The sequence below is a fragment of the Palaemon carinicauda genome, unplaced genomic scaffold, assembly GCF_036898095.1.
Source record: "Palaemon carinicauda isolate YSFRI2023 unplaced genomic scaffold, ASM3689809v2 scaffold160, whole genome shotgun sequence".
Lineage (NCBI taxonomy): Eukaryota > Metazoa > Arthropoda > Malacostraca > Decapoda > Palaemonidae > Palaemon > Palaemon carinicauda.
In genome coordinates, this window is record NW_027169148.1 from 12258 (window position 1) to 84346 (window position 72089).

The 72089-nt window shown below is 27.1% G+C and overlaps 2 protein-coding genes and 1 pseudogene across 2 annotated transcripts; all 3 read left to right on the plus strand.

Moving 5' to 3' along the window:
• The first annotated feature begins 26222 nt into the window (after positions 1-26222).
• LOC137635696 (proliferating cell nuclear antigen-like) lies at positions 26223-27011 on the plus strand. Its single transcript, XM_068368146.1, has one exon. The coding sequence runs from the start codon at positions 26223-26225 to the stop codon at positions 27009-27011; it is 789 nt and encodes a 262-aa protein (XP_068224247.1).
• Positions 27012-28707: 1696 nt separating this feature from the next.
• LOC137635695 (asparagine-rich protein-like) lies at positions 28708-55996 on the plus strand. The gene is made up of 7 exons (XM_068368145.1): positions 28708-28850; positions 32152-32275; positions 49001-49105; positions 50258-50521; positions 52219-52335; positions 53175-53681; positions 55985-55996. The coding sequence occupies exons 1-7, from the start codon at positions 28708-28710 to the stop codon at positions 55994-55996; spliced, it is 1272 nt and encodes a 423-aa protein (XP_068224246.1).
• Positions 55997-58145: 2149 nt separating this feature from the next.
• LOC137635691 (heat shock 70 kDa protein cognate 4-like) lies at positions 58146-60027 on the plus strand (annotated as a pseudogene).
• Positions 60028-72089: the final 12062 nt, after the last annotated feature.

Genomic DNA, 72089 nt, shown 5'->3' on the forward strand with positions numbered 1-72089 from the left:
TAGCTTTGGGTGGAAAGACTGGCCAAAAATTTAAGTGTGTTAATTATAAACAAGACGATGATACAAATACTTTGTACAAAATACATATCTATGCTACGAGCGACGACGATGCTTTTGAAAAACTTAGGTGCATAAGATCTGTGTAAAAATGAACTTTTTAAATAAAAAAAAAAACCTCGAATTATTTTCATTATCCTTGTGTTTTAGTGTGATTATTCATATTTTTTCCTTGTTATAATTTAACTATACCCAAAAGGTAAAACCTTTTCAATCTCTCTTTTAACTTTTATATCATTAGTAGTGGGGGGAATGAATACCGGGGGTGGAGGAACATCCATCGTGTCTAATAATCTATTAATTGATACCAACAAAGATTGTATCGTATCAGGATTAATAAATTTTATTTTATCAGTATTATTTTGAGTTGTTGGCTGGGATCAGGACAAAAAACTTTTATCAAAATTTATACTATCATCCATCATAATATCTTGTTGTTGTTGCGTTTCTGGTGTTGAATTTGGATTTGAAAGAATTTCATCATTAATTTCATAATTTAATGTAGGAATTGAAGTAGCTATTCTATTTTGAAAAACGTTATTTATATCTCTTGAATCTATTTTATTCATATAGGGATAACCACCATTTTGAATATATGGATGAAATATTGGAATGATATCTATTTCGTCGACTTGTGATAAAGAAGATGGTGGGGTTGATAACCCCAATTGATCCTCCATTTTTTAATTACACGTGTTTTTTTCGTTTGAAATCATTTTCATATATTGCTATTGTATTATCATTATTATTAATTCTCCTCTTATTTATAACAGAAATCTTTTCGTCGTTTATCATTATATCTTTTTCCTTGAGTCCGTGAAAAACGCCGGTTTTGTGAATTTCTAGGCCGTCTTTGTATATATCATCACAAATTAATAATTCATCATCAATAAGAGATGTATGATAGTGTTTTGATAAAAATATTATGGCATCAGATACGGATGCTATATTTATATATTTAAGTATATTCAAATATAATAACAGATAAGATATACGTTTATGTGTAATTAGATATTCGGGGTCTTCTTCTAAATTACAAGAAGTGATTATGAAATGAACTATATCTGTCACGGGTGAATACATATCTGTGGATTTTTGTATATTTTGAGTTATTTTCAATTCGCCAACAAATAAGGAGTCATATAAATATAACGGAGAATATATTGTACAGTGACACATAGCGTGTAAAAATAATGCAGCCATTCCAACTTGGAATTTATTATCATAATCATTATACAATGAAAGTTTGGGGAAATGAGCCATTTTAAAATTCACGGGAAGAGTAGAATCAAATCGAGAACGAAAAGACATGAATCTTAATCTTGATAATAAAGCTGAACACTGCTCTGAGAATTGAGGTTTATTGTTACCAAATATTAATATGGTCGATGCGAGTTTAACGTTATTACCTGATTCATAATTTGATCGAATAAATAAACGAGAACTACCAGTTATTTGATTAATCAATTACCTATTAAATGGTTTATTGGCAATTTCATCCATATACCAAAACTTTGCAAAATTTGAGCTTTTGGAAAGGTCGTGATATCGATCTATCGTTGAAGAGTGATTCATAGTATGTGACGATAAAATTCCAGCATGATTACCAAGAACAGATAATACTTGGTTTAAAAATGTAGTTTTTCCTGAATTAGTTTCTCCTAGAAAAAAATGAAGGTGTTTATTTTTCAAACTAACACCATGACAAATAGCCCGCAATATCAATTTTAATACGTATATCAAGGACGATATATCATAACTAAATGTTTGTAATAATGAAATATAAGTAAAAGTTAAACAACAATTACATTCTACAATATTCATAGAATCTGTGGGAATATCTTTAAGAAAACTGGATCCACTTGGGTGCATTTTTGATATGCGCTCATAACAAATAGCTAAAGTCTCTATACAATATTGCAGTGTTTTTTTTGTTCTTGTGGGGGAGTTTTCAGATAAATATCTATCATTTTGAGAATATCGTGGTTTTCGTTTTCAGGTAATAGTTTTACAACATCCATCATGTCACTATAACTATTAGCTATTTGTTTCAAAATAAAATATTTGGTTAGTTTAATTAACTCTATAGTTTCCTTTTTTTTACACAATTCGTTTGTTAAATATAAATGCAATTCTCTTTTAGACATATTTGCAAATTTTCTTTTTTTGGCCATTAAAATTTCTGATGAACATAAAATATTTCCCCCATCACCAAAAAAATGACCATGTACCATGCTTTGTTTAATTTGATCATGAATTGAAGAACATTCGGTTTGTGAATGATTATCGATGGATTTTCTTTCGTGTAAAATTTTTAGCCTTTCGTAATTTTCAATTTTTTCTTCTTCTGATATATTACTTATGACATTCTGAACAATGGGAAAAAATTGTTTGTATAAAAATTTACATTTGGGAATATGCTCCATTACGTCATTTAAATTATCATCTATGATGTCATGCTCTTTCTCCCCATTTCCATAGCTATTTGAATTATTCTTTGGATAATTACTGTAACTGATTGAAAAATTATTTTCTTCGTCATCTATATAGTACATAGGTATTGGTTTTAAGAGAACCAAAGCATCGCTCCCACTTAAACTTAATCCAATTAAAATGTACCTGTCTTCGAAAAGTTTGAGAAATGTTGGTGGCAAGCTGTGTATTTTACTTCCATTCCAAAAAGCTTCAATTTTGCTTATAATTTGATTTATTATAGATCCAGTATTTTTATTAGTTGTACAATGAATACGATTAGAAAATATTATACTTTCTTCTTTCGTCAATAATTCTATATTCAATTTATTATCATTATTATTATTATTATTTTTATTATTATTATTATTATTATTATTATTCTTATTATTATTATTATTCTTTTTCTTCTTCTTCAAGTTTTCATTATATTTTTTCTTTTTGGTAACGATAAAATTTGATATATGACTTCGTATGTTAGCGATATAATATATTTCTGGTATATGGAGCGGTATAGAAGCCACAGAAAGAGACGATATCGAAAATTTTTTCCATCTAAATTCGTCCCAAATTACCAATTTACCATTATTTATATTATTATTAATAGTTCCAGTTTTGTTATTTTGTTTGCTTCGATTATTTTTGTTTTTGTTAGTTATACTTTTGTTATTATCTTTAACCCCCCCCCCCTTCATTAAAGCTACTGCTATTGCCAAGTAATATTATTGGCCGATAAATTGCTAATAATTCATATAATATAGATTCATTCTTGACTAATAATATCGCAGCAATAATAATTTTGGGTATAATGATATTTCTTGATGCTCCTTGGATTGTAAAAGTTTGTGGTATATTAAAATGTTTGATTATTTGAGAATCTATTTCATCATTAAAACTACCTTTGTGGTTGTCATCACTATCAAATTCGTTTTCATCATAAGTTTGTGTTTGAGATATATTACAATTTTTAATTACACTTATTGCCTCCTCGATTTCCATAATGTTTTCAATTATCAATAGATGTTTGATACATAAGATGACCCAAGATTTCATGGAGTCATCTAAATTTAATAAGTTTGGAAATCTGATATATTTGTAATTTAAATGGTAATAAATTTGTAAAAATTCTTCAATGATAATTCTACTATTTTGAGTATTATAAGTTATAATCATTTTAATCCATTCTAATAATAATAATGAATGTGATTTTGAATCATCAGATTGTTTTAATAATAAAAAGTATATTGACACGAGGAAATGTATTGTGTGTCTCAGTTTTTCGCGATCATATAATTGCAAAACGTGTTCTAAATTATAAGGAAAGAGTAAGTCGTTTTCGAAAAGTGTGGCGTTTATAACATTCTTATTATACGGGTTTGTTTTTATTGTAATTAGAAAATCTTCGTCGGTTTTGTATTCATATATTTGAAAATCATCACCAATAATGGCATTTAAAAAACATGTATTGTAAGAATCTTTTAATATACTATAATTTGGTATTTCTAACATGAATATATTCCAATGGGTTTCTTTTTGATGATTATTATAATATGTAATGTCTTTGTCATTACATAAACAATTCAAAACTATTGGATAGTTTGATATATTTAAATGTGGTATATCTTGAAATTTCACTACATTAAAATTAGGAAATATGCTCTTATATATTTTAAATCGGATATTAGAATTTGTTCTATCGACGAGATATCCAACGTGGGTATACAAATGCATACTTGAGCTTGAACAATTTGGTAAAAACCAAGAAGAATTTAAATTTTCTTTATTGTTGGGCCACCTAATAAGGTTAAATGTCTTTTTCCATGCATTATTTTTATTATAGACATTAGCACTTTCTTCTCTCTTCTAATCCGGAATGCCATTATCAATTTCACGTGCACTAAATATATTTTCATTTTCTATAAAACTTTGTATGATTTCTTCTTCGTGCTCTAATGAAGAATTCAAGTTATCATTATGAAGAAATAAATTCAAGGAATAAATTTTTGTATGCTCTGATATGGGCTTAAAAATATTAAACAAATCAAAAGCACTATCCAAATCAGCAATTAAAGGACTCTCAGATATAAAGGCCCCGTCCTTGTAGCAACTATAAGGCAAATATGAGCAATCTATTTCATTTACATTTAAATTAGAATCTCCATATTTTGCTGATCCGAAGACACTATAATTGGCTGTTGGATCAAAAAACTATGGTTTTCTATAGCTCCGTGTAACATATCATAAAGACAAATTAAATCATGATATCTCATTATCAATGAAGGAATTTCAATATGAAATCCATTACTAAAACTTTTACCCTTTCCTAGTATATATATAGAAAAGTTAATTATACCTAAGCCCTCGGTTATTAAATATAGAACTTCATAGATTAGATTATTTTCGTTATAGTTTTTACATTTATGTCGAATATTATGTATGAAAAATTATTCCGGTGTTCTAGTTCTATTTTTACAATATGAAATATATTCTTCCAAATTTGATAGTGTATTACTTTCAAATTTAAATTCACAGCCCTTTAAATCAAAATCTAAACAAAAATGTTGTAAATCAAGATATTTTCTTTGAATCGAAATAGACCCGTATAAACCACGAGGAACAAAATGATGATCCCGTATAAATTCATGTATTTTATTTCTTAGGTTATTTATACCTAAACAATAAACACTTCCGCACATATTTTGATATATTCCAAAAAAATTTAACGGAATATATGTTTCATTGCATTTTTGTGTGTTTTTGTTTTGAATGATAATTCCGTTATACATTAAATCTGATGAAGTCATGGATTCATATAAAGAATTAGAATCATTAACTCTTGCTTTGCGTTCATTAATTTGAATATTTTGTTGTCGGTTTTGATTATTGTTATTACCATATTGCAAAATTAAAGTCTGGGTATACATGATAAAGGTAACAATAAAATAAAATTTTGGGGTTTACTCTATATATATATATATATATATATATATATATATATATATATATATATATATATATATATATATATATATATATATATATATATATATATATATATATATATATATATATATATATATATATATATATATATATATATATATATATATATATAATTAATTTTGAATTCATTCATTCATTTTATTTAGTTTTTTTTATATATATAAGGGATTTACGTGGCGTCCTTTGGTAATCAATGACTATATATGCACTAAAAAAGAATATACTCAGATTCATAACTAACTGTATACTGTGTAAAATATAAAATACAATTTTATCTATATAGTTGTCATAAGAAGCAGCAAAAAAATGAATTATTGTTAGAAAAATCAAATATATTGATAATATCATACACATTCGTATAAATGCATAAACAAATTCCATTTTTCAAATTTATAATTTATGATTCATATTTTTTCATATCTATAAATAACTATATATATTTATTTACTTAGTAAGAGTTTATTTTGATTTAAAAGTATGAAATCTTTGTATTTTGGCGATAATGACGAAGAAAGTATATGTTTGATAAATGAAAATAAAGCAATAATAAATGATGACGAGGAAAATAATCTTTGGTTCAAAACAAGACCAAAAAAAATACTAAATTATACTCAAAAGTCTTATTTTGAGTTTATTTTTATAAAAAAAATCAATGATTCATTTCAGGCCCAAAAAAACATTTTTTATAATAATCTAAACGTAAAATATTTCCCCGTAAATCTTAATTTGATAATTATATTTCTTCGTTTCAAAGAGGATAAAATATATTTTTTTAACACAATTTTGTGGTTATATATACACCAACAATACAAAAATTCAACAAAGTATGCTACTAACTAACTTGCAATATAGAAATAAATAATCATGAGCGTTTCAACCCTTTTAGACAACGACGATGAGAGTAACAGCTTTAATAAAGACAAAATCTATTATGAATCGCTATATCACCCATTAAATTATTCAGACAGCGACGATGAGAGTAACAGCCATAAAGACAATAAAATCTATTATGACTGGCAAAATCACCTGTTAAATTATGATACACATAATTTTTCATTTACACAATCATTAAACAATCCAAATGTGTATGTAAGAAAATCTATTTATTTGGATGAACAATCAAGGGATCCAAATGTCAGCAAATCTCTTATTTTTGATTATTTAAAAGACATTTATGCAATGTTTAATAGAACCAATGAAATGAAAGAGGAAATTGTCTTTAAGCTTTTAGATAAACAATTATCTGATTATAATATAGTAGGAATAAATGTTCAAAGTTACAGGGCCGTATCACTCAATCGGGGGGGTGTTATCAAAATTTTTGATAATAATAATGATATTGAGGAAAATAAGGTTTATACTTTACATATCCCCGTTCCTATCCATTCTCTACCATACAATAATATTAAACAACAAATTGAAAGATTTTTAAATGAATCGAATAACTTTTTATCACATAACGAGCATTTAGAAGAAGTGTTTGATGTATTACCTACTGAATATCCAAAATCGGAAGAAATTGAATCCCTTGGGTGGGAAAGTTATAACGATGATTGTTACTTTGAATTTGTTTATGATGAATTATTAGGTATATATTATAGAAAATGTTTAAATTTTCATAGCAATTTAAATCAATTTTTTTTATTCTCAATATACGGAACGCCCAAAATTCATAATGAAATTGAATCGAGTTGTAGAAATGTTACAAAAATATAATCATCTCTATGTTTTACATAATGTGTTAATTGAACATAATATTATAAAAGTTAATTTCCCAAAAAATGAGGTTACACAATTGTCTTTTGATTATAAGATAAATAAAAATGTAATAACAGTATATGATATTACTAATGCAAATATAAAACTACAATATAACTATTACCCAGTGATTGTTTCTTGTAGATACCAAGATTTATTTGATTAAAATTTTTTTATTAGAATTAAAAAATACAAACGATGAATATTCACCAATCATTTATAATTGTTTGTCTTATCCTTTCCATTATCTTCATTATAAACTATTTAGCTGAAAATTTATATTTCCAGAGGGAATAGGATTTATGGGACTAAAATATAATATAATTATTAAGGTCATCCAATTAATATCAGTATCACCCATTTTTATTGGTACAATTTATTATTTAATAAGAGATAGAAAAAATGTAGAAAATTATTTTTATCGTGATACTCTGATGAATAAAGAGCAATATTTCCATAATTTCAAAAATCCTACTTACGAAAACACAGAAAACGAAGACACAATTGAATATATATCTCATAATGATCGAGCGTTATTAAGATAATAATTGATTAATTATAGTATGAGAATACAACGAATATTTTTAATACAACTTTTCAATATTGGAGAGAAAAATAATTGAATAATAATTCATCACTTACATATTATATACTGTGGTATTTCTCGTAATTATTGCTCTTATGTTCTATTTGGATTATCTTTTTAAAGTTAGAGGCAATACTAAAATTTTCGGAATAAAAAAATTAGATTTAATCATTTTTCTTTTTTTTAATATTCTTTTGTGTTGTTGTTTTTATTTGTTTGGTGTTTTAAGAGAAAACTTAAAAATAATGATTCTTATCCTCATATTCAATTGTTTTTAGTTGATATAATAGAATTATCTTTTTTTTTTAATTCTACAATAGATGATGATGATAACGATAATTTAATAACATTTTATTTTACTTTCTATTAAATGTCATTATATTAAAAAAATACATGCTTGGATGGATTTATTTCATTATAAGTTATAATATGGCATAAAAGCATTATTTAGTGTGTTATCTATATTCGCAGAATTTTCAAATGGACGAAGTATAAATTGTTGTTGGGGCGTTGGTGAAGGAACGAAGGATGATGATGTAGATGGAAGAGTTATATCTTCTATAACCATATAACCATTTTCGTCTACTTCATTTTTTGAAACAACGGGGAACCTTGTCATTTTTATTTCTCTTTCTTCTTCGTCTTTCTTCCCTCTAATTATTCTGGGTGGTTTTTGTTGTTGTTGTTGTTGTTGTTGTTGTTGTGGTGGTGGTGGTGACAGCGGCGGTGGCGATGGAAAAAATGAAGAAACGTTGGGGGAAAGGCAAGGGGATAATGGGGGGGGGTTGGCATACACGAAGAAGAGGAACGCGATTTAAAGGAAAGGGTCTTACGATTATTGTCTGTTTGATTCATATCAACATAAAACACAGAAGAAGCTTTATCTGGGGAATGGGGATTATTATTATATCGAAATGATGAAAAATATTTGGGGGAACCAGAAACAGCAACGCGGGGGGTGATACAACAATTATTGTGGGTGGGGGAGGATGGAGTTGGTAATTGTTGGGTCTCCAATTGATTTATAATAGATGATTTGTTATTTTTTATTTTTTTTGTTTTTTCAATTTTTCTTTACTGACAAAAAATCTAGATTTTGGATAATTAACCAAAAATAAAATAATCGTAGTAAACATTAATACTGCTTGCACCATCAAACACAACAAACAGAGATAGAAAATATTTTTTATCCAGAAAGGATAGTCAGTAATATCATTGGTTTTGTTTTCTAATTAATTATAATTGTTGCGGTTCCAAACATTTTCATTGCATAATATTATTGGTATCAATTTTGTATTGCACGTTGATAATTCAAATGGGTCAATATTAAAAAAAGATGATTTATTTTTTTCTTCTGTAATGATCAGATATTGGCTTTTAGAAAAATTTCCTTCTTTGTTTTTATATAGTTTGAATTGATGATCCTCCCCTTTAATTTTAATGGGGATTTGAACAAAAAAGAGAAGCACGGTATTATTAACCCTTCGAACAAATGTCTTTGAAAATGTATAATATAATAAAAATTGGTCTGGATTTGGAAATGCTACGGGGCCATAATGTTTCTTTAAGCTCGTTTTTCCACGCATATGAAGTAAAAAATTTTTCATTTCCACAAATGGTAAAAAAAAGGAAGATACATGTCCGTTCATCATAATGTTTACTTCATTGATGAGTTGGTATACATGAGTGATTGTTTGTTGAATAGAAAAATATAATACATTTGCATCTTTATATGTTGTTAAATTTGGACAAGGTAGGCCCAGAAGAACATTAATTTTTTCTATGTTATCAAGCACCAAAGACCCAAAATCTGAAAATGATTTAGAAAATAATATATGTCCAGGATAATTTGGAAATTCCACCCACCCCCTTTCTTTGCTTGATTGTTTTATATAATCATATTTTTCATAATGATTGAAAATCAAAGTTTTATCATCGCCACCATCAAACCCGCGATTAACAACGTCTGTGCCATTAATAGTTATTATTAAATTATTCAAATGATTAATTTGCCTTTCAAATTGGGAATATGTTATAAAGGAGTTGTTTAATTTACCTTGACATTTTTCTAGTTTATTTTTCACGTTATCGGTTAATCCGGAAACCAAGTTATTAATATTATTATTATTGTATGGTATTATTAGGAAGTAACCGTTATCATCAATAAAAGTTACATTTCCTAGATACTGAAAATGATTATAATTTTCTTCGATATATTTTCAATAATTGTAATCTTGCTGTTCACTGTCATCGTGACACGTATTCAGTGCAATGTTATTTGATAATAATAATACAAATAGTATAAAGGCGTGGTCTAATATTCCCTTTCTTTCAGACATTTTTTATAATCATATATTAATGTTTCAATTTTTTAATTACCAAAATTTTCAAACTATCATTTTCAAAAAATTTATAATAAATGATATTAATTTTCATTAGAAAAAAACTGCCACAATTGCCACCCAAAACTGTTATACTGTGCATGTATAAACCAATCAGTCAGTATGAAATGAAGCGCCAGCTCATCTATTTATATTATTCTGATATTGAATAACTAGCAAAAAAAATATATAGACAAAAATAAAACGTAGTTATCCACCAAATAATACTAAATAAGACATACACACCTTTTTTATATTCAAAAAAATTTCAATTTCTTTTATAAAGATAAGAAGACACTTTTATTACATGCAGTGGTTTTGATTTGTGATATAATTATATATGTCAATTTTTTTGTTTTTAAATGCTTCATATGTAGTTGTAATTTTTTCAATTAATTGCTCTAATAACAGAAAATTTTCCTGTTTAGCCTTTTCATTGTTCATGAAATATAATTTCAACAATTCAAACAAAAAATGTAATAATATTGTGGTATAACAAATTTCTGTTCCATTTTCATTATCATTTTTAATTTTTGAATCTGTGTTGGTGGTGAAATCAAAAAATTTGTTTATATTTTGAGCTTTTAAAATTATTTCCATGAAATTACAAGCATTAACTAAAAATAACAGTTTCGTATCGGCCGAAATATTTTGTTTGGGGTTTTTAAAAAAACCATCAAATTTATCAAAAATATAATCTTTATCCTTTTCCCCAAGAAAGTTAATATTATTATTGATTAGAAAAACCAGTTTTTCCTTTTGATTAACATTCAGAAAACATTTGCAAATAAAATTACATACTTTTATTAGTTGCTCGGGAGGATTAGAATTGTAGATGTGTTTGAAGTTTTTGTAATATTTTTCGCTTTCATTAGTCCAAAATCCTCCTTTTTTAAATGGTTCAATCATATAACGCTCAATATCACATAAAACGTCTTTTGCTTGTTCATTTTCCTTTGAATTCATATTTTTTTAATTTAGAGTGGAAAACTACCAAGATGTTTTTGTATTAATAGTTATCAGCCTTCTTACTTATATAACATTTTATATATATTATATTGAAAAATATATATATAAAGTATATACGGCAATGAATAGCTAAATTCAAAGATTTGTGGTTATCACGATAATTTATTTAAACCCCCAAAAATAAAATACAAATAATTATATAAAACAAAAATAATTGATATACAATAAATATAGGAAACATAAAAATGTCAAAAAATAGGACGAAGAATGATAAAAAGAAAGGTTGTTATACTACACATAAATAAAAAGTTTGACATGTTCAATTCTATCATTTTCCCGGTAATACTATTACATTTGACACAAGTTGCTCTTTTCATAAAATCAATTATTAGTTCTTTGTCCATTTCAGGTTGATTAGAGTACATTGATATAAAATTTTTAAAGTGTTTACACTTTACACAGTTAAAAGTATAATACACGCGATATCTTATTTCATCTACGAATATTGACCGATAAACATCAACAAATAAAATAGATTTACTATCAAAATTTACAGCTGTGACATTGCAGGATTGGAAACCCAAATCAACAAAACTTAGTATATCATTATTTTTTACTAAATCAAATAAATGTTTATTGAGTGGTTTTCTGTCACGATTTAAAAACCTTTCAAAACTAAGATCGGCCGCAATATAAATGGTGGCCAAAGAATTGAGAACCTTTTCAAAATCTTTATATTTTTCTGTGGCTTCGTTTTTTTGGGTAACAGGAAAGTCCGCTTGTTTGATATTTTGGCTCATTTTTTTTTGTATTCTGGGTGCAATGACAGAATACTACTACTACTACTGCTGCTGCTACTACTACTAGGGTTAACTAATGCCAAGTTCTAAAATCTGTGTTACGTTTGTTTTTATTTATATTTTACCATTATTTAAAAAAAATTAGTTGCCGAATTATTCTTCATGAAATATACCTATTTTATAAATAACCATTATAACAGAATAATTTGAGAATTAAAATGTTTTCTTACAGATGATATGAATAATCAATAATATTTTAAGGTGAAGGGTAAAAATTATTAATGGCCATTGAAAATATTTTGTTAAAAATATCATCATTTTGTAATTCATTGAGTTTTTTAAATTCACTGCTCCGATTTTTATAATGATTCCATGAGCTCATTATTTGATGCTCGATTGGTATAATACCCTTCTCATCATCGTCATTACCATCATTTTCACTCGTTATATTACTTTTTGTATTTTTGTCATAGGGTGGGTGTTTCGTTTTTTCTTGTGTGTTGATATTTTTCGTGGTTGTTGCTTGTATATTTTTCCTTTTTGATAGTTTTATTACTTTCATCACAAAGTTTTCTTTTTTTGTTTCCTTGGATGCAATTGTAATAATACCGTTCGAAAGATCTATCTGTTGTTAAACTTGAAGCTTTGTCTAACATGCAATATGCTGGGTGCTTATCCATATAAATCTGAGAGGCATATCGTACTCTAGTTAAAGCTACAAAATATAAATTCCGCAATAAATCCCAATGAGAATCCGTTTCTAAATCAATTCCCACTTTGTATTTTAAAGTTTTTCCTTGTACACTATGCGTGGTTAAAGCATAACCGAGTGTTATAGGAAATTGTTTGATGATTAAATAACCTGCGCCAGTTATGTGTTTATTTTTCTAATATTGCGTTTCAAATGAATGCCTATTTAATTTGACAATGCTTTGATGATTATCTTCATCGTTGTTATCATTATTATTATTATTATTATTATTATTACCAACCTCATCTAGTTTTTTTACTATAATGGCATCTACGTCATTAGTTTCATTGTTTAAAATTTTACACACTTTTAAAGACATCCCTTTTACAAGTCCACTAGATAAAATATTTGCCCGGCAAATACATATAGTTCCCTTTTTTATTTCTAACACTGAATCAATACATATATTTGTGTATACATCATAATTCTTGCTGGAATTTTATATATCATACCTTCTCCTTCCTTTTCTAATCGGTAAACATTTTCTTCGCGTCTTTTTTTGTTTGTGGCTACGATTAATACTTTTCTTGTGTCGGGGCATAATTTGTAGTCACTTAATGTTCCACCAATTTTTATATTTTCCCTAAAATAATGTATCTTATTTATTAGTGTCATTTTGTCTATACAGTTTTCATTTTCTAAAATATCACTAAAGCATGTGATAAATTCTTTAAATATACTTTCATTGTGGCTCGCAAATCTTTGTTGGGTTTTTAAGCAATGTACATTTATTTGATCGTGTTTTCCCCAATCAACATCATAACAACTCTTTAATTTTAATTCTGGTGATACGTGGGGTAATTGATTTTTACCATAAAATAATATATATATAGTTTGATTTATGGGAAACGTATAAAGTAATAAAGCGAATGATAGACTTGTTATTAAAGAGCCTTCATCTATTAAGACAACATATATATGGTCGTTCTTAAAATTGTGCTTATAATATTGCATTAGGCGTTTGAGACCAACGACTTCAATTATATTTGATATCAACTTATCAAGCGAAGAATTTTTAAGGTTGCTTCTTATTTCTTTTCCGCATTTTTCAAATTTCTCAGCCACATTTTCATCAATTTTGAAGTTACCGATGCCCAAAATATCAAAACAAAAGGATTTAATAGCTTGATTAATTGTAATTCCCCTTTGTTGTAGCGCTATGTAATTATTTGGTGCTACAACTGTTAAATTTATCTTGTATCGGAGACCATTCCCATAAAATTGACAAAAAGCATTAATATTATTTTGCAAAAATGATTTTCCCGTCCCCGGGAGTCCGTGGCATGAATATATTGATAATTCATTAAATAGATTATTACATACCTCTTCATTATTATTATTATTATTATTATTATTATTATCATTATTTGAAATTTTTAATGCAATGTTATCCAGTGCTTGTATAAATAGGTCGTAAAAACATATTTGATCCTTGGACATGATACTTTTACATTTGTTTAAAATTTTCAATTCATTACAACCCAAATCCTTTATAATTTCTTCAAGGGAGTTATATTTATTGGTTTCATATAATTGTAAAATTAACGTTTCAAAAATACATCGCATTATTAAATAAAGATATCAGTAAATGAAATTAGTTTTAAAATATTATAATATATATATATAAAAAAACTATCAATATAATTATATATTAAAAGCCAAATTGATTTAATCTTGTGTTTTCATGCATTTTTGTCCAGAATAATCCTTTTTAGAAATATTACATTTGTTCAATAACGTTTTAGATTTGTTTACATCCGTTAGAACATAAATTATACCGTGGATACCACCACCCATAGGAAATGTTGCTACAACACCAAAATATGTATATATATCATCGCGTTTAGTTCGAAAAACACACTTATATCTTTCATATAAATCATTTGTTTTATAGTCACTATAATAGTATACTCTATCAATAAATAGGGGGTGTATCTTTAACGTCAAGATATTAAAATTAATATGCGGAAAGGGGTCATTACTCTTCAAATTACCATCGCTATTATTATCAGGATCAATAAATTCTTTTAAATAAAATGATTGATACCATAACATCATCTTTATGTTTTCTTGTTTTATTTCACTCATTTCTATACGAGATCGAATGTTTTTTTTATTTAACCGATGATATTTAGAAATAATATCTTCATCGTTAATGGAAGAAAAGTATTTTTTATCGTAAGTTAATATTATTTCTCCAATACAATAATTCTGTGGCGGTGGTGTATAATAAAAAAACCCACCGTAATATAACACTTTATTTTTGTAATTTAAATTCAAAACAAACCTAAGTTTATTAAATTCATTATTTTGGTGGAACAGTTCAATTTCATTAATATTATTGAATAAAAACTCAAATGATAATACTTCATAATAATACCAATATATTCTCTCATTCCATGGAATAGCAATTTTTATTTTGGCTACATTATTGAATGAGTCTAAATACCTGGCGTCTTTAAAAAACTTATTTAAGCCATCCTTAAATTCACCTAGATTCATTTTTTTTATATTAAAAAAATATGGCAGATGGAATGATAAACAATGGTTTACAAGAACACGAATTGGAATACATCGATTTACAAGACCTAATAGATAACTTCAATTTTGATGAAGAATCATATAATGAAAATTTTCAGATTTTTGAAAACCAGATGATGGGCAATTCAGATATTGACGGTCAAACGTTGGATGAGACGTTACTACCAATTTATAATAATGATGATATTGATATTATCAATAACCAAGACTTGAATATTGTAACGGATACGACAGAAAGCCACGGAGAAATAAATCAGCAACCAAAACTTCAACTATTAGAGGGGATGGGCATGAAAATTAATTCAACTCCACCACACCCAACACCCAAAATCATCAAGGGTAAAGACATGAATAAAATGCAAGAACTTTTTAAAAGTGAAAACAACTTAACAAATTTCCCCCCAAAACCTAATGGTGCTTCCAATGAAAGCAGCACTCCAAACCCCAACAGCCCCGGTAGTAGTAGTAGTAGTATTATTAGTAATGACAATTTTGAATCCTTTGAGCAACCACCCCTAATATATAAAGACCAAAAAAACAATATAAAATATCAAATTATGCAAACACTTCATGGCACTAAAAGCAAGAACATTAACAGAAACAACAATGAAAATAATTTACAAAATAAACATTCATTTCAACAACCAAATAAAAATCAATTACATTTAGAGGAGAATACATCAACCGCCACTTCTATTTCTCAAAAAGAAGGAGATGAAATAAATTCGTCTTTGTATAAACAAATTCATCATCAACAACAACTACCACCACCACAGAAGCAAAAACCCACACAACCCGCATAAATGACCAAACAACCAAGAGTAATAGTAAAAAGAAAATTTGATGATGAAAATGACGATGATATTGTATATCCTTTGGATAAGAAGAAACCCAAAAGTGATTCAGTTAAAAGCAATCGGTTATATATTGCAAAAAAATCTATGAGAGATGATAGTAGTAATCGACAAAGATATTTTTATCCTAATCATATTGCTTTATCATCACCAAAAAATAATCATAGTCCTAAAGATGGTGGAACCGAGTATTATCTATTTAAGAGATCGACAAAAAATACTCCTACACAATTATCTAGTTTATAGGTAATTTTTTCAGTTTAACATATAAGAATATTTTCTCTTAGGGAAAAAATAAGAAATAAATTTTTCACATCAATTTTTTTATTAATAATAATAATACATAAATTATTATAAATAACAATAATGACTTTATTTAATGATAATGATAATAACATAAACATTTTTTAAACAAATGTACATACCCCAAATACCACAATTAAACAATAAAAATGAAACAATTAAACAATAGAGCTCTTCTTTCTTCTTGTATAATACTTTTTGTGATTGTTGTCATTCTGGTCACTGTCATTAAAATAATCATTTTTACATAGAATTTTATTTTTTTGTGTTTTTGTGTTATTTATATGACAAAGCCCCTTTAAACATACTCGTTGTGCTTTGCGGCAAGGACATTTTAGTGTTACACATATACTTTGACATTTACAACTATTAAACATTGTTCCTTCTTCGTGTTCTACAACGGTCCTTAAAGGCATTGATGCCTTTTTAGTAAATAGAAGAGGAGGAAGAGGAGGAGGGGGAGGGGGGGAGTATTATTAATCTTCATAATAACATTTGTATTTTCTTTTATTCTTTCCATATTTTCACATTTTTCAATTGTCGAGGGAGAAAATAGATTTTTAATTATAATATTCTTATTCAATGATGCAATTCTATACTTATTTATATCTGGTAAATATTCAACAATTTTTCCTAACATATTATTAAAATTCATTTTATGAACTTTATCAACTTTGGGTATATAAATTTTAACAATAGTCCCTGGGTGGTATATTTCTAAATTATTACTCTCAATATTATTCTCGCTTACCGTAGCGGCGTGTTTCATGTTGGTGGATATTTGTTTTCTCAAAATTCCTGGCCGCTCTGAATTATCGGAAATCTGATTTGATTCTTGGAGTGTGTCCATTTCTTCTTCGTTAATAAATTGTTCTTCTTGTTCTTGTTCTTGTTCTTCTTCTTGTTCTTGTTCTTCTTGTTCTTGTTCATGTTATTCTTCTTCTTCTTCGTTAATTCTTAATGAAATAGGGGGGTTTTGTCCAAATACTGCAAAATACGGAGAATATCCAATTGTACGGTTTAAAGCATTATTTTTTTGCATTTGTACAAACGGTAGACCCTTTACCCAATTTATATTTTGATTATCTGCAATCCAACATCGCATCATTTGTTCAATATCTTGGTTGGATCTTTCAACCGATCCTTGAGATTCGGGGTGTCTGGGCCTTCCTTTAACAATGCTAATGTTGGGCCATATTTTATTTAATTTATCAGTAAAGTTAAATTCGCGTCCATTATCTGATTGCAAAATTTTTGGACAACCAATTGTAGTGAAGATATCTATTAAAATATTAACAACAGATGTTACATCTTTATTAACCAATGGTCGCAGAATGCAGAACTTTGTCAAATGGTCTTGATAATTTAGAATATATCTAAATTCACAAACATTTATTGTCGACATGTCAATTAAATCAACCTGGCCCCTCTCACCAAAACCATTTGATATGATTGGATGAATCTGGTTATTGTTTTTAGATGAAATATTTGATCTTTTCTTCAAACAATTATTACAAAGAGAAATAAATAAATGAACTTGATACAAAGAAATATTAATTATGCCATTTGTTTTAAGATTATGTAGTGTTCTTTTTTCGCCCCCGTGTCCACAATTTATATGAGATTTGAAAATATTATCCCATATTTCTTCTACTGGAATAAGATATGAAGAGGAAGTAGGGTAACGAGGGTTACTTGACTTTTTTTTAATCAATCTTTCCTTACCCGCGATAACTCCAGTTTTATAGTTCCGCAACAGATAATAAGACATGGCTGGTTTTGTACGATGATTCAATTCACTTTCTTTAATTATCCTTATATATTTATCCAATACTTCATTGTTTACCATCGATCTAGATAGTATTTGTTTTGTGTTAGAATTTCTGGTTTCTTTCCCTCTCCACGAATACTTTTCTTCGAGCTTCTGATAGAAGATTTTCTTTTTTTCATCATAATTGGTTGGCATTTTGGTGTTGGGTATTTATAAATTTTTGGGTCTTCAAAATAATTCCATGGCACGTCGGGTACCTAAAAAAAAATATACTTATATATATATGTGTGTAATCACATAAAAGCAGACTACTCGTTAATACTTATCATACTTGTTTTGGAATTTATATCGCATTTTCAAAAACAATGTTTAACCAAAGAAAAAATAATAAAAGTGTCATAATCAAAAAATTATTGCGTGATATGGTAATCAAATCTGATGATTCTGATGTTTTGGATTTAGAATATATTCCAAAATCATTCACCGAAAAAAATGGATATTTTTCAATAAGAAGTCTAAGAGAAATTCAAAAAAATATTTTTGAAAGAACTTTGAATGAACTATATGAAAATTCCAAAGAAAAATTGGTAATTATGACCAATTCCACCACCCGCAATTTAAAATTTTTTAAATTACACGATAATATTACTAAAATGATATTTCGATCAATAGAGGTTAATTGTAGATTGATATCTCATTTTGATGGAACAAAAACTAATATAAGCGAAAATGCACCATCAAATACAAACTTGAATAGAATAAGTAATATCAAATTTAAAGGAGACCTTCAGATATTGATTGAAAATTTACTAAATAGATGCCTAAGTGATATTTTGAGTGTTACTGATTATGACAAAAATGCAATAAGAATGAATTACGCCTCGGCGTACGTCCCGCTTGGTTGTAAGAATTATTGTACACTTCCGTGTAAAAATATAGAAAAAAAAATAATGGAATCTGATGCAAACGTTTCCAACCTATTTTCATTACACAATAATAATTTAAAAAATTTATTTCAATCAAAAGATACAAATATATGTTTCTTTAAAAGACAACCCATTGGAAAAACATTTATTCCTTTTATAAACAGAAATAATAAAGAAAATAACAAAGATAGAATAACCAAGGATAAAACCAATAGTGATGATGATGATAATAGAGCTGATGAATACGACTTTTATTCTAACAACAAACAAAATGATCTATCTTATGAATATTTTAGTCAAGATATAAACCCAGAAAACGATTATATATTTGATAATTGTTATGTTAAAGCTACTCAAAATATGAAGGAAGATTTAGAGGCGTCTATTATAGGAATATATAATCTCGAGGCTTTTAATGAAAACGAAAATTTTTTGTCTAGTATAGGTAATAAATCGTGTACAGCACTGATGGACTTTCAGCTAGAAAAAATTGGTATCAGCCATGCTGGATTTAATTTATATCTAAATCTAAGAAATGTAAATTGTGCGCCAATATTTTATACAGATATTACTAGTGAAAATCTATTACCTTCGGTTGATGAATATCTCATAAATGAAGGTAAAAATAAACCAGAATATCAAAAATATTTAATTGATAATAATATTGTCAAAAAAATTAATATTTGTAATTGGGTTATTAAGAATGAAATTGAATCAAGCGACGATGAAAAGGAAATATCATTGAGCGACAATGAAAATGAAATATCATCAAGATTTTGTATTGATAATGATAATGATGATGACGATGATGAAGAAGAAGAAGAAGAAGAAGAAGAAGTATGCAGTCAACCGAAAAAGCAAAAGACCCAATAAAAACCTCATTATTTTTCAATCGACATCATTTCATCAATAAATTAAATGAATTAGTTCCAGTTCGATAAGGGATACACATAATTGTTGAACTAATAAAACTACATAGATTATCACGCAATTGATTTTCGGGTGATATTTTAATTGAATAGTTCTTTACATTTTCAAATGTATATTTCTGTAATACATTACAAGGAAATTTCATTCCTTGGCGGTTGATTGGATTATATCGATTACCCGTCAAAATGCCCACAAGATGAATAAGAATGAGTGTTGCATTAATGTGTGGATTATTTTTTTCGATTTTTATATATAACAAATTACTAAGATTAATAATATTAGTGATGTGTCCTAACCATTTATCAACATTTCTTATGTCTGTTGAATATACCAAATATAATTGTTTATTATTGCTAATTAATCTACATACATCAAATAACCACATTGGTATACCAGGAAAAACTGGATGGTTGATAACTAATCCATATCTTTCAATACCATCACTTAGCATATAACTAACATAAAATTTACTTTTTCTACAATCAATGAAATGGGCTATAATTGAAAACATATTAATATCTGATATAAAAATATCATCATATTTATATTTGGAACCAAGAATTGTTTCAATAAGAATATTATCATCGATTAAATATGTATGTATATATTTATTAATCAGAGTATTTTTGTTATCAATGTTTCCTTCGTTTAGTGCTTTGTAATACATTTTAGAAATGAATTCGTACAATAAACCATTTTTTTTATCATATCTAGAGGACTTTCTAGTGATATTTTTATTGTTCTGGTTTCTTTCCCGTTTTTTATTTTCAAGATATATATCCATATCTAAATGGGGATATATATATTGATGATTTGCGTTTTTATCATCATTTAAGAAATTTTCAGTATCATTCTTAATAATTGTAGAATCATTTTTACTGGCTTTTATAATGGTGTGGCTTTGATCAAATTGAGATTGAATTTGAGCGTGTTGGAGAGTTTTCCATACAATGGCTGATATATTTGTGCCAGGCTCATATAATTCCATTTTATGTATGTTTGTTTAAATAATGATAATATTAACTCCAAAACAATTTGTTTTTTTATTTATTACTTTTATTTTTTTTGTAAAGTCGGTGTGCGATTGTAATGTTTTTTTCAATATCATTATTATTATTATATTTATCATTCTTATATATATAAATTATGTTATTTTCCATCATTATTTATTATTTCAATTATATTTTGTTCAACATATAAATAATTTTTCAAATCGCGCTCATCTTCTGCATAAATGATGCTTCCAAATAAGGATGGTTCTTGTTTTGGTGATTGAGACGAAAAATTTGCTATTATATACACATATATATCTTTGGCAATAGCTGTGTCATAAATTTTTCCAATGAATTTAAATAATTCATTATTTCTGTTTGAAAAGAAATAAAGCGTATTTATTGTAGATTTATTAATTTTTAAATTGGGGGGGTTTGTATTATTGCAAAGACTGGCCATAGGTTGCATTGTAGTGTACTTTACGGAAAAGATATTTGGACGATTATTTATATTATCAAACAAGGGACCGAGCAAATTATATAATTTGTCAATGGTATCGACACACGGAACATAACTTTTAAATGTTTCTACTGTTTTATTTTGTTCTAAATTCAAATCTATTGAATTTTTTAATTATTAAAAAAATGAAATTATATGACGGTTCTTTGATTCAAATTCCGATAGATAATATAGACTCTAATTTGATTAAAAACTATCTCAAGAACAACCCAAACATAAAGGAATATAAAAAATGGTTTTATTGTCGATGGCACCGAAAAATAAAATCTAGAAAGGGAAAAAAATATAAAAAAAACATGGGAAACAAAAGTAAAAATGCCTTCATTTATGCTGGTAATCCTATAGCAAATTATAAATCAAATAAAAATAAACCAGCCCAACAATTTTTTTGTTTGTGTGAAAATAGATTTTGGGAAAATAAAATGTATCATGACTTAAAAAAAAAAACAATTTCCAAAATTGGTTACTTACAAAGATTTACTGAGTAATCATTATTGTTTGAATACATTTTCCAAGGAAGAATATGATTTATGTGATAATTTATCGGTGGTCAAGATAATAATAGAATATAAAAACGGGGAATTAATGGTTGATAATTCAAATACTTTATGCCATTTTTGGCAACCATATTTGGTTAATAATGTATCTGTAATATTACAAGATTTTTTATATTTGTGTTCGGTTTGTCTAGAGGATAATTGTCGTGCGGTTAATTCATTCGTGCATAGGTGTGGTCATATTATGTGCTTGTCTTGTGTTCAATCTAAAATAAATATTTATCCCAAAATCCCACACAAAAACCTTTTAAATGAATGTCAGTTATGCAGAGGAAAAAATATAGATATTGAATAATAACAAAAAAGTTTCTTATTTGCTACCCAACGTACTGCCGCTATGAAGTTTAGTAATCATAATAAAAAGATGCTTGTATAATGATAATATTCAGAAAATAAAAAAATTCTATACAATTCACCCCAAGTTTTTCTTTATTGTTCATATTTAAAAAATAACGAAACAACACATCAACTCTATAAAAAAATGAATATAGAACAAGTGGATAATAATTTATTAACTCATATATTATCAAAAATTCAAAAATCCTATTATAACCTTCCAGGATTGACTTATGATTCTAGGGAGTTAAAATTTTTGTGTAGGCATTTAGATAAGGAAATATTAAACAGCGTGAGTTTATCGCCATATCATGGACAAAGAAATCCTCTATTGAAAACATATACAAATTTAAATATTTTTCGATATATGATAGACAACATAAATCGTGTTTTACAGGAGTCGGGTGATATTAGACCATTCGAATCATATTTCGATAAACTTAAATATAATCCAATTGAAGAGATTTATGAGGCCTTGTGTTTTATTTATTACTTAGATGCTCATGAAAATTATATCAATAATACAAAAGAATTTAATTGTGTAGTGGAAAATTATTCAACGGATGATAAAAAAACATTTTCCGGTAGTAGAACGGAATGTTTAATTAAAACATTAGATTTAGATTGGTGGAATAAAACAAGAAAAAAAGCTAAGATTTTTTCTATAGACACAGAAAAAAAGAAACACGTTGGCAATATATATAAATTGTTTAATGGATTAATGGGTTTTATCATGATGCATAACTCTGATGATCAAAATTTGTGGGATTCCATCGGTACTGCATGTGGTGACATAAAAGGGAAAAAGGCTGTAATTATTGAAGCTATATATGCTGGCCTTATAACTAACAACGACGTTACTCAAATTTCACAAATTCTTGCAAGCGAACTATCGCTAGATTTATCCCCAAATAAAGTAGCTGCACTTATTTACATAACTATTTTTTCATATAAGATTTTGTATTTTAGTTATATAAGATCGTCGAAATTTACTTAAAAATGAAAATGTCTAATATTTTATTTGAGCAATCACAATTTTCATTCTTGGTGTAGTAATTATTTTTAGACACAATTTGACAATATATTGGTATATAATCTGGCCAAATTATAAAATCATCATTTCGAATTTTATTGCCCAATTCTAATACAAATTTTAAACACAAACAAAAAACATTCAAAGTTTTATTTATTTCAGCATGTTTTTGTAATTCTTTGCGGAATATGATAGGAATCTGATATTTCATAAAATCTAAGCGCGACATAACATTTAAACACGCATTTTTGAGATTTGGAAAATAATGTTCTTGATTCTCATTAATCATATTAAATATTTTATCTCTATCAATAATACCCCTCGGATATGCTAGAATTATCCTTTTAAAAATTTCTATATCTTTAGTAAAAAATAGGAAATGAAAATAGGAGTATTTTAATCAAAAAATTATTTGACTGTGTATAAAAAGATAATAGATTTTTTCTTTAATTTGTAGTCTAATAATCAATAAAATATCATTGTTTGAAATGTGGAGACCATAAAGTCTATCTATATTCTTAATTTCTAATGACATTTTAACGAAAAAATTATAATCTGATAATTTCAAATCCTTTTTCATCCAATTATCACTTCCATAGTAAGGCGAAACAGTATAAAATGATGTGGTCTCTTTTTTTTCGATGGGAGTAGACATGATACACCTTTCGTGTGTTAGGGGTATAACATACTTATTATATTTTGAAAATTCACTATCTGTAAAGGGTAAAGATCGAGGGGATGTACTATTCAAGTCATTAAAATAATCCTCTAAGAAACCTTCCATATCGACGGTTGTTTCTATTCCTGGAACAAATGATTTAAAATTTGGATGGCCGCTATCCATTTTGTTAATAATACAATAATATAAGATTTTGATTACCTTACTAAATTTTATCAAATAACAATTTTAAAACACAAAGAAACTATCTTTTGAATAAATATGCGTGTATATACATATAATATTAATATTTATACTAAAAAATATTATCGTTTGTTAATATTGTTATTATTAATATTATTATTATTATTATTATTATTATTATTAACGGTGTAATTATTCAATTGTTTAAGAATTTTCTCAAAATATTGTTTTATGGTAGTAAATAGAAAAGGTGTGATATAGTATAAATAATGTTAAAATTTATCACGTTTAATAAAAAAAAAGGTAAAATGTGGGTTGAAATTAATTAAATCCTAGAGCTAGTCTCATTAAAAATATGACTAGTAATAAATATTAAATATTTCACAGAGTAAATGATGAGGTACGTAAAAAACCCACCAACCTACTCACTCACTCACTCCTAGCCCCCCCCCCTCCGCCGCCCCCCTCCCCCCCTTCCTATCCGCCCATTCTCAGTCCTCCCTAAACAATAAAAAGGGTGGCGATTAAAGCTAGTTGGTTAGTAAAGCACGCCGCAGCTATGGCCGAGGACGCAAATCAACTCTTTGTAGATATATTCATAAAAACCGTTACAACCAACGACAAAGTTGTAAACCCGGTTTTGGATAGTGACTGTATCTTTAATCTTTTGAAAATTCTTTATCCGGCGGCAACCGAAAACACTTTAAGTTTGCTAAAAGAAAACGGACTCAAGGAAATATTATCAAATATATCACCATTTTCATCGTTTTCATATAAAAATATAGGACTTTGTCTCGTTCCAATCTATGAAAAAGATAACATTAATAAAGAATATATGAAATCAATACAGAAGGATTTTTCGAACTTTACGATTTAAACTATCCCACAATCTCAAAACGAACACAATCAAATAAATGAATGGGCTAAATCTTGTGGGTGGATTTATCAAAATAATGATAATAACAACAACAACAACAACAAGAATAATGAAAATTTTGTTGGAAATATCGAAAATCTAACTAGAATTTACTTTATGACAAAGTCAAAATATTTTGGTGAATGGGTATATAAATTTAAAAATTTTAATACTGAATTGAGAGATTTTCATGTTGGGCCTAATAAAACAAGGAAAATACTCACGATGAAAAGATGTGAGATAGTATCCCTTAAAAATTACACTGATACATTTGGTAGTCTTATTTGTAATGTTTATGAGCTCCCCTATAAAAATAACGATATGAATATGATAGTCATTTTACCAGATAAGATTTGTTCTAAACATGAATTATTAAATCAAGCGATTATTAATTATAATATAAACAATATTCACGAAAAACTGAAGAAAACTAAAAAAAAATAAACTTTACGCATATATTTATGCCAAAATTTCATATTAATAACAGTTTTATACTAAATGAAACTTTTATAAGAATACTAAAATTGGCTCCTTTGGTAGAAAATGCCGATTTGCGGGGAATTTTACGAGAAAACGAGAACACGCGGCCACGACCCGTTAATACCATTATTGAAACTTGTATTTAAATTAATAATAATGAAAATGGAACTGAAATGGACGCACAAGCAAATGCCTGCTGTATGGATGGTGGACCTAATTATTATAAGCCTTTGAATTTGAATAAACCCTTTGTTTACAGTATTCACGATACTAAGTCTGGAAGAATAAGCATTTTGGGAATTTTTACATAACTGTAAAAAAAAACGAAAATAAAAAATTATCATTGTTATTTTCCCTAGCTTTTATATTTATAGTATTACTAATATTTATAAATGTGCGTCAATATTCGCACAAATTCTTTACAATGTTTGAAGCCCGCCTCGTTCGAAGCAGCATTCTCAATAAAGCCACCAATGCCATCAAGGAGTTGTTAAATGAGGCGACATGGGTCTCTACAGAATCTGGCATTCAACTACAGGCCATAGATACCAGCCACGTTTCTCTGGTATCTCTTAATCTACTAGCCGAGGGTTTTGATGAATACAAATGCGATCGCAATCTAGTTATGGGAATAAACATCTCCGTTATGTCCAAAATATTAAAGTGTGCTGATGACGATGATGATGTTATAACAATAAAGGCCAAAGACGGTTCGGATACGATCGCATTTACCTTTGAGTCTCACAGTCAACAAAAAAATTCTAAGTATATAATGAAATTAATGAATTTAGATCAAGAATATTTAAATATTCCTGATATTAATCACAATTGCATAATTAGAATGCCATCAAATGAATTTTCCCTTGTCTGCAGAGATCTTAGTCAATTTGAAGATTCCATAAACATTGCTTGCATTAATGATTGTGTGAAATTTTCAACGGCCGGTGATATTGGCACCGCAAATATAAAATTTACAAAAACGTCTAGTGTAGATAACAAAGAAAGGGCCGTAGAAGTTGAGGTACAAGAACCCACCAAGATGACCTTTTCGTGTAGATACCTTAATTTATTTACCAAAGCTACCGCCTTTTCTCCTAGAGTATCTCTTTTCGTGTCCCTTAATATGCCTATGGTTGTGGAATATAGTATTGAAGGCGTTGGCAACATTCGCTATTTTTTGGCTCCAAAAATAGAGGAAGAGAATAATAGCTAAATATTATTTTCGTAAATTACTTTAACAACCGTTGTTATTTCGTTATTACCACACTGTATTAGTGTAGTTGTGTTTTGTATAAGTGTTTGTCCAGTAAATTTATTTGTATATTAATAATAATTTTATTAAATTATTTCTATATATAATTATTGAGTTTTAAATATGAAATAATTTAGTTTTCCTATGTCTATTTTATATCTTTTTTTATTAATTTTATTAAATTTATAAGAAGGGACGCTTGGAATATATGGACTGAAAAACAATAGGAAAATAAAAATTAATTAATAGTTATAAAAATAAAGATAGATCAATTTTTTAGAAAATATTAATCGGAAGATAATTATGAGCATGTAGTTGGGGTGCTATGACCAAGAGATATTTAATGATTATTATCCAAACAATATCTTTACTCATCCAAATTTTAAACAAATTTACGAAAGAAAAGACATCGCAGAAGAATATCACGTTCATCAAAAAATACTTTTTCAGTGTACAAATCAATTGTCATATAAAAAAGAAATACTACCCAATAAACAACAAAACTTTTTATCATACGAACATTTTGAAATATTACCAGGAGAAATAGACCGGTTGTATGGATATATAGAGGTTGTCGTTAATCAAAATCAATATTATCCATGTAGAAACATGTTTAAGAGTTGATAAAAAGCAGCAACATATGCCCTTGTATATTGAGTTTGTAGATAAAATTGGTCCCCTTATAACATTCCCGATAAAATGTTTATAACCGAGAATTTTGAAACGCTTTTTTATAATGCACTATTTAGAATTTTTTCTTGTGAACTTTGTGATTTTTTAAAGAAATATGATGATATTGATGTAAATAAATATTTTCCCGATAATGACGAGGGATTTGCAAGTGAAACTTCAGACGAAGGATATAAAAGCGATGAAATGAGAAATGAAGAAGATGGGGTTAGTTGTTAGAAGAAGAAAAATAAATGTATTGATGGGGGTGGGGGGAGGAGAGAGAGGGAAGGGGAACCATTATTCCAATATCATCATGAATTATATATTTTCAATTATTATCATGAAAAATTTGCGGAGTGTATGAAAATAAATGATAAACAAATCCAATCCAGTATATATAAAAATAAACGAATTTAGAAAGAAATACGAATCCTTTTATTTCATATTCATTCCCTCTTATTCGTTACCTGCCATCATATCTAATAGACAATAATACAGTCTATAAATTGGCACAAGATATGGTATTAGTTGACCCTAATAGCTATTATCAGACAAAATAATAATTGTAAACGCAAAAAACAAAATTGCATAGAGTAGTTAGAAATATCTTCCTCACATTTAAATAAAAAAAATAAAGAATGTGAGTTATACTAAAAGACAAAAAAAATCAATCGCATATAATATATTTATATATATAAAAAATTGATGATAATTATGTTTGCCACGTAATAGTAGTAACATATGCAGTTATATACTCTCCATAGCATTCCTCGCAAAAAGGTGTTTATAAACAAAACTTTTATAAAACTTTATTTTAAATTGTTATGAAATATATGATTTAAAAAAAATACGATGACATTGACATGAATAAATAAATATCTTTCTATTTCTATGAAACGAAAATTATAATGAGCTAATGTTGCTGGAATTGAATCCAAGTATAAAAGGGGAAAGTAATCACCAAAGCTAACCATTTGTTCTAGGGATGGATTTAGATAACATAAACAGCGAGGACGAGGGATTCGCAAGTGAAACTTCAGACGAAGGATATAATAGCGACGAAACGAAAAATGAAGAAGGTGGTTATACGAAAGACGATCTTGAAATAGACGTTGAATATTATCATAGGTATAGAATGAAAATGGAAGAAAAGATATTAGTGGAAAGACGGGAACAATTTTTCCAACATCATCATCATCAACAGAAAAAATAAACGCATGAATTTTTAGTAATGGAATTCACAAAAAACGTTTGTTTTATATTTAAACAACAAATAAAACGCTCGTGGCTATCATCTTTTTAATTATTACCAAAAAAAATTGACTAAGTGTATAAAAATAAATTATAAACGTCTATATAAAATATACATAAAAGTTGATAGGTATTCCAATACAGCATATATAAAATTTACAAACAACCACTATAATGCTATATGTAGTACTAAATTTATTATCGCGGTCGTTTGGTAGTATTTCTAATAATGAATTGTTTACGGCCGAGAATATTTAAACATTTTTCACGTTCGGTCTCTTTTGTAATTTGTTTAGATAAAATTATAGAATCATAGAAAAAAAGGAAAATGTCAGTCAATGTATTTAGATTTTTAAATGGTTGGTTGTATGTAATATATATAAATATTATTATTTAATTGTTTAGATATAAAAAATATAATAATGTTTCCCATTTGGGAAGATTATAAAATTCACGGGTTGAACAAAAATTTGAATCATCTACAAAATATAAAAAGAAAATATATACTACGCGAAGAGGCCGTATTTCCAAATGACGAACTTGACCATTATTTCATTAGAATAGGATTAATAGAAATGAAGCCCCATAAATATGGAAATTCATCGATAATTAATTTGCCCACGGTTTTTGGGGCCGTTTCACCCCAGGAAGTCCTTCTTGGACTTGTATGTCCCAATGAAAGTACGAATAAATATTATGAAAAAATATTTTATTGGTTTGTAGAAAATCCAATGTGTGATTTATACAACAAATTTAATATGTCTATTTCACAACAAGGTATTGATTTAAGTAATCCCATATCAGCTTTAGGTGAACTTATTACGCCATGCAGAAATAAGAATATTTGGTTTTTTAAGAATGATTTAATTAATTGTCAAAAACTGAAGATATTTATAAAACTAACCACTTCAGATATGATCGAGATATTAAAAAACTGCCCTGATCCTAGTATAAGTTTAGATTCTAATAATTATCTTATTGATGCTCCCGAAAAATTTGTACAAATAATAAACGAATTGAGAAAGAAACACGAATCGTTTGATTTCATATTCAATTTTATTCATTATCTACCCTCGCATGTATCGCATCTAATAGACGATAATGCAGTTTATAAATTGGCACAAGATATTGTATTAGTTGATTCTAATTGCTTTTACCAGAAAAAAAATAACCGCAAACACAAAAAACAAAATTGCATAGAGCATTATTAAATATGGAAGAATATATTTTATGTCGTAAAAATAAAAGTGAAATACCAGAATATTTTTTCATGCACAATAAATATTCCACATAAATGTAAGAAATATAACGAGAATAATCTAATAATTTATGAAGTTATTTATTCAATAAATGAAGGCGACTTGGTAACTTCATTTAGAAATATCCTCCTCACAAATAAAGAAAAAAATAAAGAATATGGATTATATTAATAAAGTAGAAAAAAAAACAATCGCACATATAATATTTATATATCATAAAAAATGATAATTATTTTTGTCACAAAATTAATTAATTGGTTGTTAATTTTACCTGCAAAGGATTACATATATATATATAGATATAGATATCAATTACTTACCACTATCGCAGCTCCTTTTTTCTTCCTGTATTTCAAAAGAACGAGCAAATGAATGTACGCAGTGTAACGATATCTCTTCCCCCTTTTTTTACTTGTTTCTTGTTGTGGGTACACTGAGACACTATTTTTGTGTACACATTATACCCGCCGACATTAGCTTTTACTGTTATACTTTTTGTTTTGTTTATATGGCTATTAGCTAGTTTAAAAAATAAAAGACCACCAATTTATATATTTTTAACTAACCAACTACAACCTTTTCTCTAATTAGGCTAAACTACGTTAATTGGTTTGTTGGTCAAAAACGACGCAAAATATTTTTAAAGCATTTTTATTCATAGACAATTACACCTTTTTTTTATTCATATCATTCACCAATCTTTTAGATAATCTATATACATTATTGTCGGCATCCAAAAATATATTATTTTTTTCATCATATTGAAGATCTACTGTCAATAAATCTTTTTCCTTAATTTTGATTATTGTATCTTTATTTATTACAATTATGCCATCATATGAAACGAGCCTTTTAAATTCTAGCAAATTTTTATGATGTGACATAATAGCGGTATGGGAAAAAAGTAGGTTGATTGGTTATTATACTTTTTTGTGAAAATTATATAAATAAAACACAGAAAATATTTCAAATTGTTGATGATATTTAAACTGGTTGTTTATTTCACTATCATATATCTTATTCTTTCTATATAAAAAAATGATAATTAACCATAAAACGAGAACAAAAACAACGACAATAATAATACATTTGATTATACTCTTGGTAATTATTATCATTCTTCATATCATATTTTCAAATTTTACTAATAAAAATCAGATATCACTGCTTTATTTAGATAAAAACAATAGTCAACAAATATTACAAAAAGAAGATAAGGGAGTGGAAATATATAATGTATTACCATACACCGCAACAACAAACAAAATGCCTTCTTGGGATATAGAAAATGAACACGAACACGAGAATGAAAAAGAAATTAATCCTCCTTTTTTCACTTGTTCCGAAAAAGAAAATATTTTAAAAAAATCATCATCATCATCATTTTTTCTTAATAATAATGAAGAATGTTTCGATATAAAATTTCCTATATATGATAAAACATCTCATAGTTTATTATTATTTCCTAAAATTAATCAAAAATATTTATTACCCAATAGTAAAGAAATACCTTATCATAATAAATTTGGTGGATTCGGTTACTGTGGTTTTGGGAAATTATTATTTGATATAAAAACTAGTAATAACTGGTCTTGTTATTGTTATGCTCCAGAACATTTTGGAGGAGAAATGTGCGATGAACCTCAACAAAAAATGATTAAGGAAAATAATTGTATTAAAGTTGCACATAGAACTAATATTCTTAATGAAAATATATCATCCTTTAATCCTTTTATTGATGGCATCTGTACTCATTGTATTTCTCCGGAAACTCAAGTACCCGTTGTTAACGCAACATTTCCTTTGTGCAAAGAAATTAATAGTGAGGTAGAAGAAAATGAAATTGTAGTAACAAAAAATGAAAATTATTTCAAAGATCCGTGCAAATATGATGCATTAAATCCTCATTTATATAACAGCCCAAACAATGAATATATACCAGGTTACGGTTGTGTTTGTGATTTTCATAATGGCTTTGTTGAAGGGATATTAGAAAACCGCGAGAGCCCAAAAAAGGAAGAAAAAGACGAAGAAGTGTCAAATGTGTGCATTAAAATTGGAAAAAATAACACAACTTCATTTCATACAACAGATATTGCATATTATACACTGAATAATAATTTTAAGCCCATACAAGTACAATCTTATAAAGAATTAGAAAGTCCATTTAATATTATTTTTCCCAACAAAAAAGAAATTTTAGTAAAACAACATTCTTTGAAAAAGGCAAACAATCATGATTGGTTAAATAGAGTTATCAAACCATCAAGAGAATTTCCAATTCGTCATATGCATCACCCATATAAAAAATGGCCGGTCGTTCATAAGAAATTTTTAGTTAATCAATATACTCGAAAAGAGTTAACCCATCCAATATCTGCCCTTAGATTAGCAACGGGAAGAGGATTTGAAACTAAACACTGGTATGAAACAACTAATAATCGTTTTTTGAATAATGCAGTACTTGGGCGTCCTATAGTTTATACATTTCATAATAACAACACACCCTGGACGGGAAAAGTCTTTTTAAATCCATTGGGAGCAGTTTATCGTCATTATTACGGGGCTACTATTTTATCAAAACCAGGAGAAATTGTAAAATTACAGTTAAGGGGTTATAAGCAAGAAGAGTATCCCGATAATTCTATTATCGCCTTACCGCCCGATTATAAAACAGAAATGATGGATAAAAATCAAATTGTATACGTTCCTTCGATTTTTCTAACTTACAAAGTAGAAGATTAAGTAATTAATCAACTAACGCTTTTATACATTATTAAAACCCCGCAAAATAATATAACGGTATTAATTTAACAAACAAACATAGGTGTTTATAATTACTACACTCTTTTTCTTATTTATAGCCAAATTACTTAAACACAACTACTTGGGAAATTATTTTATGTTGGTAACAATTATAGAAAATATATACTGTATATATATATATATATATATATATATATATATGTATATATTTATTATAGTGAATATATATATATATAAACTAATAATTTCTATTAATATTAATAATCTTATTGTTGATAACACTTACATAATGTATGAAATAAAAGAAATCCACGTAGATTTGTTTACGTGTCCAAAAAATGTATCATTGGCACATTGCGTTTCCCGGGATTTTTACATGGGGGGTGGAATTGCTTTAGCTTTTAAGGAAAAATTCGATAATGTTCAAAAACTTAAAAATCAAAATTGTAGTGTGGGTAATGTAGCCATTTTAGATGAAAATGAACGATTCATTTACTATTTAGTAACCAAAGAAAAGTACTGGGAAAAACCTATATTTGAGAACTTGTCTAGTTCTTTGTTGTCCATGAAAAATCATGCATTTAAAAATAATATATCTAAAATAGCGATGCCCCGTATTGGGTGTGGAATAGATGGTTTAAAATGGTCACACGTTAAAAATATTCTTAGTGATATTTTTCAATTTACAGACATTGAAATAAATGTTTATTATTTATAAGATACCAAATAAAAGCATTTGCTTTATTATTGTTATTCTGATATTACGATAGGAAAAATTGGAGGGGGGTGCATGATTAATTTATCATTTCTCCCTAATATTTTTTTTGTTTTTTTCATATATATTAAAAAGACTTTTAAAGTTTGATAATAAAATAATCCACGTTATGATAAGCATAATAATTATAAAGAATAGAACAATTTTATAATATTTCATATACCTAGTTTTTTATTTTACTTAAAAAATATAAGATAAAAGTAGCCTTCTTGTCTTGATTATTAATTACGTATACTTCTTGTGGTTAATACAATTCTCATCATGCAGGTTTTTATAAAAACCTTAACAGGCAAAACTATAACAATAGACGCAAACCAGTCTGATACTATAGAAAATATAAAGTATAAAATTCAAGATAAAGAAGGCATTCCAGCAGACCAACAACGCCTTATATTTGCAGGCAAACAATTAGAAGACAATCGGACACTTTCTGATTACAACATTCAAAAAGAAAGCACCATACATCTCGTCTTAAGACTAAGGGGTGGGGGGGGGGGAGCACCTCATAATAAAATAAAAGTTATTAAAACTTAATCCAAACAACATATTTTTGTACAAAATTTTCTCTGTATTTTATTATCATCCCCCCATTTGGGTAAAATCATTTGTATATAATTTTGATTTGATAGTAATTCATTTTCTTCTTTACTAAATTTTTCGTTTAATAACTGGTACTCATATTCGGATAATTTTAACCCAATATTAATATCATTACCGTAAGCTTGATTTTTATAATAATCTTTCTCTGTAAGAATATCATTAATTTTTTTTTTACTCTTCGTCTTCATTTTTGTTTTCATTTGTGATATCCATTACTTTTTTTATGTAAACTGATTCTTTAATATTGTTTTCTATTATTCTATGAATGCATGATTGAATAATGGGGGGAAGGCGTGAATTTTCATTAATATTTTTACACTCATTTGCAAAAATATGGGCAAAATCTTTTGGGGTAATTGATAATTTATCAACATCAATAAGATTTTGATTCAACAATTCACCTTCTAGATAATCTCTTAATTTATTTTCCAATGTTTTTGTTTTTATTTTGCCTAATTTTTTCATGATACTCATTGATAACTAATTCTATTTTAAAGGTATATGTATATAAAAAAGTTAAAGAATTCAGTGTAATACTTTTATTCATTATTACTTATATACTTAATTGATTGATTATATAAAATATAAAACTACCAGAAAGACATTATTATTTTTATTTATTTACCAGAAGATCCAAATCCTTTATTACCCCTACAAGATGCTATTTCCCATTTTTCATTTTTGATGTTTTCAACTAAACAGATATCAATTCCCGAAAAATTTTTATTTGGGCAATTCTATCCCCAATATTTATTTCAAAAGAATTATTTGGATGAGAATTATGCAACACCACTTTTATAGGTCCATTATAATCCGAATCTATCATTCCTGCAACAACATCTACATAATTATTCAGAGCTATGCCAGACCTAGATTTAATCTCTCCGTGTATTTTGGAAGGAAATTTCATACATATGCCAGTATGAATGGCAATTCGTTGACCGACAGGAATATTTTCATTTTGAGCACTATATAAGTCATAACAAGCCGCCCCCGTTGATCCTTTAGTAGGACATTTAGCATTGTCTGAAATTAACTTAAAGCTGACTTTTAGAATATTTTCCTCCATTATAATTATTTCTTCTGGGTGTGTAGTAATATGACTATATAATACCAAGAGCATTACCATTTATATGAAATATTTTTGGGAAATAATAATAATATTTATAACCTATTGTGGCAAGCCAAAACGATCGATAATTTTTTTTTGACCAAAAAAATCTATTTCTGTCTTTTTACGCATATAAAAAATAGGACAGTCACGATTACTGCATATAACTTCTTTAATTAATGATCCTTGACACCTTTGACATTCAGTCCAAAATTGATTGAATTTTTTTTCGAGTATAGCTAATTTTTCAATGTGGTGTGTATACAAATCTGTTTCGTGTACTTTACAATTATTACATAAAGCGTTATATTCTACATCATCGGGTACTATTTTTCTTTTTAATAAAGGAATTTTACAATTTATACAAGTTGGATGTATTTGAAAAAAATGACTTAATGGTCCTACTCTACCTATATGTAAACTCTTTTTTTGTGTATGCTCTCCTATTAATATATAAGATTCGGTTTTATCACCGAGAATAGGTTCAAATATTCTAATAAGTGGCTTACTTAATTGATGTTTTAAATAATAATCATAATCTAATGGAATATTATTTTCTAATACATATATTGGATATTCAGCCCTTTCATAAATAGGACTTTTTTTAAATCCACATATAATAACGTATGGAATTCTATCGCCAAGTTTTGGAGCACTACCGGCATCTCTTTTTCTTAATTTGATGGCTAGCTCATTGTGAATTTGCTTTCCTTTATATTCTTCTGCTTTTTTTGTTAATTCCTTTGTAATAACTAATTGAGAGATGTCAATCTCATTAAAAAGTAATTTTGATATGGTTTGTTTGACAAAATTAAGGGCTTCTATTGGGTTTCTATCAATTAAGATTTTTTTTCAGATAAGTATTTATGACCTTAGCCACGAGTGGGCAATTGTCTCTACGAATTGTTTCTAGCCCCTTGCAATCTATTTTATCATAAGTATTAGCATTTGTATAATAAAGACCAGCATATCTTTTTTATTAATAAGCAAGTAAGGGAAATATATTTTTTCAAAATCAAGTTTGATTGGCTTGATAAAAGACTGAGTCACATGATTTGCCGCCTCCTTGCCAAAATTTATGGCCTCTTCTAAAGTTTCAACTCCAAAATTAATCATAACAGAATCGGTATCACCATATATAACTATAGCATTGTTATATTTTTCTTCAATCTTGTTTTTGGTAAGAGAAATCATCGTTCTTCCAAACGCCGTAACACTTTGTGATATATCTAAACACGGCAATTTACCAATTTGTGCGCCCGTAAAACCATAAACAGAATTAGCCAATATTTTATATGCCAGTTGTCTACCATCAAAGACTTTCTTTTTCCATGGATCTTCTTCGTTTTTTAATGCAATTTTCGCCTTCTTACGAGCAATTAAAAAGGATTCTAAAATTTCTGGAATTAATCCCTTGTGCTTATGACATTTTACAAAATAGTTATTAGAAGGTGTAATGATATAATCGGCAGTTTTCAGAGCCATTTGATTAATATATCTTTTATCAATAAAAGTTGTATAACACAGATTATGTGCTATCATTATCGATGGATATAATGATACAAAGTCTAAAGTAACGATTGGAACGTTATAATATCCTCTTTTTGGTTCAATAACTGTAGCTCCTTCATATTCAAAACTCTCCTTTTTATCAAACACCGGTAATACTAAATTCTGTTCTTTGGCTTTTCTTAGTATTTGTGAAAAAATTTTAATCTGTTGTCCTCTATTTATAACATATGATAAAGGAATGCCCGTTACGCGTGCCATTTCTATATAATTGACTACACACATCAATTTATTCAATAATTTTAAAGGAAGAATAGAATCTTTTAAACAATATTCAGCCAGTCTTTTTCTAGTCTGATCATTACCATTTTGTAATTCAGAAATTATAGAATGATGAACATCTTCTTTTTGTTCGTTAAGAAAATGATAAGATACAGAATTCAAAGTATATGACCGAAGTTTGTGTTCTTTTAGTATTATTGTTAAAAGGTCCATTAAACACCGTCCATCTATGTTAATGATTTTGTTATTTCTTTTTCCTGTTTGTTTGTTTTGGGTTATGGTATCTAATATTGTAGATTTTATTCCTTTTACCCTTCCTAAATGAGCAAATACTGGCAAGTTTAAATGCTTGGCGCGGTTAAGTAAATATGGTAAATCAAAATTATTAATATCATATCCAGTAATTATATCGGGGTCAATAAACAATAGGAATTTTGACCAATTTTCTAACATTTCTTTTTCTTCCTGAAATGAAAAAATTTTAGAGCCCACAATGGGAGCACAACTATTCAAAGTAAAAACAACACTTATGAATGACTCAGTCTCTCCGTGCCGCGTAACAACATTTCCAATTTGTATGACCGGATCTATTTCGGGTTCTGGAAATATTCCCCGTCTTCCCCCACACTCAATATCAAAAGATAATATTCTGAGTGGGGCAATAGACGCCCATTCTCCTTCGGGTTCATAAATAATTATTTTTTCCCACTCAAAAACGTTAACCTCTAATTGACAAGTAGTATTTTTAAAATTTGTCTCATTATTTTTTATTTCCCACTCACCAATAGGTAACTCGATCCAACAACAACCAGGCATCTGAGCATCTGTCATAAATCTAAGTGTAAAATCAACATTTGATTCGTAAACCCGAAAGTGAGTGGGATGTTTATCTATCACTAACCCATTTTCAAGAATAATCTTAGCTATAGATATTAATTTTGGTAAAGCCACAGTAACTTTAAAAAAACACAATGATGACGATGATTGTTTTCTTGATATCCATATATACTTTGTTTAAACACCCTATCTACACTTAATACGTATTCCTTTAATTTAATTTGATCTTTTGTTTCATTCAAGTAGATTTTTCGATTCAGAGCCCTTTTTATTTGGTCTGAATATGAAACTTGTTTTTGTGAATCTAATAAATTCACAGAAACATATATATAAGGAAAAATCCAAATACATTACAACAAATAGTATTCCCTATATTATTTAATCTAAATAATCTTATTATGGGTACCTGCTGCTGCTGCATATTATAACCACCACATTCCTTTTTTCTTACCGGATAACCAATATAATAATCAATATCCATCTGCTGAAAACACAATTTATTTGTATTGGGAGTTGATAATGGTGCTGCTGGCCTATTCCATTCTTGGAGGAACCTATTTTTATTATCACCATTTTCAAAAAATTGCCGCAATTTGCTTATTTTACAACTCATTTTGAATTATATCTTATGAAAAACTATTAGACGTAATACCAATTTCATGTAAAGCCGTTTAAAAATAAACGGCTTATATATATATAAATATCTTTTAAATTACCAGGAAAATAAATTTATATTAAATTTGTAAATTGGGTACCTTTTTTGTTATACTAAAAAATGGCAACATATTATGCATTCCTTTTTAATAAAAAATGTTTACAAGAAGAACAAATCATAGATGATTATGATAGTATTACCTATTATATGTTAAAACCCAAAGACTTGGCCTCACGGATGACATATAATATAAAAAAACATGGCCACAAATTTGATAGTATTATTATTTATTGTATAACTGATGTGATAAATTCGAAAGAATACGCTATTTTTCCTGAAGTCGGCTCATCTGGCAATTATTTCATGATGAGTGTTTATGGATTTATTAATATATTTTTAAAAGAAATTTATAAAGAAGATATTTACCAAGACGTAAAAAGTATAATTGGTGTTTTCATCACCACAGAAGAAATTTATGATAAGGGTAAAATACCTCCACTTTATAATGCGGTCAATTTAGACGATGAAAAAGACGAATTAAAAAACGAATTTTAACGTGGATCGTTCGGGTCGTGTTCCGAGATTACAATTTACCAATATTTGTTAAAAAAACATTCAATAGCGACAAAAGAATTGAATGGTTTGAAAGAGGTGAAAAGGTTGATAATACAAAATAAAAATGATTTTGTTATACGGGTGGATCACAAAGTTATACCTTATATTAATAATCAAATGTTTGATGAAAAAAAAGTATCTCTTAAAAAATAATCCTTTCGGTAGATATTTCATGATTTTCATGAAAACATAATAAAATATTATCATTGTCGATTTCATTAATATCATCATTCGTACGTGTAAACATTAAATTAGAAAAATTAATACGCCCAATTGATAGCAAAGTATTAAATTGAATATTAATATTATTTATTATTTCATCTATTAAATTTGCGTTAAAACAACATTTTGCATAAGAAATGTTAGAATAAGTATCCGAATCTAGACGACTTAACTCAACTAGCCTCTGCCTGTGTTGTTCGGTTACAGAATATTTAGAATAAGGAGAATTATTGGAAATGATAAAGGACAGGAAAAAAAGCTTCGAATTAGTATTATTTTCTTGTTGTTTTCTAAAAATTTCTAAAAGGGACACAAATAACATATAATCATCTAACCACGTTTTAGGATCTAGAAAAATTATAACAATGAAATTAATAATATAGTTACAATTCAGGTATTTTTCCAAGTTGTATAATTCGTCCTCAAGAAATAATTGTTTATTGTTTTTTTTAGAAATGTTTATATATAAACTAAGATTTTCATCTATGTCCTTTAAAATCTTTCTTTTCTTTATTACTTTTTGGTTATTTATTATTAATATCAATGTTTTTTTGTTTTTATAAGAAGGATTATTATTATTTCGGGGTGTGGTATGAAAATAATGATTATATGTTGTAGTGTTGATATCGTTATTGTTATTTTTTGGATAACAATAACAACAAAAGGAAAAAATTTTTTTAATATTAAAAAAAAAAAAAGTATGATTATTTCTGAAATATTATTGTGGGTTATATTAATAATCTATGTAGGACTTTTCTGTAATTTATTACAAAAACACTTATTTAAAAACCCTTTTGATGAATTATATCCTCCTATTGGTTTTTATTTTGCATCGCCTATATCAAATCAATATTCTGATCATTCATATTATAATGTATCGGTGTTTCCTAATGAAAATGAATTTACTCTTGATTTCATGATTCATATTATGCCACAAGATTTGTATTTCTTTTTGAATGATAATAAATTAATTTATCATCCCAAAGAAAAAGAGTTATCTGAAATGTGTGATCACGAATTTCGAAAAGCCTTTCTCGTTTTATTAGACAAAAAGGACGATGATTCAACCGATGTCATATATACTCAAAATATATGTCACAGAAAATTAGATTACTTAAAAAATTTATACAAAAATAAAATTTTTTACAAAACATTTGATAAACTACAGAATCCGGAAACGATAATAAATTTAATTTTGAATTTGGTAGACAAGGGAAAAAGTTTCAGAAAAATTCTTAAACATGCCAACAGATAATAACTATTCACGGGAAAAAGAAGCAAAATTGTTAACTGAGCTGAAATATTCACCTTCACATGATATGTCAAAAATAATAACCGAAAATGGAGAGAGTTTTATGCAATTAGATTCTATGTACGAGTATTATGACTACAACAGTGGAACAAAAAAACAAATTATCAATTTTGAAAAGGACGTCGAAATCATGAATTATTCTAATATTAAAATTGCCGACATTGATCATAATTCAAAGAGCAAACTACCGATTTTACCTTGTTTATTAAAATTATATTCAGGAAAAATAGTAGTTTTCATTCCTTATTGTGAATTAATTGATATTAGTCAAATTTAATTTGGAATATAATTCTAAAAATTTGATGGTAGATATAACACAATTTCCGTTTTTATTTTTGGGTAAAATACAATTGTTGGAGAAACATATGTACAAGTGGTTTTTTTCGTATAATTTTCCTGATTTTGAGTAAGAAGTCTTAAAATGTTCATGAAAAGGACAATATATATTTCTAGTATCATTATTAATATCATTATTATCATTTTTCGTGTTGTTGTGCATATGTAAAATATTTTTACATTTCTGGGTAGCCGACGAAAAATCATTTGTTTTGTTGTTCTTGTAATGATTATTTTTCTTATTATTATTATTATTATTATTATTATTATTATTATTATTATTATTATTATTATTATTATTATTATTATTATTATTATTATTATTATTTCTTGGAAACTGTTTTATTTTAAGTCTATAGAATTTTTCATCGTCGACATATATTTCTTCTAATGAATAATTTCCCATTATTATTATGATGATGATGGCAACAAAGAAGAAGAAGAGTATAATAAGTATTTATTCCAATTTGCAAAACCCTTTATACTCAATCCTCAAATAACTTTTAATAACCTTTTTAAAATTTTCTGATAAATTTGAAATTATTTCATCATATTTTATATTTTCCAAATCAATGTGGGTTTTATTTGTTAGAGTATTAACAATTTTGTCATGATAGAACTCTATATCTTTAGGATGATATACCAATTCACCGCTCATGACTACTGATGTATAAATTGAATCTTTGGGGTCTGGTATATTGTAAGTTGATAAAACGAAGGGCAGAAAAACACTTGGATTGATTATTATATATAAATTTATAACATTATTGGCGTCAGCATAATTTAATATAAAATAATAGTAACGTGGGGAATTATTATCCTTGTTTTCTTGATTGATTCTCAATTGTCCTATTATATCGAATTGTTTACCTTCTTTGTGATTGAAATATATTTTATTTATATTATTTGAAAAAAAACTATTTATTATATTTTTTTTCTTATTGTTTAATAAACTTTTCTCTTCTTCTATTATAAGGATATTTTTTTCGTTTTGGTTCATAAATTCATTTATTTTATCAACAACGCCCATATTAGGTCTCGTTGGGGAATAAAATATCCCATCAATATACGTTGACATTTTTTAAATTTAATTAAAAAATGGCAGAAAAATCATATGTATACGAATTCAATACAACACCACATCATATTACTGAACGTTTTAAAAAAATATTTGAAGAAAAAACCTACAATACAGTAATATTAGGTATAAACAGATTTTACGTATGTCCTATAAATATACCAAAACATATGTTAGAAAACAAAAACAAAGAGGATTTTTTAAATTATGGTAGTATTAACAAAATCTATTATATATTAGAGGAAAACGAACGAGACACGAGTATTATAACTGTCATGTTTAAAACCGACCAACATTTTATAAATTTATATTTAGTATTTAATAATAACATCATTGATTATAAGAGAAGTTACATAATCATGGGGCAAGACCCCTCCTTAAATATATCTCTAATGATTCCTTCCCTTCTCTCAAAAGATGATGATTGGAAAACGTTATTTTATGGTGTTTTTTTGGAGGATGGGATTCATATAATGTCTCCTTATTTATTCCAAGAATTTTTCAGAGAATATACAAATAAAGTAAATAAGAATATATTGTATTTTAATGTAAGAAATACAAAAGGAATAATGAAAATGTTATATTCTGACATAGTACCTATTCCATACATCCCTTATTTTTATCACCTGGTTTGTCACGCAGAAATGGAATATATTTTACAAAAAGATGAACCAGAAGAAGATGACCCATAAATTAATATTGTTAATAATACTCATAAAAATGGTAGCAACTGAAACCAAAAAATGTTTTTATATATATATTATATATATATAAAGTGGATACATAAAACACTTAGGTCAGTTGGCCAATTATTTTAATAATCAACTAAAAAAGAAAATATGTCAAATAAAACTCAATTATATGGATTATGGGATTCGCGTTTGTACCCATCAACAGAATACCATCGTCTTGTTATATATTCTAAATTTTGTGATAATATTATGAACGCTTCAAGTGGATGTATCGAAAATTTGTGTTCAGTACAAATTTTATCTCTTATTGAACAAATTGCAACGTGGGCAGTAACTGATGGAGGTAAATTTACAAATGGGGAACAATATCTAGAATCAATAGACACTAACACGTAAGATACAGAAGGAAAACCAATATTTCTGTTATTTATTTCTATAGCTAAAATCATGCCACATGAAATGGCAAATATATTCATGCCCGCAGTAATTGATCATTTTTGTCAACAAATTGGTAAAGAACAAATAGATACAAATTCCTTGAACCAAAAAATTAATTTTCATATATTATTTGATACATTTTCCCCTTTGGTTATTGCTAAAACATTAGACAACCTTTCTCATTGTTATCAAGGTTTATTATACAATTATTTTTTTAGACACTCGTGGGAGGTTAGGTTTCGTATAAACAGACTTAACATAACAGAATGGTATATTAATCCCCATCGCGTATTTCATGATGTCAATTTATGTTATGAGCTAATAGAGCGATTAATGTATAAAATACGTAAATTGAAATTACCCGCTATTATTGGATGTTTTGAGCCAATTTTAAATCCAATAGCATTTTGTTTAAAGTGGATGATTGATGGATTTTTTCATGTCATAGGGCCTTGTATTTTAGCTGGAACTCGTGATTGTAATTTTTTGAAAGTAAATGGGGCATTAATGCGTGGCCTTATAGATGTTACTACACAGATAGATATTGATCCAAAAACAAAGACATCCTTTTTAGCCTTTTTGGGACATTTATCAGATGCAAATTTTGAGCAGGTTATCACTAACTGGTTACCAATATTTTCCCAAACAAATCAAAATAATTTTGATCATTGCTCTGCTGTGTTAGAAATGTTGGTCGAAAATGTTATTCATGAAGGAAATTTGACACCTCTTATTTGTGAAAACAAAGAAGATATAGTTGATAGTTTTGAATATTTTTCTGAAAATAAGTGGTTGTGTATGTATTTAAATTCGAACAAAATATCAACCACCACCCTTGAAATGGCTAAGGTGGCCATATGGAACGAGCATTGGAGATTATTCAGCCACGTATTAGAAGATGGGAATTTTAGTCCAGGAATTATAAAACATTTAGCAGTATTTTCAAGTAATAAAGTTATTGGAATTGAGAAACTATTGAATAAATATCATACGTGGTTACCAAAAACGCCAGTGATACCGGAAGGATTAACTTTATTGCAATATTGTATTAAAAATGAGGTTAGTAATTTTTATCAAATATTAAAACTAATCCATATAAAAAATAATTTGAATGTTCCTGGTTTAGATGGCCTAACTCCCATTATGACCGCCTGTTGTGTTAAAAAAACAAATAATTTTCAACTTTTATTAAAAGCTGGGGCCTCTTGTTTTCTAAAATCTTCCACATTAAATCAAACAATATTTCATAGGATTGCTACAGCAAAGGGTAATAAAAAGTTACTATTAATATTGAAAGATTGGCAAGATAGAAATCCGCTTATGTTGCTTCCAGATATAGAAATTAGACAACGCGATGGAAATTTGACGGCACTACAACTAGCATTACTCTTAAAACGCAACGATGTTGCCAGGCTTTTAATGTCTCTGTTTCATAGCTCACCCACGAGTTTATTTGGTAATTCCAGCATATTTAATACGACTGACATGATGTTTCTTTATAATAATGCTACAGGATTACAAATAATCAAATCAGTATCATCATCGTTCATTCCCAATTTAACATGAATATATGGTTCATATTTGGATGGGACAATAGAACGCCCAACCAATATGGAAACGTGGCCAGTGTTTATAATTCCATGTGAATACATTTTGACAACATATGATTTTCAAATGTCCCCAAACGAAGAATCAATCCGTCGTGCTTTGTGGGGTTTAAGTGATAAACAATATAGTGAATGGGTAACCAATGGGGAAATAGAAGGAAAAATAGAAAGTTGTCCAATTTGTTTAGATGACATGAAAAAGTATTTTATAACAGAGTGTGGTCACAAGTTGCATCCATTTTGTTTATCTCGTTACTTTTCTTATAATAAAATTTGTCCAGTATGTAGATATGATAAAATAATAAATCTTCCTGTTGTTTGCAATCAGAATAAATATCCCGCCAAACCACCCCCACCACTGTTAAACGAAAGACTATTAGTTAACCCCCCCTCAACTAACACAATATTACCTTATAGAATTCTTTATAATACAGTTCATTTTTGTAATAGTTATAAATTTATCCCACCTTTTATTTGTGGACATATTTTTGAATGCTATTTCCTTGTACATCAAGAATGGGTATCTGAAACTAAATATTTTAAATAAGAAATATATATTTGTGGTACATGTTATATACATACCATGTTATATTTAAAACAAAAATATAACAATGAGGAAAGAATATGTTTACAACTTTAGCTTGGTAACTCCAGAGATTTTGGGGTTTGTTTTATTTAGTAATAATAATACATTAACGGACCTGGGAATAAAAATATTGTCAGCGTATGCGGCGCATAAATTTTCCATGAAATGTAATAATGGATATTTTTATAAAGTATCAAAATTAGAAAATGAAAAACTATTGACTGAAAGAAAATTATTAAAACAGGTAATTTTAACCTTTGATGTTATATTGGTAGAGATGAATGAAGAAGATAAAATGAATTTGATTGTTAGAGAAAATGAACAAACAATGATGATGGTATCACAAGAAAGAGAATATAGAAGATTTATTAATGAGAACCACCCATTATTAATAAAAAAATTTAAGGGGTCGTGTAATGATCTTTCGTGTATGACGTTCTATAGCCGAGAAATAGAAATCCTATTTGATAATTATCGTTTGTGTATCAATCCAAAAAAAAAAAACGTATAATATTCAATATAAGAAAATGAGAGAAAAAAAGGAAACTTTTGTACGAAATATATTGACTCGTGAAATGTTACATATAAACGATGAGGGTCCCGTGTATAAAGAACCTTGTTTCATTATATTGGTAAATAATAACAGTATCATAGGTTTAGCTTCCTTTTTAGAATGTAATAACTTTGCTGTAAAGACAGTTTATATTGAACAAGGCCCCATAAAATTATATCAGCGAGTACAACCCGATAATTATACACAATCCTATCCATTTATTTTAGAGTACGAAGAAAGTTATGTGAATAAACAAACTTCTGATATATTGACTTATTTTGCTATGTGTTGGAGATTAAATGCTTCTGTTTCTAAAAATGTAAACAAAATTAATAATGTATTAGATAACTACATATCTGCATCTGCATGTAATTAATGAAACCACAATAAAAAAATCTAATATATTCATGAAATTTAATGGTATTCCCGCTACATTAAAATTTTACACTTATCATTTTGTTATAAACAATGCAATGATGAGTGAATCTTATGAGCACTGTATACCCGATAATATAGTTTATATATTAAAAGATTACATATTTTTAGTAGAATGTAATTTATATAAAACTAAAAATCGTTGCGTCATCCCAAAATCCAAACCTATGGTTATTATTGATATTCAAACAAATGTATTTATAGCAGAAAATAGAATGAAAATTATTCAAGACTTAAGAAATTCCATAGCTTCTTATTTATATGATTACTTTATATTTTTTCAAGGAGAGACGTGTAAAGGGATTTCTTTATGTGGATCTTTACAACCAAAAAATCAGGTCAAAAAGATGATCGATAAGAATATTTACGAAGTAAAATTAGATGCTTCTTCATCATCAAACGAAATTTCTGATATTATTAGGGAACGCCCAGATAAATATAAACCAAACAGTAGTTATATGATTAACATTTTACGGGCACTCCAAAAAATTAATTGAAGTGTGTTAATTAATAAATAGACGAAGAAAAATTATTAAATGATGTATAATAAAACACACACACACATATATATATATATTTTAAGAAATTGCATAAATGACATATATTTTAGATACTAAATGGTAATAAATATCATTATTAAAATACAACAAAATCCATCATGTTTTTACATTTGCTAGTAATAAAATTTTTAATTATATGGTTAATTTGAATTAATCTATTGATATTTTCTTTTAAATTTTTCGGTAAAAGCCAAATATTTTCATGTGACAATTGAAGAAGACATAGATATTCTAACGTTTGGGGCCTTTTAAACAACTCTCGTTCATTTTCGTCCAGGAATTCATAAATTGTATTTGCATTATGGTGAATTTCCCAATTCCAACAATAACTATTATTATTTGACGAAAAAATATTAGCAAATGTATTAAAGTGGGGTGTTATAAACATTTTACCACATATAAGCGGATAATCATGACTTAAAACTTTTTCAATAGTATTAACATTCAAATTTATATAAAGGTTTAAATTATCAATATATTTTGACCGGAAAGACAATATGTAATTAGTCTCTTTGTACCGTACGTCATTATTGTCGTTTAGGTAGTTTGAATCGAAATCAATAAAGTATAATCGATCCATTTGACTAGTTGTTAATTTTGATAAATTTATATTACTCTTCATTTCCCAAGGAATGACTATTTCATCAAAATAAAATATACAATTAAAGATTTGAAGATTTATATAATTGGATAGATCTCTAATTTCTATTATATCCGTATACAAACTTTTGAATTCGTTACAATAAGTATTATCGATATTCATTATTTATATATGTTTAGATTTTAAATAGATAACAGAAACTAATCTAAAGTTATTGTATAAATACCAAAAATTGTAAAATAAAATAAAATTTTGTTTAGATTATTTTGGTTGTTCATTATAAATTGTAACAACACAAAATACAACAGAACAGCAAACTATAAAGGATATAAATACAATATATATATATGAGAAAATGCAGTAATAACAAGACTATCCAAAGAAACAGCTCTCCTATTTTGACTTGTAAAGTTAAGTTTTGTTTATATTTATGGCCATTTTTATCACTTAATATATATATGAAAAAAAATTCCAACCTAAAATTAAAAAACGTCATGATGGCCCAAAATAATAATAATAATAATAATAATAATAATAATAATAATAATAATAATAATAATAATAATAATAATAATATCGATTATATGATTCAGGCCCCATTTAACCAAACAAGAATAAAATTATATAGAATACTTATATACTACCAAAATTTCTTAATATACTATAAGAAATTTTATGAGACAATAATGAAGCCGGTCAAACATATATCATATAGTATAAATTATTCTCCTTACTATAAAACTCCTATACTCCCTATAAAAAATATGCAATTTTTCAAAGCTTTTAATCGATCTAAATATCCCCCAAATACCTTAATTGTATTAGAAAATTTTTATCCTCATATTCGAGCGATATAATTAATAATTGAATCTATTATTGATTATGAAAGTAGATTATCTAAATATAGAAAACATTTACAACATAAAATTACACGCGCAATTCAAATTCAAAATAATTTTAGGCAATTATACCGATATTTTTTAAATATAATTCATTCAAATGGAAACGAGTATGATAAAGATTATCAAAAGGTATTATATAGTTTCATTTCACAAGTTGAAATATAAGCAGCAAATGTGTTATTTTATTATATCTAAAAAATATGAATACAACAACATATAATAGTAAAGATAATTATGGAATAAATAATCAAAGTCCATATCAATATACTCAACTTCAACAACCACCACAACATCAGATATCACCATTTAGTAACAACAACAACAACACCACCACCACCACCACCACCATCGATAACAATCCGGTTCTGATACCACAATCATCTATTCCTTCTGCTGCTACTGTAATTCCGCAAGCACAAGCACAAGGTAATACTAATAATTATTACCACCACCAACAACAACAACAACAACAACAACAACAACCTATTCTAAATCCTAATAATCTACCTACAAATTTTGGTGATGGAAAAAATCCACAAAAAGAAAAAATGAACGAAGAAGTTTTGAATACATTAATAGAGAATTTATCTACTCCCGAATTAAAAAGTTTAACACAAGACTTGGAAAAAACGATAGATTCGCTTAGCGAAGAGTGTATATTTAGTCATTTATTATATGAAATCTTTGATAATGGTATAGAATTTGATATAACAAGTCAAATTAAACAAATATATACAGATCATTTAAATAGAAAAATAAATGAGCGCCATGAAAGGGTATTTGAAAGCTTTTGTGCGCCTTGTACTTATCTAAAACTTGGTTTGCTATATGAAAATATTGAAAAACCACTTCAACATACATCCTGTAATATGAATCCAACGAGGCATGGATATGAAAAGTTTAATATGGGTCCATTTATCCATGGTCGATCCATTTTTCGAATAAACTCTAAGCTGTATCCACCAGAGAATACTGGTTTTTCTGAAACCATTGCATTTCCTCCCAGGGTTTTAATATTTCCAAATAGTAAAATCTTAATGCAAATATTAGCAATGAATCATAATAGAATTTGTAATGGAGTTAAAGTCTGTATGATAAATTCTAGCGAAGAACAAATATCAAATGGAAAAGTTCTTTCAAGGTTTTTAGCCAGAAATAATACATTAGGATGTGGATATTATGTAAGAGATAAAAATGTTAATATAAGAGATTTAAATAAAAGAAAAAATACCCACCAAAATAAAAAGAGTAAAATAGAGAATAACAATATTGGAATAATACCAGAATTAAAAAAGTTTTTAGATGAATATAACAACAAATCTGATGCCAAAAGTGATGTTGATAATACCAGTAGTAGTAGTAGTAGTAGTAGTAGTAGTAGTTCTAAACGCAAACATAAAAGGAAAATAAATCTTGGACCATTTAAAACCAATTCTTATAGTAGCAGTAGTAGTGATGATGATAATGATGATGATGATAATAACAATCCTTATAATTTATATATAAAATCAGTTGATAGTGATGATAATTTTGATATTGATAATATTTTCCAGAACGGAGAACCCCTGAAATATGTTTTACCGGGAGATAATCCTCAAGATCCTAGAGATATTTGTATGAGAGTATTCGATTTAAATCCCGTACTTATTTCGTTCATTCGAACCATGATGAATATTCAAGGACAGTCAGATAAAAACCACGAAAGGAGTATAATGACTATTAATGAGGATAAAAGCAACAACACCTTAAAATATTTAGACAAAAAGCCACACTTTCTTTCTAATAACAGGTTATTGTGCCACACATTACATGATATTGTAAGTTTAGCTTTTCTTAATGAAGTACACCAAGAAAATTTAATGGAAATTCCTCCCTTTAATGGGCAGTGCCTTTTAGCTCCATCGAATATTTTGCTTGTAAACAAGCATGGAAATGCAATTATGGTTTCTAATTCTTTGAATCATCCCAGTGATTGTTCTGCATATAATTTTCTCATAAAGCTTATGGATGAATCACATATAAATGATAAATTAATTTCTACTGCTTCATATACAAATTTGACACACAATGGAAATGTTCCTAGGGCTAAATTAACACCAAGTACTATTGGTAATGTATATAATAATATGAAAATTGTAGATGAACAAGTTAGTAGTAATAAGTACCACAAAAGTAAAATTTTTGAAAAAGAAAAAGAAAAATATATCGAATTTATAAATAAACATTCTGATATGTTTAATGATATACACAATAAATTGAAAAATTCAGCTGATATATTTGTTAATTACTTCTGTGAATTTAATGATGATTTCAATGAAAAGGTTGAGTTTAAGGATCATGAATTTGCCTTTGATGTTGCTAGGAAATTTTATCCACAATTAATATTAAATGCAAAAAATAATAAAAAAACAATATACTTTAGATTTTTCAGTAAAAAATGGGGAAAGACCAATAATAGACAATTCTATTCCAAACATCGTTTACGTAAAAAACCTAGGTTTTTTTACGTTAACAAATATATGCAATGGAGCGCCCCTAGTTCTAAAAAACTCTGTAGTTTATATTCAAAATTTGTACAACCGATTCACCAAAAACAAAAATGCTCTATATTTAGAAGCACCTGGTATGTGTTCTAAAAAGAGGACCAAGGGAATGATAACACACGGTCAAAATGATGATGAGGATGATGATGATGATAATTTTACAATGCATACTAGAGGAGAAATGGTGACTAATATGCCCCTAAAAAATAAACCGTCTGATGATGTAATTAATATGTTTGGCGAAGAATCTGATTTTGATTATCTGGGACATATTCGACGGAAAGATTGTACAGGACCCAGTATCCATGATTACATATCAAAATGTTCTACTGATAATTCGAATTGTTTACGGCCATTTTAATGACATTTTGGTTATTTTCAAAACAATAGCACATATAAAGTACATATATATATATATTTATGTATATTAAAGTTTATGTTAGATAACTAAAATACTGATTACCTGGTTATTGTGGGTTTTCTCTTTAAATTTTATTATTATTATTATTATATAAAAATTTAATTAACAACTTATAATAATTTTTTGTCACACCTTAAACATAAATTAGCAAAAACTTTTAAACGTTTAAATACAAGTATATATATTATCGTTAATTTTTTTTATTTATTATTGTCGGTGACAAATGAAAGTATTGAGATATAACATATTTTCTAAGCAAATTAGAAAATAAACTATGGAAAAATATAATCTATTCAATAATAGTTTAGAAGGTGGTGTTGAATCTGAAGCAAAACTAACTCGTATCATATTTCAAGAATTATTGGAAAAAATTTTAAACGATGAATCTACAGAGAATTCTACTTTGAAAAATATAACAAAACGCATTTTTGATTGCAATCACATAGATTCTTTATCAAATGTTGATATTTTCAACAACACAAAGAAAATACTTTTACTGAAAAAATATATTGCCGATGATGATTTTAATATAACAACATTTGTTCTTCAGACTTTACGGGAAGTTTTTGATAAGGTTCAGAATGTTCCAATATCAAACTCAAAATACCCACAGATGATTCAAGCAATTGGACATATAAACCGCAATATGAAAGCTATGTTGCATAAAGTATCAGTTTTGAGGGACCAAAATTTGGATAAATTAACTAAACTTGCTGAATTATTAAATAATAAGAAATCTACTAACACTTTAACAGACGAATTAACACCCATAGATAATAAAGATTTGATTATTAATATGGTATTTTGTTCGTTGTTTAATATAGGTTTTCATTTTATTACCGATATGTTATTTAAGCAAATGGCTATATCTAATAAAGATAACCACCAGGATTCTACGATACTTGATTTTTTAAGCGAAAAATACTCGGATAATAATGTTATCTTTACAGGACACCCCCAAATGAAAGTTGATAATAATGTTAATTATCTTTCGGAAAATTCTAAGAATGCTAATATTATTACAATCAATGATAATTGCAATAAAAACAAAGATTTCCTCTCTGATAGGGAAATAACAAAAAATCTAGAAAAAATTAACAACAATAATAACAAAATGGGATATAATAATGTCATTAATGATAATGATGATCAATTTGAAATTAAGAATAATAAAACGAAAATTAGTAAGGAAAATTATAACCTTAAATTAACAAATGGTTTTTTATTGAACTCGGTCATGCAAAATAGTAATGATAACTATACCAAAGAAAAAAAAGAAGAAGAAGAAGAAGAAGAAGAAGAAGAAGAAGGAATTGTTCAAGAAAAGGAGGAACTTCATGATGATAAGATGGACGATAAAATATTTATCAATGAAAATTCCAGTGATGACCAAAAAACGGAAAAATATTTTGATAAAGAAATTTGTTGCAGAGACAACGAAAAAATAACAGAGACAATAATGCTAGTTATATAATAGAAAATAGCAAAACTTTTATTTCATATAAGCGGGGAGGAGAAGCTACGTATAATGACTTTAATAATGATACAGAGAAGAAAGAAAACGTAAAAGAGTTTAATGATCACGCACCACAAAAAAACAGTTTTTCCAATGATAATATCCCCATCACCAAAGATTTTGATCATGATAATGCTAGCTTTATCATAAAGGATAATTATACATCACGGGAAACCCATTTTTCTGAGGATAATACTACCACTATCAATAATAAGGAAGACGAAGATGATGAAATAAAAAAAGACTCTGACAATGACGAAGTATTTGTCGACGATGATAGTGATAATGCTAACTTTATCATAAAGGATAATTATACGTCACGGGAAACCCATTTTTCTGAGGATAATACTACCACTATCAATAATAAGGAAGACGAAGATGACGAAGGAAAAAAAGAAGACTCTGACAACGACGAAGTATTTGTCGACGATGATAGTGATAATGCTAACTTTATCATAATGGATAATTATTCATCACGGGAAACTCATTTTTCTGAGGTTAATACTACCACTATCAATAATAAGGAAGATGAAGGAAAAAAAGAAGACTCAGATGATGATGATGATGATGATGATGATGATGATGATGATGACGATGAATTGGGTGATGATGAAGTATTTATCAACGAAAACAATAGCAACAATAAGAAGAGAAAAGGTAGCTTTGAAATATTTCAATATAAAAGAATCCGTTTAGGAGCCAACAATGAAAATAATGATAATGATAATAATAATACTAGTATTTTTAAAGAAAAAGATCATTTTAATATATATGAAAATAATTACATGCCAATTGACAATGATAACGAAAATGAATATAAGGAATATCACGATGAAAATGAAAAATTAATAATTAACAAAGAAGGAAATATTGATATTGAAATAAAAAAAGATAAACCCATTTTATCTATAAATCAAAACAAATTTAATTTATCCCCAGAAATATTAACACCTTATAATCAAAGTAATATATTATTTAGATAAAATATATATTAACCAATCCTTGACAGACATAAATTACACCACAGAATTTGTAAGCCACCCGTCTGTTGGTTTATTTGTGTTTGGGGTAATATATTTGAGTCCTACATAAATCCAAATAGCAAAAAACAAAACGAGAAATATTGCTAACATTATTTTATTGAAAGACTTTATGCAAAATAAACATTTATGTAGGCTATCCATTTTAGTAATTATGTAACCCACTCGTCTGTTGGTTTATTTATATTTTTTTGGTTTAGTTTAAATAAATATTTTTATACAAAAATATTCGTTATCATTATTAATTTAGTTAAAATTACTTTAAAATAAATTAGAATATATTTATTAATAAATATATGATTAAAAAATTTTAAGTATATATGATATATAATTTTCTCATATCTAATTATTTCCAATCTAACGGACCAATGTATAGAAAACTTTCTATATTATTATTATTATTGTTACTTTTATTTTTTTTAAATTCAAGTAGAGCACAAGTTGAATTTGAAACACAACATAATATATCCCCGCTTCGTGTATATTTTGGAGATTATATCAATGAAAATGAAAGGCGGTTTATATATTATAAAATCAACTTTAATAAAATATACATGGATATTTTATTTGTTAAAAAAATGTAATGATGAAAAACTAACTAATTATATATTACCAATAATTCACAGTTTTGAAACATTTTTTGAGGTTGTTCATCAACACAAACCTTTTTGTTTATATTACAATAATTTTACTTGTTATACTTATTTTTCCTCGTCGGTTTATAGTTTACCAGATTTATATAATGAGTGGGAAAGATTTATGAAAAGCGCATTTATATTGGATATAGATTTGAATTTAATCTATAAAATGAACAATACTTTAAATGCCATCAAGAAAATAATTACTCGTTCAGAGCCCAATCCATTATCCTACCCCGACCATCAACCTTATAAATTGAAACTTCCTACAAACGCCATGCCTTTTCCTATATGGGTAAATGCTTTAAAAAAAGGAAAATATTTTGTAGAGTATGAATTATATAGTTATTACCCACTTTTGATGCCATTATTATTTCCATTGCCATTACAAAATCCTCCGCCGTATAATACTATGTTCGCTTTACAAAAAAACGAAAATAATTCGTTTTATTTGGCCAAGTCAATATCGACTACTTTCATTCTTTCAACTATTATAGATTTGGTGGACATAGAAAATTGTAATATAACTAACGGTATATGTTTTTTATGTGGACCCAATAATGTTATCATCAAAGAAAATCAGACGGGTAATTTTACAAATTCTTTTAATGATTTACTTATTCTACACACGAACCCAAATTTAAAAAATAAGACATTAAATGGTAACTGCAATAATAATTGGTGTTCGGTTATATCTGAAAACATTGAATTGTTTTTCTATAATAAATCCACAACGTGTTCAGTATTTTCACATGAAGATAATTCATCCAAAAAATCTACAACAGAACACGATGTTGTATATAACAAAGATGTAATTAATACTAAATGTTTTTTTACACAAAACCACAATATATGTTTAATTGTATTAAATGTCATATTACTTTCATCAATTCTTACTTTCACTATATATTATCAATATTCTAAAAACACAAATAAAAGTTTTAAATATTATACAACCGAATATACAAACAAAGTTGACAGAGAAAAAGTATTGTTACTTTACCCAATATTCAACAAATAAATGATTTTTCAGAAAAAAAATAGACTTTATATCATTAATTTAATAAATTTCACTGTTCATTATAACATGTTTGCTATTTTTATAAGAAAATCATTTTACAGGGTGCTAGTTAATCCAATATTAAATATTTTTTTGTGGGTTATTCTTATGAAAACTAGTTTTTTTTAATAAGAAAATACTTGTTTATGTAATATTTTTTAAATTTATTCATATAAACCCCCATTTTTTAATTAAAAAGTAGTATTTGATGAGACAAACACATTTATATTTTCTATTTTTTTCAACAAAAGCCTAATTTTTTTGTCCTATTAGGTGCTATTTTTTATTTTTCCCCCATGTTCAATGTCCATTTTATCTAATAAAACTACATTTATATTAAAGAATTATATATTTTAATTTTTTTGTGTGTGTCTTTTGTGGTTTTTCTGTAAAAAAATATTAATTTTTTGTATTGAAGAATGTTTTTTTTTTTTTTCATTTTTTGGGCTATTTTTCTTCATTTTTTTTATTTTTTTGTGGGTTATTCTTATGAAAACTGGGTTTTTTTTTTTATAGAAAATACTTGTTTATCTAAATATTTTTAAAGTTATTCATATAATCCCTCATTTTTGTAATTAAAAAGTACTATTTGATGAAACAAAAATATTCATATTTTCTGCTTTTTTAACAAAAGACCAATTTTTTGGTCCTATTCGGTGTTATTTTTTATTTTTTCCCCGTGTTCAATGTCCATTTTATCTAATAAAACTATATTTATATTAAAAAATACATATATTTTAATTTTTTTTTCTGTGTCTTTTGTGAATTTTCTGTAAAAATATTATTTTTTTTGTACTAAAGAATGGTTTTTTTTGTTTTTTAGACTATTTTTCTTCAATTTTTTATATTTTTGTGGGTTATTCTTATGAAAACTTTTTTTTGTCACATTAAATGTTACTGAAAACTATATTTTGGTCGTATTCGGTGTTATTTTTTATTTTTTCCCTGTGTTCAGTGTCCATTTTATCCCATTTTTGTAATTAAAAAGTAGTATTTGATGAAACAAAAACATTTATATTTTCTATTTTTTCAACAAAAACCTAATTTATTTGTCCTATTAGGAGTTATTTTTCATTTTTTTCCCCATGTTCAATGTCCATTTTATCTAATAAAACTATATTTATATTAAAAAATACATATATTTTATTTTTTTGTGTGTGTCTTTTGTGAATTTTCTGTAAAGAATATTATTTTTTTGTACTAAAGAATGTTTTTTTTTTCATTTTTGGGGCTATTTTTCTTCAATTTTTAATATTTTTTGTGGGTTATTCTTATAAAAACTAAGTTTTTATATAAAAAATACTTGTTTATCTAAATATTTGTTTAATTTATTCATATAAGCCCTCATTTTTGTAATTAAAAAGTAGTATTTGATGAAACAAAAACATTTATATTTTCTATTTTTTCAACAAAAACCTAATTTATTTGTCCTATTAGGTGTTATTTTTCATTTTTTCCTCACGTTCAATGTCCATTTTACCCAATAAAACTACATTTATATCATAAAATACACATATTTTGATTTTTTAAATATTTTTTCTTATTTTTCAATAGTTTTCTATGACATATTATTAACTAGAATTCAATATTATGAACCCAAACGGTAATATTATTAACTAAAATGTAATTTTATGAAAAAAGATAATACAAATGTTAACCACAAAAAAAAAAGTTAAACGAAATGGTAATATTATTAACAAAAAAAGCATGTTATGAACTTCATTGGTAATATTATGAACATTATTTATTGGTTTTCCAAAGTTTTATTAATTGATTTTGTTGAAATTTGATTGAAATTTACGCATTTTTTCAATTAAAAAATAATTGTCGGGAATTTGAAAAATTATGAGCAGGTTAATAAAAAAATAGATTGATAATGCCCATGAATATATATTTAAAACAAATAATAATCGTTTTCTATGACAAATAAAAGATTTTTTGCGGTGACTAATGCATTTATTAATAGTATTACAAAAAATAATTTAAGAGTGTTACACAAAAAACATAACCACGCAAAATATTATCTTAACTTTTTTGAATTTTGTTAAATTTTAATAACTATTAAATAATTATTTTATTGTTACTGTTATTCAGTTATATGTAATAGTAGCTGTACTGTACATCTGTATATGTATATAAACCCCAGAATATGAACTGCAATACATCATTAGACTTCTAATTTACGACCAAGTAACATATAGTTGATAGCTAAATATTTTAGTAATGGAGGATAATAATTCTCCAGTTATTGGTATTGACCTGGGAACTACTTATTCGTGTGTTGCTGTTTTTCAAAATGAAAAAGTTGAAATTATTGCTAATGACCAAGGAAATAGAACCACTCCTTCTTATGTTGCATTCAATGACAACGAAAGACTTATTGGGGAAGCGGCAAAAAATCAATGTGCTTTGAATCCCAAAAATACCATTTTTGATGTAAAAAGGTTAATGGGCAGAAATTATATAGATGATTGCGTTCAACGAGTAATTAAAATCTTACCCTATGAAATTATTGACGAAGAGAATAAACCAAAAATACAAGTCGAACATAAAAAAGAGAAAAAGGTGTTAACCCCAGAAGAAGTATCTTCTATGATATTATCAAAAATCAAAAAAAAAATTGCAGAAAAATATTTAGGACGAAATATAAATAAAGCTGTTATTACAGTTCCAGCTTATTTTAACGATTCTCAGCGACATGCTACCAAAGATGCTGGGACCATCGCTGGACTTGATGTTATTCGAATAATTAATGAACCCACAGCCGCCGCCATCGCTTATGGATTAAATAATGATACAAAAGAACAAAACGTTTTAATATTTGATTTGGGTGGGGGGACTTTTGATGTATCTATATTGAATATTAGTAATGATGGCATTTTTGAAGTTAAATCAACAGCAGGAGATACTCATCTTGGGGGAGAAGATTTTGATAGTATTTTATTAGATTATTTTACGCGAGAATTCAACAAAAAATATAAAAAAGATTTAAGCAACAATAAAAGATCATTAAGGCGTCTTCGTTCTGCCTGTGAAACTGCTAAACGAACTTTATCTTCATCTACACAAGCGACAATCGAAATTGATTCGTTATATGAGGGAATTGATTTTCATACTACCATTACTCGCGCTAAATTTGAAAATTTGTGTGGGAGTTTATTCAAAAACACTCTAGTGCCAGTTGAAAGGGCGTTAATCGATGCTAAGCTCGATAAGAGTGACATCGATGAAATTGTTTTGGTTGGAGGTTCTACGCGTATTCCAAAAATACAAAACCTCCTCCAAACTTTTTTTAATGAAAAGAATTTGAATAAGTCGATTAATCCAGATGAGGCTGTAGCCTATGGTGCTGCCATTCAAGCTGCCATTCTCAGTGGAGATAAATCTGATAAGATCAAAGATTTATTATTACTGGATGTGACTCCCCTTTCATTAGGTATTGAAACTGCCGGTAATATTATGACTACCTTGATTAAAAGAAACGCGACAATTCCTACTAGCAAATTTGAAAACTTCACTACGTATAGTGATAACCAAGAATGTGTTAATATTAAAATATATGAAGGAGAAAGAACTAAAACTAAAGATAATAATTATTTGGGGGGGTTTCAATTAAATAATATACCCCAGGCACCCAAGGGTATACCTAAAATTAAGGTTACATTTGATATTGATATTGATGCTAATGGGATATTAAATGTGTCAGCAACCGAAGAATCTTCCGGCAAATCAGAAAAAATTACTATAACTAATGACTCGGGAAGATTAAACAAAGAAGAGGTAGATCGAATGATCAAAGAAGCTGAAATGTATGCTGCTCAAGACCGGGAATTAAGAAACGATATAGAAGCTAAATGTAAATTAGAATCATATTGCTTAGAAATACAAAATAATATTATAAATAATAACAGTAGTAATATAGATATATTTAAATCAAAATTAGAAAGTACTCTCAAGTGGATTGATGAAACCCCCCCCTGCTAAACAAAAAGATTATGAAAATAAATTAAAAGAAATAAAAAAGGATTATGAATATATACTTGGGGGAAATGAATCAAATTTACATAATAATCAATTCCACCCAACCATTGAAGAAGTTGACTAATAAACAGAGAAGGGTTTTCATAATTTATTAATATAAAATTTTATATATTGAAAAATGAATAATTTCAAAAGTTACCAAGAAGGAATAAATGCCCCAATAGATCTTTTAAAATGTAGTTTCCAGTTCTGGATACACCAACAATATCTATTTTCTCATTATTATTTAGATGTCGATAAAGAAGATGTCCCTTTTGATTTAAAATATATAAATGTATATGCCACTGATCGACTATATTATTTACACCACAAAGAATCACCATTTTATAAAAATTTAAATGAGTGTGTATTGGTTGGAAGAATGAATGATTTAAAAAATAAGAAGTTGGTATTGTATTTCTATATGCACGGAGCTACGTGGAATGATGGACTTGAAAACGAAGGGTATATTTTTTGGGCAAGAGACCCTAATTTATTGCTTCAAGTTATTTACATCGAAAATAAGCTGAGGCAAACTGTTTATAATAACCTGAAATTAGATAACACTGGGGTAATGACGCTAAAGCCATATCCTAGAGCAATCCACCATAGATATAGAAGTAACTGCAATCACATTGCCTATTCAGATGAATTTGAAAATGCTATAAAGGGTATTGATTTCAATGTTAAGTTTGATTACATATATAATCCTATTGAAGGTGATGATCTAACTCAATTTAAATTTGATGTAGGAAACATTGATAGAGTATATTACTTGAAGAAAGGCGGGAAGGGGGAAGTTGTCATGTATGCGAGACTAGACCCGCGTTTATTTGTCTATATATATATTAATCAAACTACGAAGACGATGTTTATTTCTAAATTTCGAGAGGCATTTATCAATACTATTGTAAAAATGAATCCTGATAATGAAATAAAACAAATCATTGTAGATGCAGTAAACAGAGATACTATTTTAGTATAAATAATTTTCATAATAAAAAAAGATGGACCCCAAAAAAATTAATTTTCCTATTGATTTCATATCATCACAAGGTGAAATTCAGTTATTATTTAATTGGAAAATGTTCTATAAATTAAAATCTTGTAAAGAATACCCAGCCATTTTATGTTTCCCCGAATTTTTTACCAATTCTATATTTTCTATTTTAAGATGGTACTCACACGAAAACAATGATAACCTATTATTATTATTAGAAATTAAAAATCAAATTAAAAGATTTTTTGAAATGTTAGAGGTTTTAGTAAACACAATAATTAACAACGAAAGCTATAAAGTTCAGGTTAAGAGTCCCCAACAAATTGAAAAACAGTTATGGGAAATTGTTTTCTTGACTAAGAAGAATAATAATAATAACAACAATCCCCAGGATATAGAAAATGAAAAAACAGAAATTGAACACCTTTTCTAGGAATGGTATCTAGAAAATGAAAGTAGTCAACATAATTACCAACAAATTCTATTCACAAAAAATCTCGAATTCAATAAAGTGAACACACTCAAAGAATTATCCAAAACTTTATATAACACAGGATGCTGTGATACAATAAAAGAGATTTCATTAATTCCTCCACATTCAATTCACTATGTTAATCAAACGGTTTTTTTCTAACTATTCAAAGTTGCCCCCTGAATTATATGGACCAGCAAGTTGGGGACCAATATATTGGAATATTTTTCATTCCTTTTCAATAAATGCTGCAAACAATAAAAATTCTAAAACTAATTGTTTACCAGAGCATTTATATGCATATATTCACATAATTCCACTTTTGATTCCTTGTCCTATTTGTATAAAACATTATTATACCATTATTCAACCTAGTAAAATTAAGCCGGCGATATCTATATCATAATATGAAAATTTATATGAAAAAATTCATACAAGTATATCTAATGGAAAGTTAGTGTGAATTTTTAAAAATAGACAATTATTTGTATAATGTGTACAGTATATTAACTATATATACACATAAAAGGTTTTGTTATTAATTAGAAAAATTCAGGGCGTATGCAATAGTATTCAAAATTTTTATGTGGGTATTTAGTACGTTGAGTTTACAGAGACCCATTATAATGATTTGATTTTCTGGTGAATATTTATCGGGTATATCAATAATAACATTATATTTTTTTCTTAAATTATTAATTTTTTTTCCGCGTTTACCAATGATAAATTTATAATAATCTGAATAGCCATAAATTAAGCTTTGATGTATTTGTTTTGGGTCGCAATTTTCATTTATGGGCATGATATACGAAGAAAAGGATGAGGTAGATAAAAAGGATGGTGATGGTGTATTATATAAAAATAAAGGATTATTATATAAAATATCAATTGTATTATCATTATTATTATTAATATTATTTTCAGATGAAAAAATATTATCCATTTTTTCAATTAGATCAGTAATCTTGATTTTCAGTTCTCGTATGTGAAAATGTAAGTTTTTCAGTTCATTTATATTATAATTTATATGTTGTCTATAATCACAATTTAATTTTCTAAAACAATTATTATTATTATTATTATTATTATTATTATTATTATTATTATTATTATTATTATTATTATTATTATGATTGTTGTCGTTGTTGTCGTTTTCCTCTCCTATTTTATCATCATCTTTGAGATATTTAGTGTTGTGTTTTAAATTTCCATTTTGGTATTCAACGTTAATATAATTATCACCATTAATACTACTACTACTACTACTACTACTACTACTACTACTACTATTACTACTATTATCATTTTCAAAATTCAATTTTGATTTAGTAGTCATGTTTTTTTTAGAATGTGTGACTTATCTAAGAAGATTTGCTCTTAGGATTTGAAAAAGAATATATAACAAGGTATATATGTGTGTGTGCATGATATACACATATATTTATATAAAATTTAAAAACGACAATATTTTTTTATTAAATAATTTAAAAAATGACCCAAAGAGAAAACCAAAAAAAAAGAAAAAGATATTCTTCAATCAAAAACGAAATTATTATTTCAAACGAAAAAAATATAAACCCACAAAGATATATATCTGATACCCTTTTAGTGGGATCAACAAACGAAGAAAAGAAAATGATATCTAATAATGAAGCGGAGAACCTAAGAGTTCGAATTGATATTCCTGAAATGAAAATGGATAAATTATTCAGAGTACTAGGTCCCATGAATAGTATAAAAGCTACACCAGTTGCTTCGTTAATATATTCAGATTCAAAAAAATGTCACGATTATGTAACTGCCATTTATAATAATTGGATTGAATATTTTTCATATATGGCATCTATTAATATAAGTAAAGAACTGAAATTTGAAGATTTTTTTAGAAATATCAATAAATTTATTATTAAAAATTACTTTTCTAAATATGATATTACAATAAATTCTTTGTTTAATTTACATGATTTAACAGACAAAGAACGTAATATATTGTCGTGGAATAGATACCCAAATACGTGGGAATTAAAGGATGCCAAAAACAAAGAACACATCTCCGCATTTATAAACAAAGATGCAATTTATATATATTATTTTCCAGATGAAATTATAGGAATTTGTAACTGTTCGACGACGACTACTACTACTACTACTACTACTACTAATAGTAATAATGATAATAATAACATTGACATACAACTGAAAAATAAATCTTTGTTTCCAGGATTATCTACATCAAATAGCATCGTAGATCAAATTGAAAATAAAGCAATTTATATCCATTTATCAGAAAAAAATAAATTGATTAATACTGATCACCGTTTTGTTGTTTTGGGTGCCGAGAGACCCCTATTCAATACTACAGTAAATATTTCGTGTTTAAATGCATTAAATGATACTTTATATAAAATAGGACCTACTGTATTAGATATAACTATAGTTATATTTCATGCCATGTTACACTTGAAATGTTTCGCCGAGGAAAATGATTATTGTTATGGACATAATATAAAATTTTTACAACAATTTATTAATTACACCCCCTCAGTATTATTTGGACATCCATTTTTCCCTCCAGTTACTACTATTATAGACGGAAAAAATGTAATTTCTAAATAAATTTCAACTTTGATAACATGATTCATTTTAAGTCTCATAAAAATCAATAGCGGCTACTGAAGTTTTCTACTCTTTTATATTGAATTTTTCATATAATAACGGCGAAAATTTTGTTAAAAAAATACTTGATTTGCCCATTGAGGCATAATATAATATAGAACATATACTTTCAATCAATAATAATTTTTTCAGGGGAGTAGCCCATTGCGATACTGTATTATTGGTATCTGTATTTTGTTTAGAAAATTTGACACAACAATTTCCAATAGATCTAATCATGGAAGAAAAGTCGTTGTTTTCTGCATGGAATTTAGCATTTAATTCGTGTATTATTTTTTTTTTGCTCTCTGATGGGTGTATCATAAAACCAAAATTGTAATCACTACCAAAAAATATAAAATGTAATATAACGTATAATATCATTTGATCAATATTAAATTTAAGGCCACATAATAAACTATATAGATTTAATATAAAAGGCCCACTATATGTGTCACTGTTTTTACTTTTACTTAATGTGGGGGCTACTATAGCTACATTTTTTATTTGTCTTAAAACGAGCATGGCCATTACATCCGAGTCAGATGAAAGTATAACATTTGTTTCATTCCCACAGAATTTCTGAGTAAATTTGATTAGCTCCACTTCCCCTTCTCCTCTTTTAGAATATTCAATATGATAGTTACTTTCTAATGAAAAATTATAGGGATACGATAAAGAAATAAGTTTTTCTTTTAATAAATGAAAAATATATTCATGGAGTTCATTCTTTTCTGATAAAGTCAACAAACTATAATCATCCATTTTTTCTCTTTTTTTCTGTTTTTGATGATTGGAGATGATCCATCCACGGCAAAAAAACAATAAACAGTATCGTTAATGATTTCTTCTTTCCTTCATAAAATGAGCAAATCTGTTCTATATAATATATGATGCTATTAACTACACCAGTTACATTACATTTTTTTATATCAATTTTATCATCATCTAACAACGCATTTTTGTCTGGTCTTTTAACGTGTGCATGTAAAAATATGGCTCCATCAACACCAATACTATTTAGTTTCTCCCCATTTCCGATATTATCATATATATCATTGAGATGTTGCGATTGATAATGATTATCATTATTATTTTTGTATTTTGTTAGTAAAGGTAGCCGAGCATTATTATTTTGAATTTTATTTGTAAGAAACGGAACTCCCATTATCTAACTAGTGAAAATGATATACTATATATATATATGCAATCTAAAGTTTGTAAAGTTTAATATAAAATATAAAAAATGAGAACTGTATCCAAAATGGTCCTATCTGATGCATTATTCGTGACAATGATATTCTTATCATTGGTGTTATTGGTTATATCTATATTAAAGATTTTGAAAAAAAATTATAATATTTACATAAGTGACCAACAAATGTTATTTAATGAAATTATAGTGTTAATTGGACTAATACTATTAGAAATAGCTAGTGTATATTTAAAATATTATAATTATAATGATAAATTGAATCAAACAACCTATATTAGAAATAATCTTAATATTGATGATGATATCACTTAATTATGTTTCTACATATTGTACTTTTATCAGTTTTTTATCAGAGTTCTTCTTCATCATCATCATCATCGTTATTATTATAGTTTTCCTTTTCTTCGAGTAGGGCAATGTTGGTTCTATCATTTTTTCCTTCTAAAGACGCATTTGCCTTTTCTAATTTAAATTGGTTTTCTTGTTGATCTTTTTGTTGATTTTCAATCTTAGGTATTTTTATTGGAATTTCTTCTTCTTCGTCTTCTTTGGTTTTTTCTATTTTCCTTTTATTAGCCCTTCTGCTTCTATCAAGCCCACCACCATGATCATCATCTAATAATACTTCTTCTTTTTCGGTTATTTCCATTTTGAGGTCGTCCATAGTATAAAATTGGATTTTATCATTTTCCATATCTACCAATTGTGTTGTTTTTGTTTCTTTTTGTTGTTTATTTTCCTTTTCAATTATAATATTAGTTTTCTTCTTTGGGTGTATTTTTTTCGGGGTCGTGATTGGGTGTATTTTTTTCGGGGTCGTGATTTTTTTGTTCTTTTTTATTGATGTATCCCCCTTTTTGATATTCCCCTTTTTTATTTTTTTACTGACACCATCACCTGCACTTTTAATTTTTCTTTCTTTTTTTATGTCTACCGCGTTCTCGTCGTCCAATAATGTATCTTCTTTCTTTATTACCTTTATTTTAGAATCCAATTGGTGGTCCTGGTTATTTTGTGCCGCTACTTCTTTTTCTATTTCATCTTGTACTTTTGTAGGGGTGTGTTGATATTTTCAGTTTTTAAACTCTCGTCCTTTTTAGAAACAACACCATTATTGCTATTGGTGCCGTCATTAGTATCATTATAAGTTAGCATTGGAGGACTATAAGTTGGTGTTAAGGGTGGTAGTGGTAGTGGTACTGGTGGTGGTAATACCCACGACGATGATAATGATGATGGCAAATTACTATTATTTTCTTCGTGGTTTGAAATTGCCAGAGTAGTAGTATTTTGTTGATCATTATTATCAATGACATTGCTGTTATTTTCAGATTTTAAATTCTCTATTGGTATTAGTCTAATTTTCTCGTCCTTCTTAAAAACAATATTATTATTGCTATTGGTGCTGTCATTAGTATCATTATAAGTTAGCATTGGAGGACTATAAGTTGGTGGTAGTGGTGGTAGTGGTGGTGGTAATACCAACGATGATGATGATGATGATGGCAAATTACTATTATTTTCTTTGTGGTTTGAAATTGCCAGAGTAGTAGTATTTTGTTGATCATTATTATCGTTGACAATGTTATTATATGGTGGTAAGTTTGTTATAAATTGTATTGTTGTTGTTGTTGTTGTTGATGATGATGATTGGAGTGGTGGTGGTAGTGGTAGTGGTAGTGGTAGTGGTGGTGGTGGTGGTGGTAAAGATATAAGTTGTTGTTGTTGTTGTGGTGGTGGTGGTGGTAGTGGTAGTGGTAATTGTGAAGTTATTATTGGAGTTGACAGAGATTCTTCTTGGTCTACTTCCATTAGTGTCTCGTTATCATCATTAATATTATTATTATTACTATTATCATCATTATATAATTGTGGTTTATTTGCCCTTAATTGATCTAATCTTGATTCAGTAGGAATGTAATAAGGATTATTGTTATTATTACTACCAAATGTAAACAAGGAAGATGATGATGATGATGGTGGTAATGGTTGGTTATTACTACCAAATGTAAACAAGGAGGATGATGGTTGGATTATTTTATTTTCAGGTAATAATGACACTTGTTGATGTTCCATTAATTGTAAATTATCATCATCTTTATTTGGGGGGTTGATTTGGAGGGGAGGTGAATGTTCGTCAGATGATGGTTGGGTTATTTTATTTTCAGGTAATAATGACACTTGTTGATGTTCCATTAATTGTAAATTATCATCATCTTTATTTGGGGGGTTGATTTGGAGGGGAGGTGAATGTTCGTCTTCCATCACCTGCATAGCTTTGTTTGCTTTGTGTTTGATTATTGTCTTATTATCATTATTAGGATTATTATATAAAGGTGTGGTGTTTACACCCAGTTGTTCTAATCTCGATTTAGTAGAGACATCATAATAATCACGGGGCAATTCACTTGGTTGTAAATTATCATTATTACCACTAGTTGTAGGTAAAAGGGGTGATGGTTGGATTGTTTCTTTTAGCGTTGAGGATGGTGGAATGAGTTGTTGTTGTTGCTGTTGTTTTTCTTGGTTCTTTATCAATAGTGAAAGTGCTTTGTTGTTTTCGTCAATTTGATTTTTCAGCCCTAAAGTATCTTTACTTGTTATTTTAGCAACCCGGTTTTCTTTTTTTGAAAAGTCACCAAAAATCGTAACTAATTTTTCAATATGATTATTTGTTAATGCTAAAGCATTTTCATGTTCCTGAAACAACAAGTCTTTTTCTTTTTTATGCTTAAGAATTATATTATTTTTTTCTTTTATAGCCTTTTCAAGTTTGATGTTTTGTTTTGAAATTGTTGAGTTTAATTGTTCAATTTCTTCTTCTTGAATTTTTAATTGTTTTAAATGTTTAGTGCACTCCTTTTTCATTTTTTTCATATCGTCATTTGTTTCACGTATGATGTTTTCATTTTCTTTTTGATACTGTTCATTTGAATATAAATAATCATCTCTCTCTTTTTTTATTCTTTTTATAATACTTTCATTATCTCGCTTATCACTTTTCTTGTCTTGTTCACACTTTTCTAATTTATATTCTAAGTCGCTAATTAAACTTTTTTGTTCTTGAATTACTTGTTTAAACAAAATTATATCTTTCTCTATATTTTTTATATGTTTTTCGTAATTTGAAATTGTGTCTTTATTTATACTTTCATGTATTGGGGTGTCTTTTTGCGCTTTGCAATGATTTAACTCTTTGGAAAGTTCCTTTATTTTATTTTTCTTATCTAAATAATTTTTTAGATTTTCTTTTTCTTTTTCATGAGGTTTTGCTATTTCGGTCTTAGAGTTTTTTAGTTCTTCTTCTAATAAATATATTTTATTTTCTTTATCAGACAGCAAATTTGTAAATGATAAAATAATTGTGTCACTGTTTTTGTTTTTATCATTATAATCTTCAGTATTTTCTAAATCTGGGTATAATGTCTCCTCTGTTTCCATATTTTGTGTATCAGTTCTAACGCTTAATACATTTTTCCAATATTTATTATTATTTTCGAGTGTATTTTTACACATATTCATCATGTGCTCATTATACACTAGGACCTCCTTTTCGTGAAGTCTAATTTTTTGTTCCCTTTGTTTATATGAATCAAATTCGCTTAGTAATAAATTATAAGCACGTTCACAAGCATCGTGTGATTGGTTTAATTTTTTAACTAAATCATTCTGTAAAATTTCATATTTATTTTTGTAAGTAAGATGTAGGTCTAACATTTTCTTTTGTATTTGAGTTTCATGCCAATTCCAATTTTCTTCCTTTTTTTCGTAAGACAAATAAAAATATTTATATATTAAGGCAATAACTCTTAATTCTTGCATCCATAATAAATTTCCTACGTTGGTATGTAAATTTGTGCTCATATAACCATTTAAAATTGAAGAAAATAGAGATGACCATTTATGTAAAGTATCTTTTCCAATCAACGTATTAGTGTTATTTAATGCTTTTTGAAGTTCATTTTCCATAACATATAAAGCTTGCGAAAGAAAATGGTCAAAATTGGGCGGAAGAAATAAATAAAAACTAACCTTTGAGTCTTTTTTTAAACAATCTAAAAGATTCTCTACTTTTTGTGATTTGTAAATCATGTCTTTAAATTCTCTGGTACTATATATTGAACATTACCACCCCTTTGCCATTTAGACGTCCACATATAATATAATAAGTGAATAATAGCCGAATGAAAATTACTTTCATTATTCAACTGAAGTTTTAATATTTCATTGATACCTTCGTATTTTTTCTGGTTGATAATGTATGACAAAATACGATGGAAAAACATTGAATAATATTGAATTGCTTTTCCATAATTTTCATTTTCAATTTCTTCGCATATCATTATAACAGGATCCATTTAAGGATGTATATTTTTTAACATTAAGAAATATAGGATCACAGTTAATGATATCATCATAAAAAAGTTTTGTGGGTGAAATTTATTGTGCGACTTTCATAACTTGATATATAACATCCATGTTTTTAAAGTTTGAAATGATTATATCAACAAAATTACTATATTCTCTTATTTGTTTGTCGGTATGTTTGCTGAGTCGTGAAGGCATAGACCATTGTTTAATTGCACTTTCGTGAAAATTTAAACAGCTGGAAATAAAAATTATTTGATATAGGCAATCTAATAAAATCTTGCCTTGATATGTCAAATAATTTTCAGCGTCTGAGATATACGAGCGTAATGCTTTTAACTGAATAATGTCTTTATGTTTACGAATAGTCAAATTTTTTTGAATTGATTTTAAGATTGTAGTAGCAAAGATTTTCGGAAAATTATAATGACGATTAGGTTGTATTCTCGTTAATTGCTCAAGCATTTCAATAATGGTAAATATTTTGTCCATATAAAATGCTTTTAAGTTCTCTATAGAATTTGATTTATATTCATCAAACGTTTCACAAATTTTCTTAAAACTTATAATGTTTGCATTATAGATAATAGAATTTGCATTATATATGTCTATTAAATTTAGAATTTCTTTTTTGTGTGGTGCCCAATTATTAATATTCACAGAAGGAAAATAATTATCGTCATGATTATATTTTATATTTGGTGATATAGTTATGTCATCTTGGTCCCACCAAAAACTATTATGTGGCGATGAAAATTTCGTCAGTGTTTCGTGTGACTTACTATGATAATCTTTGGTAATTTCATTTTTTCGTTTAGGCGTTGATAAAAATAAAGATTCGTCGACAAAATCTATTTCATTTTTCTCTTTTGGTTCTTTTTTTATTTTGCTTGTGTTATTATTGTCATAATAATAATCATAATAATAATCATAATCATTCATAGATTCTTCATAACTATCGGTGCTGGTGCTACTAATACTGCTTACATCGTTGTTATCAACAAAAACACCATTCATTTTTTTACTTAGGTAATATCTTATATAAGCCGAAGAAGATCATTACTCTAATAAAACATAACCATCTCTTCTACAAAAAACAATTGTGATCATGAAAATGTTTTTCTCTTTGACGATGGTTCATCCAATATACTGTTTAATGAACTTTTGGAGATGGGCACCGATGAGTACTATAAAAAAAAAAACCCATTTATATCAATCTTCAATCATATTCATAACCCCTCTTGGATGTCAAGAAATCCAATTACTAAAAAAAGTTCCAATCATATCTTAAACTTACCAGAAAATATACCATTTTTTACTATCTGTGAGGTATGTATTGATATCAATTCATGTTATCTAGATTGTAATTTGAATATTGAACTTAATATTTCAAAAAATAATCTATCTGACCCAAACATGAAACAATTTTCTAAGAATCAATTTAAAAGAATTGGGGTAAATAAATGTATGGTGACAAATTTATCAAGTGACCCAATTATAAATGATGGTGAAATTACTTGCCTTGTAAAAATTAAAAAAAAAAAAAACAATATACAGAAAAACTATCATTCAATGTAGTTAAAAAAATAAATTTCAAAATTGAAAATTCATATAACATTTCCTCTATAAATAAATCATTGTCGTGTACAAATAGAGACAATAACGAAAATATTATATGGACTATAAATAATAATCACCTCATTTCTTCATTGGAACCAACAATATATATGAAAAAACTGAATAGTCGAATGAATATAAAAAATATTACTTGTTCAGTATATGATATATTTCAACCTTATATTATTAGACAAAATTATTTTATATTAAATGATGAAAATTTTTACATGTTTAATAATAATAATACAACATATAAATATAGTTATGTTTTTATAATAATATGTCAGCTTCTTTTGGTAAATATCCTACAAAAATGAAAATTTATCAATCATTTGTTTTATGTCTTCCTTAGAAAATGTTGCGTGATTCAAATGGGGGGGATATGATATTGTAATAGATTCTAGCTCAGAGTCGAATATACTATTTTTTTCATCTTGTAATCTATTAACAAAAGACAAAACGTGCATCGATTGTCCGGAAAATGGACAATAACCTTTCTTTCTAAAGTCTAATCTCGAGAAGAAAATTTTATATGTATTAATAAATAATATAACTCCTAAGATAATATACAACAACAACAAGAAGAATAAAACTTTATAGATACTAGAGCCTCCAATTATAATGGAAAGTATTAAAGGAGATATAAACAGAATAACCTCAGGTAATCCACAAATATTAATAAGTGTATCCATTTTTTAGATATATTATCATATTCTTTATATTGTCGGGTTATTTTTTTATGTTTACGCAGAGGATATAGGGAAAAAGAATAATTAATATGGATTTTGAAAAAGATAATATTGTACATGCACACATATC

Bases quoted from the DNA above. Each gene is read 5' to 3' on its own strand.
- LOC137635696 (XM_068368146.1), top strand. From the start codon at position 26,223: ATGTTTGAAGCCCGCCTCGTTCGAAGCAGCATTCTCAATAAAGCCACC.
- LOC137635695 (XM_068368145.1), top strand. From the start codon at position 28,708: ATGGATTTAGATAACATAAACAGCGAGGACGAGGGATTCGCAAGTGAA. The intron at 32,276-49,000 runs GTGTGCATTAAA...CCACAACATCAG, and splicing joins AAGACGAAGAAGTGTCAAAT to ATATCACCATTTAGTAACAA. The intron at 49,106-50,257 runs GTAATTCCGCAA...AATATTTTCCAG, and splicing joins CTATTCCTTCTGCTGCTACT to AACGGAGAACCCCTGAAATA.